The sequence below is a fragment of the Salmo salar genome, chromosome ssa14 (assembly GCF_905237065.1).
Source record: "Salmo salar chromosome ssa14, Ssal_v3.1, whole genome shotgun sequence".
NCBI classification, from domain to species: Eukaryota; Metazoa; Chordata; class Actinopteri; order Salmoniformes; family Salmonidae; genus Salmo; species Salmo salar.
The window spans coordinates 71,910,761-71,982,849 of NC_059455.1; the positions used below are offsets into that span (position 1 = coordinate 71,910,761).

At 43.1% G+C, this 72,089-nt stretch overlaps 3 protein-coding genes across 5 annotated transcripts; 2 read left to right on the forward strand and 1 right to left on the reverse strand.

Annotated features, from left to right (window-relative positions):
* The first annotated feature begins 5,770 nt into the window (after positions 1–5,770).
* Positions 5,771–30,551, forward strand: LOC106570241 (transmembrane protein 222). Of its 2 annotated transcripts, none has more exons than XM_014142343.2 (6): positions 5,771–6,018; positions 7,711–7,795; positions 23,297–23,328; positions 24,936–25,032; positions 25,218–25,348; positions 26,562–30,551. In XM_014142343.2, exons 1-6 carry the CDS (start codon positions 5,900–5,902, stop codon positions 26,647–26,649), a joined length of 552 nt encoding a protein of 183 aa, XP_013997818.1. In that variant the 5' UTR covers positions 5,771–5,899; the 3' UTR covers positions 26,650–30,551. The 2 variants fall into 2 exon arrangements, with proteins under 2 accessions (XP_013997818.1, XP_013997819.1); XM_014142344.2 differs by lacking the exon at positions 26,562–30,551 and adding an exon at positions 25,625–25,952.
* Positions 30,552–32,031: 1,480 nt separating this feature from the next.
* On the forward strand, positions 32,032–39,628 carry LOC100286624 (trophoblast glycoprotein). Of its 2 annotated transcripts, NM_001146563.1 has the most exon segments (3): positions 34,812–35,483; positions 36,150–36,325; positions 37,849–38,166. In NM_001146563.1, coding segments are annotated over 3 exon segments (513 nt in total). In that variant the 5' UTR covers positions 34,812–35,220; the 3' UTR covers positions 37,923–38,166.
* Positions 39,629–47,363: 7,735 nt separating this feature from the next.
* LOC106570242 (uncharacterized serine-rich protein C215.13) lies at positions 47,364–49,433 on the reverse strand. The gene is made up of 4 exons (XM_014142345.2): positions 49,328–49,433; positions 49,156–49,214; positions 47,607–49,068; positions 47,364–47,448 (listed from the first exon to the last, which is right to left on the reverse strand). Exons 1-3 carry the CDS (start codon positions 49,348–49,350, stop codon positions 47,651–47,653), a joined length of 1,500 nt encoding a protein of 499 aa, XP_013997820.1. The 5' UTR covers positions 49,351–49,433; the 3' UTR covers positions 47,364–47,448; positions 47,607–47,650.
* Between the last annotated feature and the right edge of the window lie 22,656 nt (positions 49,434–72,089).

Below are 72,089 nucleotides of genomic sequence, written 5' to 3' on the forward strand. Positions count from 1 at the left end.
ATATACGCAACATGTAAAGTGTTGGTCCCATGTTTCATGAGCTGAACTAAAAGATCCCTGAAATGTTCCATACTCACAAAAATCTTATTTCTCTCAAATGTTGTTTACATTTAACTAGGCAAGTCGGTTAAGAACAAATTATTATTTACAATAATGGCCTACCTCGGCCAAACCCTAACCTGGACGAACCCTAACCCCACCTCAGGCACTGAGATGCAGTGCCTTAGACCTCTGCGCCACTCGTCCCTGTTAGTGAGCATTTCTTCTTTGCCAATATAATCCATCCACCTGACAGGTGTGGCATATCAAGAAGCTGATTAAACAGCATGATCATTACATAGGTGCACCTTGTACTGGGGACATTAAAAGGCCACTCTAAAATGTGTAGGTTTGTCTGTCACACAATACAATGCCACAGATGTCTCAAGTTTTGAGGGAGCTTGCAATTGGCATGCTGACTGTAGGAATGTCCACCAGAGCTGTTGCCAGAGAATTTAATGTTAATTTTTCTGTCATAAGCCACCTCCAACATAATTCTTTAGAATTTGGCAGTACCTCCAACCGGTCTCACAACTGCAGCCCATCAAATCAAATACATTTGTATTTGTCACATGCGCCGAATACAACAGGTGTAGACCTTACAGTGAAATGCTTACTTACAAGCCCTTAACCAACAATGCAGCGTTAAGAAAATACCCCCCAAAAGTAAGAGATATGAATAACAAATAATTAAAGAGCAGCAGGAAATAACAATAGCGGGGTTATATACAGGGGTACCGTTACAGAGTCAATGTGCAGGGGCACTAAGTCCACAATTATCTCCTTTCTTTTGACAACGTTGAGGGAGAGGTTGTTGTCCTTGCACCACACGGTCAGGTCTCTGACCTCCTCCCTATGGGCTATCTCATCGTTGTCGGTGATCAGGCCTACCACTGTTGTGTCATCAGCAAACTTAATGATGGTGTTGGAGTCGTGCCTTGCTGTGCAGTCATGAGTGAACAGAGAATACAGGAGGGGACTGAGCACGCACCCCTGAGGGGCACCCGTGTTGAGGATCAGCGTGGTGGATGTGTTGTTACGTACCCTTACCACCTGGGGGCGGCCCGTCAGGAAGTCTAGGATCCAGTTGCAGAGGAGGTGTTTAGTCCCAGGGTCCTTTGCTTAGTGATGAGCTTTGAGGGCACAATGAGGGCACAATGGTGTTGAACGCTGATCTGTAGTCAATGAATAGCATTCTCACATAGGTGTTCCTTTTGTCCAGGTGGGAAAGGGCAGTGTGGAGTGTAATAGAGATTGCATCATCTGTGGGTCTGTTGGTGTGGTATGCAAATTGGAGTGGGTCTAGGGTTTCTGGGATAATGGTGTTGATGTGAGCCATGACCAGCCTTTCAAAGCATTTCATGGCTACAGACGTGAGTGCTACGGGTTGTGTATGGTGTGTATGGTGACTTGTGGGTGAGTGCTTTGCTGATGTCAACGTTGTGAACAGAATGCACCATGGTGGCAGTGGGGTTAAGCTACGTACATTGAATACAATTGCAATTTATCGATGGCAATTGGAATGCGCAGAGATACCATGACGAGGCCACAATCAACAACCTGATCAACTCTATGCGAAGGAGATGTCACGCTGCATGAGGTAAATGGTGGTCACACTCGATTTCGACTGGTTTTCTGATCCATGCCCCTAGCTTTTTTTTTTAAAGGTATCTGTGACCAACAGATGCATATTAGTATTCCCAGTCATGTGAGATCCATAGATTAGGGCCTAATGATTGTATTGATTGATTTCCTTATATGAACTGTAACTCAGTAAAATCTCAGTAAAATTATATTTTTGTTCAGTATAATTGCAAATAGAAATATGGGTTTAGAGCCTGAGAACTCAGGATTCACAGTCCTGGCTGTCTGATTGTGAAGTGCTTATGTTGTTCCCTTTCCCCTCTGTATAGGCCTATTGGCTTCTTATAAGTGAAGTGACTCTTCACGTTTTCTGTATGTTTGTGATTATATTGTTTGCGATTGAGAGTTTTATATTGCCTGCATCCGTAATGGGTCAGCGGTCAAACGACCTCCACTCATCACTGTCAAACGCTCCCTGAATGTCACGTCCTGACCAGTAAAAGGGGTTGTTTGTTATTGTAGTATGGTCAGGGCATGGCAGGGGGTGTTTGTTTAGTGTGTTTCGGGGTTTTTGGTTTATGTTCTATGTTTTCTATTTCTATGTGTTTTTTCTAGTGTTTCTATGTCTATATTAGTTTTGTCAATGACCTCCAATCAGAGGCAGCTGTTTCTTGTTATCTCTGATTGGAGGCCATATTTAGTTGTGTGTGTTTTCACTTGTGTTTGTGGGTGGTTGTTTCCGGTTTAGTCTGTGCACCTTACTGGACTGTTATCGTCGTTATTTTGTTTAAGTGTGATTACCTTCAATAAATACGAAGATGAGCAATATACCCGCTGCATATTGGTCCGATGATTTCTCCTCTTCAGACGATGAAGCTTATGACACTGAAACACTTCAGCGAGCAGGCCTTTCTAATCGACCTGGCCCGGGTATCCTGGAAGGATATTGACCTCATCCCTTCAGTAGAGGATGCCTGGTTATTTTTTTTAAATGCCTTCCTCACCATCTTAAATAAGCATGCTCCATTCAAGAAATTTAGAACCAGGAACAGATATAGCCCTTGGTTCTCTCCAAACCTGACTGCCCTTAACCAACACAAAAACATCCTGTTGCGTTCTGTATTAGCATCGAACAGCCCCGTGATATGCAACTTTTCAGGGAAGTTAGAAACCAATATACACAGGCAGTTAGAAAAGCCAAGGCTAGCTTTTTCAAGCAGAAATGTACTTCCTGCAACACAAACTCCAAAAAGTTCTGGGACACTGTAAAGTCCTTGGAGAATAAGAGCACCTCCTCCCAGCTACCCACTGCACTGAGGATAGGAAACTCTGTCACCACCGATAAATCCACTATAATTGAGAATTTCAATAAGCATTTTTTCTACGGCTGGCCATGCTTTCCACCTGGCTACCCCTACCCCGGTCAACAGCACTGCACCCCCCACAGCAACTCGCCCAAGCCTTCCCCATTTCTCCTTCTCCCAAATCCAGTCAGCTGATGTTCTGAAAGAGCTGCAAAATCTGGACCTCTACAAATCAGCCAGGCTAGACAATCTGGACCCTTTCTTTCTAAAATTATCTGCCGAAATTGTTGCAACCCCTATTACTAGCCTGTTCAACCTCTCTTTCGTGTCGTCTGAGATTCCCAAAGATTGGAAAGCAGCTGCGGTCATCCCCCTCTTCAAAGGGGGACACACTCTTGACCCAAACTGCTACAGACCTATATCTATCCTACCCTGCCTTTCTAAAGTCTTCGAAAGCCAAGTCAACAAACAGATTACCGACCATTTCGAATCCCACCGCACCTTCTCCGCTATGCAATCTGGATTCAGAGCTGGTCATGAGTGCACCTCAGCCACACTCAAGGTCCTAAACGATATCTTAACCGCCATTGATAAGAAACAATACTGTGCAGCTGTATTCATTGACCTGGCCAAGGCTTTCAACTCTGTCAATCACCACATCCTCATCGGCAGACTCAATAGCCTTGGTTTCTCAAATGATTGCCTCGCCTGGTTCACCAACTACTTCTCCGATAGAGTTCAGTGTGTCAAATCGGAGGGCCTGTTGTCCGGGCCTCTGGCAGTCTCTATGGGGGTGCCACAGGGTTCAATTCTTAGGCCGACTCTTTTCTCTGTATACATCAATGATGTCGCTCTTGCTGCTGGTGAGTCTCTGATCCACCTCTACGCATTCTGTATACTTCTGGCCCTTCTTTGGACACTGTGTTAACTACCCTCCAGACGAGCTTCAATGCCATAAAACTCTCCTTCCGTGGCCTCCAACTGCTCTTAAATACAAGTAAAACTAAATGCATGCTCTTCAACCGATCGCTGCCTGCACCTGCCTGCCTGTCCAGCATCACTACTCTGGAAGGGTTCTGACTTAGAATATGTGGACAACTACAAATACCTAGGTGTCTGGTTAGACTGTAAACTCTCCTTCCAGACTCACATCAAACATCTCCAATCCAAAGTTAAATCTAGAATTGGCTTCCTATTTCGCAACAAAGCATCTTTCACTCATGCTGCCAAACATACCCTCGTAAAACTGACCATCCTACCGATCCTCAACTTCGGCGATGTCATTTACAAAATAACCTCCAATACCCTACTCAATAAATTGGATGCAGTCTATCACAGTGCCATCTGTTTTGTTACCAAAGCCCCATATCCTACCCACCACTGCGACCTGTACGCTCTCGTTGGCTAGCCCTCGCTTCATACTCGTCGCCAAACCCACTGGCTCCATGTCATCTACAAGACCCTGCTAGGTAAAGTTCCCCCTTATCTCAGCTCGCTGGTCAGCATAGCAGCACCCACCTGTAGCACACGCTCCAAAGCCAATTCCTCCTTCGGCCGCCTCTCCTTCCAGTTCTCTGCTGCCAATGACTGGAACAAACTACAAAAATCTCTAAAACTGGAAACACTTATCTCCCTCACTAGCTTTAAGCACCAGCTGTCAGAGCAGCTCACAGATTACTGCACCTGTACATAGCCCATCTATATTTTTGGCCAAACAACTCTTCCCCTACTGTATTTATTTATTCATTTATTTATTTTGCTCCTTTGCACCCAAATATTTATATTTCTACTTTGTACTTTCTTCCACTGCAAATCTACTATTCCAGTGTTTTACTTGCTATATTGTATTTACTTCGCCACCATGGCCTTTTTTGCCTTTACCTCCCTTATCTCACCTCATTTGCTCACTTTGTATATAGACTTATTTTTCTACTATATTATTGACTGTATGTTTGTTTTACTCCATGTGTAACTCTGTGTTGTTGTATGTGTCAAACTGCTTTGCTTTATCTTGGCCAGGTAGCAATTGTAAATGAGAACTTGTTCTCAACTTGCCTGCCTGGTTAAATAAAAGTGAAATAAATAAATAAATAAATTGTTGATTGTTCATAGAGATAATATGACATTTGAAACAGGACAGGTGGTAGAATTTGTCTACAATGTGGTTTTAATCTGTCTTCACATATTGTTCACATAGCATTGAAATTATTTTATCTTGTTTATATTTCATATCTTGCAGAAGCTCAATGATTTAGGTGAATATTGTCGTTAATTCTGATCACTCTGATCGCTGCTTGTAGAGTGCGGAAGAGGCGAAGCGAGAGGGATAACTGGGCCTAAAATCTGTCTTCTCCAGCAGGTGGCGGGTTTTCGTTTTCTTTTGCTCATTGAGCAATTCATTTTTGTATGGACGTCAATGTGTGTCGAGTTTTGTTAGCAAACACATATAATTATTTATTTGCTACGTGTGGCTTATTTGATCGAATGGAAGTTTCGTAATGATTAGGTTTTTATGAGTGTACTGATATAAGTAGGACACATAACATCACAGCAACTTTGAGAAAAAACACTTTATATTGGAGGTGTGCCTGGGCATCACTAGTTCAAGCACAACGATAAAGTCATAAACCCCGTCTTTCTACAATTTCTCTTCTTAGAATGGGATTTTAAAACTAACCCGAACCACACTGCTAGTTTTATGCCTAACTTTAAATTAAAACCCAATATATTTATTTTCAGGATTTTTTACGTTTTAGACAATGCTCAGGTTGTGGTGGTGGTATTGTTACTAGTGCCTGTTGTTCACTCTCGTATCTGCTCTCTCATTGGCTAGAATGGTCCCACCTGATCTTGCCTCTTCCCGACTGCCTTCCATTTGTAAATACATTTATTTTCATTGGTAGTGCGGCCTCTAGAGTATCTGGTCAATATAATGGAGAATCTGTGATGAAGTTCATTTTTCACAGTTGGTGATGGCGGGTGTTGTCGAAATCGACACCATGAAGAATTACCACATAGCCTTTGAGAGAATAGACCCCGATACGAGCCGTTACCCCTACTGTATTGTGTGGACACCTATCCCCGTGCTATCGTGAGTTCCCGGAGTAAACATGCATGTCTACTTTGTTTTGCGCGTGATCATAATGGGGCGAGTTATTGGTGACAGCTCGGTAGCTAACGTTAGCAAATGGCTAGCCAGCTCGCTATCAGTAAGTTTGTTAGCTGTTCTCAAGCCCAGTCGGTTAGAAATGCCGACAGGTTCAGATAAAAAAATATATAATTTAAAACGGTGACTTTCTTTTTTCGTCGGACCCAGTCAGGGACAGTTGACAGCATAGCCCGTGGCTAGTTAGCCTTTGCTGGCATCATAGAAAGGCACACAGGCTAAATCTGTTATATTAACGTTAGCTACTTGGCTACAATATGATTAATCCATCCAGTTGGTTTTGTATCAAAGTGGCTTGATACAATCTATCAGTTTCAGCGAGGCAACTCGCTACATTGTATCAAAGCCACGAGCTGCTACAGTAGTTCAAAGTTACGTAATCTTCACACACAGGTTGTAGGCTGCTATAACATTGGCATTTTGCACATTAAAGTTATCAGGCTACCAAAACAAAATCGGCTAATTGCTATGGTTTGGCTGTTTCAAAACAGAAATGTGTTTTATGAAATCACCAGTTCTTTAGTCTACCTGTTAGTTATGATTGTGGTGTTGCAGGGAGTGTGTTTTGGATCAACCAGAGACTGATACTGAATGTGTACTTAATGGAACCCTATTCCCTTTATAGTGCACTAATTTTGACTCTGGTCAAAGTTAATACACTAAAGAGAACAGTCCTCACCACCTGATTTTTGCCCAACAACCCACCCGCCCCACATAGCATCTCACTGCTTAGTATTTAGGTCGGCATGACTGCACTGCACTCTCCAGGAATCCTGTGAGATTAATATTGGTTCAGGCATTATCTAGGATGCCTCCTCTGTGCTGTGCCCCTCTCTCCTGCACCGTTTCACTGTTGCGAGATGATGTCTCTTGAATGCATAATATAAGGGTATCATTGGTATAAACCAATCATATGAATATGCTTTAAGCGGCTGCCAGATTTATGAGCACTTCTATAGAAGAAAGAATGTTCTGTGTCCGAATGGCATCGTGTCCCTATGTAGTGCACTATAAAGAAATAGGGTTCCATTTGGGACTTAATCGCTGTAACTCGATGCAGTTATGCCTCAATCAGACCGACAGCGTCATTGCATCAATGCTGCATAATCAATTCTGCAGTCAAACTTTTTTCATTATGTAATAAAACAATTGTATATGTGTGCAACAAAAGTTCAACATTCACCTTTTGCTACTATTTCTGTCAAGTCTACGCACACACTTTGATGCATACGTTGGGTAAATCCAACGTATGCACCACACAGAATAGAATGCACTGCCTCTGCAATGCAATACTGCAAGGCAAACGCAGCATTTCTTTGGAAATGAATGTACTTCTGGTATACTAAAACGCAATGCTGCTGTTGGTCTGATCAAGGTGTGAGGGTTTGTGGACAATACACTGCCCTGTTTGTTAATTTGATCAGCTAGGCTTTATTCCACCTTGGAACCGGAGAGAACCTTTGCTTTGAAAGTCATCCATAGTGAATAAATTGTTGTAAATCCCAAAGAACTCAACAATTAGTTTTGTTTTATTTTTATTTATTTTATTGTGACGGTGTAAGGCAGGCTATTATTTTATCTTTTAATGTCTATTCAAATCGTATTTTTCTTTTTCAGATGGCTGCTACCATTCATTGGACACATGGGAATCTGCACCTCTTCTGGTATCATCCGGGACTTTGCTGGGCCCTACTTTGTCTCTGTGAGTACTTCTGTTCTTCCTCTCCTCTCTTCTTCGGTTCTTTCTTTCCTCTCTTATTTTTTTCAGTTCTTTCTCGCACGCGGCTGAAGGAAATTGATACATAATATGGTTGAAATCCTAATAGGCCTAGACACACTACACACACTGACATAGATTTAGGGCCCATTTACCAGAACCAGATTAAGCCTACTCCTGAAGATGAATCTTGGTCGTGGGGAAACCGCCGTCACTGTTCCAGAATGTTGAGCTTCGTCTGTAATACTTGTTATACCCAGACCTCATAAGAGTTGGCAAACAGATTTGGGACAGGCGGCAAGTATTCATTGGAAGAGCTGGCTTCAAACACATTGAAATATCTCTCGGCTGCCTGTAGAGGGAGTGAACTATAGATTTATATACAGTGCATTCGGAAAGTATTCAGACCCCTCGACCTTTTCTGCATTTTGTTACGTAACAGCCTTATTCTAAAATTGATTAAATAAATGTTTTTCCTTATCAATCTACACACAATACCGCATAATGACAAAGCAAAACAGGTTTTTAGAAATGTTTGAAAATGTATTCAAAATAAGAACAGATACCTTTTTTTACATGAGTATTCAGACCCTTTGCTATGCGACTCGAAATTGAGCTCAGGTGCTTCCTGTTTAGGGCTGTCCCCGACAAAAAAAAATCTTGATCAACCGAAAGTCGTCTGTTCTTTCGACCAAACGTTTGACATTTTTAAACGTGTATTTTTCCATATATAGACACACCCTATGTGTTTTTAATAAAAACTCAGCAAAAAAAGAAATGTCCTCTCACTGTCAACTGCATTTATTTAAAAAACAATTAACATGTGTAAATATTTGTATGAACATAACAAGATTCAACAACTGAGACATAAACTAAACAAGTACCACAGACATGTGACTAACAAATATAATAATGTGTCCCTGAACAAAGGGGGGGTCAAAAGTAACAGTTAGTATCTAGTGTGGCCACCAGCTGCATTAAGTACTGCAGTGCATCTCCTCTTCATGGACTGCACCAGATTTGCCAGTTCTTGCTGTGAGATGTTACCCCACTCTTCCACCAAGGCACCTGCAAGTTCCAGGACATTCCTGGGGGGGGAATGGCCCTAGCCCTCACCCTCCGATCCAACAGGTCCCAGACGTGCTCAATGGGATTGAGGTCCGGGCTCTTCGCTGGCCATGGCAAAACACTGACATCCTTGTCTTGCAGGAAATCACGCACAGAACGAGCAGTATGGCTGGTTGAATTGTCATGCTGGAGGGTCATGTCAGGATGAGCCTGCAGGAAGGGTACCACATGAGGCATGCTGCAATGATGCGGGAGGTGGATGTCTTCCCTGTAACACACAACGTTGAGATTGCCTGCAATTGCAACAAGCTCAGTCCGATGATGCTGTGAGACACCGCCCCAGACCATGACGGACCCTCCATCTCATAATCGATCCCGCTCTAGAGTACAGGCCTCAGTGTAACGCTCATTCCTTCGACGATAAACGCAAATCCGACCTTCACCCCTGGTGAGACAAAACCGCGACTCGTCAGTGAAGAGCACTTTCTGCCAGTCCTGTCTGGTCCAGTGACGGTGGGTTTGTGCCCATAGGCAACGTTGTTGCCGGTGATGTCTGGTGAGGACCTGCCTTACAACAGGCATACAAGCCCTCAGTCCAGCCTCTCTCAGCCTATTGCGGACAGTCTGAGCACTGATGGAGGGATTGTGCATTCCTGGTGTAACTCGGGCAGTTGTTATTGCCATCCTGTACCTGTCCCGCAGGTGTGATGTTCGGATGTACCGATCCTGTGCATGTGTTACACGTGGTCTGCCACTGCCAGGATGATCAGCTGTCCGTCCTGTCTCCCTGTAGCGCTGTCTTAGGCATTTCACAGTACGGACATTGCAATTAATTGCCTTGGTCACATCTGCAGTCCTCATGCCTCATTGGAGCATACCTAGGCACGTTCACGCAGATGAGCAGGGACCCTGGGCATCTTTCTTTTGGTGTTTTTCAGAGTCGGTAGAAAGAGCTCTTTTTAGTGTCCTATGTTTTCTTAACTGTGACCTTAATTGCCTACCATCTGTAAGCAGTTAGTGTCTTAACGACCGTTCCACAGGTGCATGTTTATTAATTGTTTATGGTTCATTGAACAAGCATGGGAAACAGTGTTTAAGGTCTTTACATTAAGATCTGTGAAGTTATTTGGATTTTTACGAATTATCTTTGAAAGACAGGGTCCTGAAAAAGGAAGTTTCTTTTTTTGCTGAGTTTATATGCATTGAGCTTGTCTTATGCTTAAGGTTTGATGAAATAAGACAAATGCCTCAAGAGGGCACCAGAGATCTAGATAACCAGAAGGAAAAACCTTAACCTGACCCAACTTTTCTCCTCCTGCTCTTGCTGGCTTTCGCAGATTCTGCCATTACTCTCCTGATGTTGCCGGTAATAGGCTACACGAGGAGTCGGTAACCAATCTCATGTGGAATGCCAGGGATAAGAAGCAGTGCTTGACCTGGGCAGGAGCTCACCGGAGCTGAGTACCGGAACCTCAAATTTTCTACTGCTTGAGCTCCTGTTTTTCTTATAGAATATTAGCTCAAAAGTATTGTGTAGCTCCTGCACCTAAATATAAACTGTACCAGCACCCAAAATGAGTACCGGAACCTATTTGTTCAAGTCAAGCACTGATAGGAAGTAATCAGGTAGGCCTATTTTATGACGTTTCCATTGGATCAGAGCATTACATTTTTCCCTTTCAGGCTGAGTGGTTATCAAAAGGGAGAGAGCTGTAAAGATTTTTCAAATACATTGAGGAATTATTGTCATTCTCAATGGATGTAAAAACCGACTTTGTTAGGTTGCTGTTTGAGGTGAACAAAACATTACTTTGAGAAGCTCCACAGCTCATTAGTGGTGTGGCGTTAAGCTATTCAGAAATACTATCAGATCCCCAAATGGGCACATTTTATATGCCTACATTTGCGTGCAGGCAAGGTAGCCTATAGGCCTACTTCTATGCGTGTTCGTCCTTACTCAACATTGACAGGAGCGCTCCAAACAAAAGACTGACTAAATTGACAACTTGTTTCTGAGAAGTGTAGCATAGGTTGTGCACTCTGCAAACAATGTGTCCACTCTGACAATAAGAACGGAGAAACTGGAATTATAATATTGAATGCATTAAAAATAAATTACCGTAACCAAAGTAACAAACATTGTAGATTATGAATTAACAGTCAATGTACTACTGGTGATATGTAATGGGGAATTGATATACACTAACAATCAAACGCAAACAATTCACACAATTCACACAATGAAGTTAAGGAACAATGAATGTGCACAAATTGGTGGGAGCGAGTGCATTCTGGAGAGAGAGGTGCATTGCGCGTCTGGGCGTGTGGTCAATCGGACATCTGCATTGGCCATGCAGCATTACTGCGATATGGCTTTAGCAGAAGTCAAGGCATTCATACTTCTCGCGCTTTGTGGAGCAGTGCAGAGCTGTTGTCAAGGAAGTGTGTTTGTATTTATACAGGATGTACCGCCCCCAACTACTGTCAACCAATCATGTCAATGCGGAGCTATACAGAGCCCTCCGCATTGTTACAACATTTGGGAGGCTCATGGTGATGCAGTGCTCGATTTAGCCTCTGCATGGCTCTGGAGGCTACGCAATTGCGTCACACACTCCATATGGAGCCTCCTACCACATTTACGGATCAAGCAAGCATACATTGGCTTTTTAGTCTAGGCCTCCGCAATAGATTAGTTCACTGAGATGGGTGCAAATGTGTATACCGGTCCAAAGTTTTAGAACACCTACTTATTATTTTTTACTATTTTCTATATTGTATAATAATAGTGAATACATTAAAACTATGAAGTAACACATATGGAATCATGTAGTAACCAAAAAAGTGTTACACAAATCAAAATATATTTGAGATTCTTCAAATAGCCACCCTTTTCCTTGATGACAGCTTTGCACTCTTGCCATTCTCTCAACCAGCTTAATGAGGTAGTCACCTGGAATGCATTTCAATTAACAGGTGTGCCTTGTTAAAAGTACATTTGTGGAATTTCATTTTTTCTTAACCTGTTATGGCTAGGGGGCAGTATTTTCACGGCCGGATAAAAAACGTACCCGATTTAATCTGATTATTACTCCTGCCCAGAAACTAGAATATGCATATAATTATTAGCTTTGGATAGAAAACACTCCAAAGTTTCTAAAACTGTTTGAATGGTGTCTGTGAGTATAACAGAACTCATTTGGCAGGCCAAAACCTGAGAAGATTCCATGCAGGAAGTGCCCTGTCTGACAATTTCTTGCCCTTCTTGATTATCTCTATCCATTACAGAGGATCTCTGCTGTTACGTGACACTTCCTACGGCTCCCATGGGCTCTCAGAAGGCGGCAAAAAGCTGAATCGTGGCTTTGCAGGCCCTGGTTGAAAAAAAGTAGCGCGTTTGGATAGTGGCTGCTCACAGTACTGTGAGACTCAGGCGCGTGCACGAGGGGACTCCATGTTTTATCTTTGAACGAAAACCACCGCTCCCGGTCGGAATATTATCGCTTTTTTACGAGAAAAATTGCATAAAAATGGATTTTAAACAGTGGTTGACATGCTTCGAAGTACGGTAATGGAATATTTAGAAAAAAAATTGTCACGAAATGAGTCATGCGCGTGACCCTTATTTACACTTCGGATAGTGTCTTGAACGCACGAACAAAACGCCGCTATTTGGATATAACTATGGATTATTTTGAACCAAACCAACATTTGTTATTGAAGTAGCAGTCCTGGGAGTGCATTCTGACGAAGAACACCAAAGGTAATCAAACTTTTGTAATAGTAAATCTGACTTTGGTGAAGGCTAAACTTGCTGGGTGTCTAAATAGCTAGCCCTGTGATGGCCGGGCTATGTACTCAGAATATTACAAAATCTGCTTTCACCAAAAAGCTATTTTAAAATCGGACACCTCGATTGCACAAAGGAGTTCTGTATCTATAATTCTTAAAATAATTTATGTTTTTTGTGAACGTTTATCGTGAGTAATTTAGTAAATTCACCGGCAGTGTTCGGTGGGAATGCTAGTCACATGCTAATGTAAAAAGCTGTTTTTTGATATAAATATGAGCTTGATTGAACAAAACATGCATGTATTGTATAACATAATGTCCTAGGGTTGTCATCTGATGAAGATCATCAAAGGTTAGTGCTGCATTTAGCTGTGGTTTTGTTTTTTGTGACATTATATGCTAGCTTGAAAAATGGGTGTCTGATTATTTCTGGCTGGGTACTCTGCTGACATAATCTAATGTTTTGCTTTCGTTGTAAAGCCTTTTTGAAATCGGACAGTGTGGTTAGATAAAGGAGAGTCTTGTCTTTAAAATGCTGTAAAATATTCATATGTTTGAAAAATGGAAGTTTTTGTATTTTTGAGGAATTTGTAATTCGCGCCACGTCACGCCTATTATTGGATATTGGAGCAGGTGTTCCGCTAGCGGAACGTCTAGATGTAAGAGGTTAATGCGTTTGAGCCAGTCAGTTGTGGTGTGACAAGGAAGGGAGGTATACAGAAGATAGCTCTATTTGGTAAAAGACCAAGTCCATATTATGGCAAGAACAGCTCAAATAAGCAAAGAGAAACGACAGTCCATCATTACTTTTAGACATGAAGGTCAATCCAATATGGGAAATTAAGGACTTTGAAAGTTTATTCAAGTGCGGTTGGAAAAACCATCAAGCGCAATGATGAAACTGGCTCTCATGCGGACCGCCACAGGAATGGAAGACCCAGAGTTACCTCTGCTGCAGAGGATAAGTTCATTAGAGCTACCAGCCTCAGAAACTGCAGCCCAAATAAATGCTTCACAGAGTTCAAGTAACAGACAAATCTCAACATCAACTGTTCAGAGGAGACTGCATTTTCTTTTCACCTTTATTTAACCAGGTAGGGAAGTTGAGAACAAGTTCTCATTTACAACTGCGACCTGGCCAAGATAAAGCAAAGCACTGCGACACAAACAACAACACAGAGTTACACATGGAATGAATCAGACCTTCATGGTCGAATTGCTGCAAAGAAACCACTACTAAAGGACACCAATAAGAAGAGACTAGCATGGGCCAAGAAACACGAGCAATGGACGTTAGACCGGTGGAAATATGTCCTTTGGTCTGGAGTCCAAATTGGAGATTTTTGGTTATAACTGCCATGTCTTTGTGAGATGCGTTGTGGGTGAACGGCTGATCTCAGCATTTGTATTTTCCACTGTAAAGCATGGAGGAGTGGGTGTTATGATGTGGGGAGTGCTTTGCTGATGACACTGTCTGTGATTTTATTTCGATTTCAAGGCACACTTAACCAGCAAGGCTACCACAGCAGTCTGCAGCAATACGCCATCCCATCTGGTTTGTGTTTAGTGGGACTATCATTTGTTTTTAAACAGGATAATGACCCAACACCTCCAGGCTGTGTAAGGGCTATTTGACCAAGAAGGAGAGTGATGGAGTGCTGCATCAGATTACATGGCCTCCACAATCCTCTAACCTCAGCCAAATTGAGATGGTGTTGGAAGAGTCGGACCGCAGTGTGAAGGAAAAGCAGCCAACGAGTGCTCAGCATATGTGGAAACTCCTTCAAGACTGTTGGAAAAGCATTCCAGGTGAAGCTGGTTGAGAGAATGCCAAGAGTGTGCAAAGCTGTCATCAAGGCAAAGGGTGGCTATTTGAAGAATCTCAAATATATAATATATTTTGATTTGTTTAACCTCCCTGGGTGAGGTTAACAGCCAGTGGAATCGCGTGGCATGAAATACAAATACCTCAAAAATGCTATAACTTCAATTACTCAAACATATGACTATTTTACACCATTTTAAAGACAAGACTCTCGGTAATCTAACCACATTGTCCGATTTCAAAAAGGCTTTACAGCAAAAGCAAAACATTAGATTATGTCAGAGGAGTACCCTGCCAAAAATAATCACACAGCCATTTTCAAAGCAAGCATATATGTCACAAAAACCCAAACCACAGCTAAATGCAGCACTAACCTTTGATCTTCATCAGATGACACTCCTAGGACATTATGTTATACAATACATGCATGTTTTGTTCAATCAAGTTCATATTTATATCAAAAACCAGCTTTTTACATTAGTATGTGATGTTCAGAACTAGCATACCCACCGCAAACTTCCGGTGAATTGACTAAATTACTCACGATTAACGTTCACCAAATACATAACAATTATTTTAAGAATTATAGATACAGAACTCCTTTATGCAATCGCGGTGTCAGATTTTAAAATAGCTTTTCGGCAAAAGCACATTTTGCAATATTCTGAGTACATAGCCCGGCCCTCACCAAACTCAGATTTACTATAAGAAAAATTGGATTACCTTTGCTGTTCTTCGTCAGAATGCACTCCCAGGACTTCTACTTCAACAACAACATGTTGTTTTGGTTCCAAATAATCCATAGTTATATCCAAATACCGCCGTTTTGTTCATGCGTTCAAATCAAATTGATTTATATAGCCCTTCGTACATCAGCTGATATCTCAGTGCTGTACAGAAACCCAGCCTAAAACCCCAAACAGCAAGCAATGCATGTGAAAGAAGCACGGTGGCTAGGAAAAACTCCCTAGGAAAAACTCCCTAGAAAGGCCAAAAACCTAGGAAGAAACCTAGAGAGGAACCAGGCTATGAGGGGTGGCCAGTCCTCTTCTGGCTGTGCAGGGTGGATATTATAACAGAACATGGTCAAGATGTTAAAATGTTCATAAATGACCAGCATGGTCAAATAATAATAATCATAGTAGTTGTCGAGGGTGCAACAAGCACGTCCGGTGAACAGGTCAGGGTTCCATAGCCGCAGGCAGAACAGTTGAAACTGGAGCAGCAGCACGGCCAGGTGGACTGGGGACAGCAAGGAGTCATCATGCCAGGTAGTCCTGAGGCATGGTCCTAGGGCTCAGGTCCTCCGAGAGAAAGAGAGAATTAGAGAGAGCATATTTAAATTCACCCAGGACACCGGATAAGACAAGAGAAATACTCCAGATGTAACAGACTGACCCTAGCCCCCCGACACAAACTACTGCAGCATAAATACTGGAGGCTGAGGTAACTAGCCAATCCGTGACGCGCGAGCGCATTTCGTGAATTTTTTTTTTCTCAAAATATTCCATTACCGTACTTAGAAGCATGTCAAATGCTGTTTAAAATCAATTTTTATGCTATTTTTCTCGTAAAATAGCGATAATATTCCAACCGGGCGATGTTGTATTCATTCAAAGGCTGAAAGAAAAAAAATAGAGAATTCTCATGAACGCGCATCTCCAGTGTCACTGTCCCCAGCCTGACCACTCACAAATTATCCTGCTGTTCTTCGCCCAGAGACACACGTCATTCCACTTTCTGGCGCCTTCTGAGAGCCAATGGAAGCCTTAGAAAATGTCACGTTACAGCAGAGATGCTGTATTTTCGATGGAGATGCAACAGAAGGATAACAAATTGTCAGACAGGGCACTTCCTGTATGGAATCTTGTCAGGTTTTGGCCTGCCATATGAGTTCTGTTATACTCACAGACACCATTCAAACAGTTTTAGAAACTTTAGAGTTTTCTATCTAAATCTACTAAGTATGTGCATATTCTCGTTTCTGGGCAAGAGTAGTAACCAGTTTAAATCGGTACGTTTTTTTTATCCGTCCGTGCAAATACTGCCCCCTAGCCCCAACAGGTTAACACTGTTTTGGTTACTACATGATTCCATATGTGTTACTTCATAGTTTGAATGTCTTCACTTTTATTATACAATGTAGAAAATAGTAAAAATAAAGAAAAACCTTTGAATGAGTAGGTGTTCTAAAACTTCTGACCGGTAGAGTGTGTGTGTGTATGTATGTACAGTTGAAGTCAGAAATGTACATGCATACATACACTTTAGCCAAATACATTTAAACTCAATTCCTGACATTTAATCCTTGTAAAAATTCCCTGTCTTAGGTCAGTTGGGATCAACACTTTATTTTAAGAATGTGAAATGTCAGAATAATAGTAGATAGAAAGAAATAAATCATTCATCACATTCCCAGTGGGTCAGAAGTTTACATATACTCAATTAGTGTTTGGTAGCATTGCCTTTAAATTGTTCAACTTGGGTCAAACGTTTTAGGTAGCCTTCCACAAGCTTCCCACAATAAATTGGGTGAATTATGGCCCCTTTCCTCCTGACAGAGCTGGTGTAACTGAGTCTGGTGTGTAGGCCTTCTTGCTCACACGCCTTTTCGGTTCTGCCCAGAAATGTTCTGTAGGATTGAGGTCAGGGCTTTGTGAGGGCCACTCCAATACCTTGACTTTGTTGTCCTTAAGCCATTTTGCCACATCTTTGGAAGTATGCTTGGGGTCATAGTCCATTTGGAAGATCCATTTGCGACCAAGCTTTAACTTCCTGACAGATGCCTTGAGATGTTGCTTCAATATATCCACATAATTGTCCTTCCCCATGATGCCATTTATTTTGTGAAGTGCACCAGCCCCTCCTGCAGCAAAGCACCCCCACAACATGATGTTGCCACCCCCGTGCTTCACGGTTGGGATGGTGTTCTTCAGCTGGAAAGCCTCCCCCTTTTCCTCCGAACATAATGATGGTTATTATGGCCAAACAGCTCTATTTTTGTTTCATCAGACCAGAGGACATTTCTCCAAAAAGTACGATCTTTGTCCACATGTGCAGTTGCAAACCGTAGTCTGGCTTTTTATGGCGGTATTGGAGCAGTGGCTTCTTCCTTGCTGAGTGGCCTTTCAGGTTATGTCGATATAGGACTCGTTTTACTGTGGATATAGATACTTTTGTACCCGTTTCCTCCAGCATCTTCACAAGGTCCGTTGCTGTTGTTCTGGGAATGTTTAGCACTTTTCGCAAAGTACGTTCATCTCTAGGAGACAGAACGCGTCTCCTTCCTTAGCGGTATGACGGCTGTGTGGTCCCATGGTGTTTATACTTGCGTACTATTATTTGTACAGATGAACGTGGTACCTTCAAGTGTTTGGAAATTGCTCGCAAGGATGAACCTGACTTGTGGAGGTCTACAATTTTTTTTCTGAGGTCTTGGCTGATTTTCTTTGGATTTTCCCATGATGTCAATCAAAGAGGCACTGAGTTTGAAGGTAGGCCTTGAAATACATCCACAGGTACACCTCCAATTGACTCAAATTATGTCAATTAGCCTATCAGAAGCTTCTAAAGCCATGCCATCATTTTCTGGAATTTTCCAAGCTGTTTAAAGGCACAGTCAGCTTAGTGTATGTAAACCTATGTATGTAAACCTATGACCCACTGGAATTGTAATACAGTGAAATAATCTGTCTGTAAACAATTGTTGGAAAAATTACTTGTCATGCACAAAGTAGATGTCCTGACCAACTATAGTTTGTTAACAAGAATGTTTGGGAAAAACTAGTTTTAATGACTCCAACCTAAGAGTATGTAAACTTCTGACTTCAAGTGTATGTATGTGTGTATAATATACACTGCTCAAAAAAATAAAGGGAACACTAAAATAACACATCCTAGATCTGAATGAATGAAATAATCTTATTAAATACTTTTTTCTTTACATAGTTGAATGTGCTGGCAACAAAATCACACAAAAATAATCAATGGAAATCCAATTTATCAACCCATGGAGGTCTGGATTTGGAGTCACACTCAAAATTAAAGTGGAAAACCACACTACAGGCTGATCCAACTTTGATGTAATGTCCTTAAAACAAGTCAAAATGAGGCGCAGTAGTGTGTGTGGCCTCCACGTGCCTGTATGACCTCCCTACAACGCCTGGGCATGCTCCTGATGAGGTGGCGGATGGTATCCTGAGGGATCTCCTCCCAGACCTGGACTAAAGCATCCGCCAACTCCTGGACAGTCTGTGGTGCAACGTGGCGTTGGTGGATGGAGCGAGACATGATGTCCCAGATGTGCTCAATTGGATTCAGGTCTGGGGAACGGGCGGGCCAGTCCATAGCATCAATGCCTTCCTCTTGCAGGAACTACTGACACACTCCAGCCACATGAGGTCTAGCATTGTCTTGCATTAGGAGGAACCCAGGGCCATCCGCACCAGCATATGGTCTCACAAGGGGTCTGAGGATCTCATCTCGGTACCTAATGGCAGTCAGGCTACCTCTGGCGAGCACATGGAGGGCTGTGCGGCCCCCCAAAGAAATGCCACCCCACACCATGACTGACCCACCGCCAAACCGGTCATGCTGGAGGATGTTGCAGGCAGCAGAACATTCTCCACGGCGTCTCCAGACTCTGTCACGTCTGTCACATGTGCTCAGTGTGAACCTGCTTTCATCTGTGAAGAGCACAGGGCGCCAGTGGCGAATTTGCCAATCTTGGTGTTCTCTGGCAAATGCCAAACGTCCTGCACGGTGTTGGGCTGTAAGCACAACCCCCACCTGTGGACGTCGGGCCCTCATACCACAACCCCCACCTGTGGACGTCGGGCCCTCATACCACCCTCATGGAGTCTGTTTCTGACCGTTTGAGCAGACACATGCACATTTGTGGCCTGCTGGAGGTCATTTTGCAGGGCTCTGGCAGTGCTCCTCCTCGCACAAAGGCGGAGGTAGCAGTCCTGCTGCTGGGTTGTTGCCCTCCTACGCCCTCCTCCACGTCTCCTGATGTACTGGCCTGTTTCCTGGTAGCGCCTCCATGATCTGGACACTACGCTGACAGACACAGCAAACCTTGCCACAGCTCGCATTGATGTGCCATCCTGGATGACCTGCACTACCTGAGCCACTTGTGTGGGTTGTAGACTCCGTCTCATGCTACCACTGGAGTGAAAGCACCGCCAGCGTTCAAAAGTGACCAAAACATCAGCCAGGAAGCATAGGAACTGAGAAGTGGTCTGTGGTCACCCACCTGCAGAACCAACCCTTTATTGGGGGTGTCTTGCTAATTGCCTATAATTTCCACCTGTTGTCTATTCCATTTGCACAACAGCATGTGAAATTTATTGTCAATCAGTGTTGCTTCCTAAGTGGACAGTTTGATTTCACAGAAGTGTGATTGACTTGGAGTTACATTGTGTTGTTTAAGTGTTCCCTTTATTTTTTTGAGCAGTGTATGTACACTACCGGTCAAAAGTTTGGGGTCACTTAGAAATGTCCTTGTTTTTGAAAGAAAGGCAACTTTTTTTGTCCATTTTAAAATAAGATCACATTGATCCGAAATACAGTGTAGACATTGTTAATGTTGTAAATTACTTTTGTAGCTGGAAGCGGCAGATTTTTTTATGCAATATCTACATATGCCTACAGAGGCCCATTATCAGCAACCATCACTCCTGTGTTCCAATGGCACGTTGTGTTAGCTAATCAGAGTTTATCAGTTTGAAAGGCTTATTGATCATTAGGAAACCCTTTTGCAATTATGTTAGCACAGATGAAAAGTGCTGTGCTGATTTAAAGAAGCAATAAAACTGGCCTTCTTTAGACTAGTTTAGTATCTGGAGCATCAGCATTTTGTGTTATCGATTACAGGCTCAAAATGGCCAGAAACAAAGGACTTTCTTCTGAAACTCATTAGTCTATTCATGTTTTGAGAAATTAAGGCTATTCCATGCGAGAAATTGCCAAGAAACTGTAGATCTCGTACAACGCTGGGTACTACTCCCTTCACAGAACAGCGCAAACTGTCTCTAACCAGAATAGAAAGAGGAGTGGGAGGCCCCGGTGCATGACTGAGCAATTGTGGGAGAAGGGCCTTGGTCAGGGAGGTGACCAAGAACCTGATGGTCACTCTGACAGAGCTCCTTTTTTCACTTTTATTTAACCAGGTAGGCTAGTTGAGAACAAGTTCTCATTTACAACTGCGACCTGGCCAAGAATAAAGCAAAGCAGTTCGACACGTACAACAACACAGAGTTACACATGGAATAAACAAACATACAGTCAATAATACAGTAGAAAAAAATCTATATACAGTGTGTGCAAATGAGGTAAGATTAGGGAATTAAGGCAAGATAAGGGAATTAAGGAAATAAATAGGCCATGGTGGCGAAGTAATTACAATATACCAATTAAACACTGGAGTGATTGATGTGCAGAAGATGAATGTGCAAGTAGAGATACTGGGGTGCAAAGGAGCAAGATAAATAAATAAATACAATATGGGGATGAGGTAGTTGGATGGGCTATGTTACAGATGGGCTATGTAGGTAAAGACCTCCTGAGTTCCTCTGTGGAGATTGGAGAACCTTCCAGAAGGGCAACCATCTCTGCAGCACTCCAGCAATCAGGCCTTTATGGTAGAGTGGCCAGATGGAAGCCAGTCTTCAGTAAAAGGCAAATGACTGGCTGCTTGGAGTTTGCCAAAAGGCACCTAAAGGACTCTCAAACCATGAGAAACAAGATTCTCTGGTCTGATGAATCCAAGATTGAACTCTTTGGCCTGAATGCCAGGTGTAACTTCTGGAGGAAACCTGACACCATCCCTACGGTGAAGCATGGTCATATTGTATTGTATTGGTCACATACACGTGGTTAGCAGATGTTATTGCGAGTATAGTGAAATTCTTGTGTGTAGTGAAATGCTTGTGGTGGCAGCGTCACGCTGTAGGGATGTTTGTCAGTGGCAGGGACTGGAAGACTAGTCAGGATCAAAGGAAAGATGAATGGAGAAAAGTACAGAGATCCTTGATGAAAACCTGCTCCAGAACGCTCAGGACCTCAGACTGGGGCGAAGGATCACTTTCCAACAGGACAATAACTCTAAGCACACAGCCAAGACAACGCAGGAGTGGCTTCGGGACAAGTCTCTGAATGTCCTTGTGGCCCAGCCAGAGCCCGGATTTGAACACGATCAAACATCTCCGGAGACGTGAAAATAGCTGTGCAGCGACACTCCCTATCCAACCTGACAGAGCTTTAGAGCATCTGCGGAAAGTAATGGGAGAAACTCCCCAAATGCAGGTGTGCCAAGCTTGTAGCGTCATACCCAAGAAGACTTGAGGCTGTAATCGCTACAAAAGGTGCTTCAACAAAGTAGTGAGGAAAGGGACTCAACTGGGGACTAGGTTTCAAGAGAAGGTGTGTGTGTTTGCTCACTATTACATTGTCCTTCCTGGGAGAACTTATCAGGGACATAGAAGTCCCCTCAGGGATCAATGGAGTTCAATTTGGTCTGTTAACTCCCTGTCGCTCCCCTACACGCACACTTGTTGGCCCCAAAAAGATAATCCATTATTTGTGATTGCTAAATTGAATAAAAGTGTATATTCCCATAGGATTACCCTGGTGTGTACAGGGAGAAGAACAAGAGACCACCCCTCCCCAACCACTTTCTCCACCATGAATATAATGTTTGTTCCAGCTCAGGGATGGGCAACTTGGGTCGCCGCCCCTCTTTGTAGGTCCGCTGATCAATTTCCATTTTTTTCAGGGTGAACTCAATCGGTGTCTCAACTTACTATTGTTAGAATAGTGGAATACTATAGTTTTTTACTATACTATAATACTATAGCTATGTCAGCCACTGACAGTCACTCAATTCGCCAATGTCAGGTAAACCTTTTTTTTCTTCTAGCCAGCTATCTAAACTTGTAGTAATCAGGCCCGAATTACCGACCGGGTGGCCCCACTGATTCACTTATGTCCCCCAAAAGGCTAGGGCAGTGTCTGACTGCATGTGTGGGTATGGATGTTGGTATGCGGACCTTCGAGCCACTGCGGTCCCTCATGATGAGTTCCAGTGGAGGCTGCTGAGGGGAGGATGGCTGTAATGGAGTGAATGCTATCAAACACATGAAAATCATTTTTGAGTCCATTCACTCCATTCTAGCCTCCACTGATGAGTTTGGATTTTGTGTGGCCCCCAAAACTGTCAAAGTTGCCCATCCCTGTTCTAGCTAGACGCTGACTTTCTCTCTTTGTGGCGTTTGGAAGATCCCAGCTATAAGCTTTGTAACTGTTCACTAGTTTTAATGGCCTCAGTGGGAATTCCATGATCTGATGCACGTCTGCCCCTGTCCATGTTTTCTATTCCACACCCAGCCAGCCTGGTTGGCAGAGTCATAATAAAATAGGTTTATAAATACAAAGATCCTGTATGTAATTCTGTTTTTAACACTCAAGGGTGTTTCATGGTTAAATAAATAAATTAGGACAGTAAGTGAAACTGCCCCAGGGGACAACAAGTGGGGTATGCTGTAGCACACACACACACACACACACACACACACACACCAATGCTAGCACCTCCTGGGTGGTCTTTATCTGCTTCCTGTATCACTTCAACACCTTATATGGTTTGTTGTTGATATCTGCTGATTTTATGAAAATTCATATACCCCAAAAAGTGCACTTTAGGATGATTTAACATTTGTTTTTGCATCATTCACTAGGCTTGATATAATGACCACTTGACCATTTATATTGCATATTATTTTCTTTGTGTTTTATTGCAGGAAGACAACATGGCCTTTGGGAGACCAACAAAGTAAGTGAATGGAATGTTCGGGGGGGTGTTATTCTTACCTTGATGACTGAAATGTTTGTCCTCTTCATGGTCAAATCAGTAGAGGGATATGAAAACCTCAGCATATTTTCTGAACATACAGTGGGGTCCCAAATTATTGACCCTTGATAAAGATGAGCAATAATGACTGTATAAAATATATCAAATTCTGGGCTATATAGTATGCAGCAAAAAAAGTGATTCTATTTTATACTAATGCAATCAGAATAATCCTGAATGAATTGTGAATTATGATCAGTGAGAAAGTTGCAGATGGTAAAATATCATATCACTAAGACATGCTTAACCTTCCCTGTTATTGTAATGGTGAGAGGTTAGCATGTCTTGGGGGTATGATGTTTGTACCTCAAATTTTTTCACCAATCATTGCTCATGATTCTTTCAGGATTATCTGTAATCATGGTAGCATCTATATTTAATGTTGCGGTGTTTAGCAATATTCTTATTTACAATAAAAGTGACTCCAAAATGACACAATACATTATTTACCATTAATTTGTATTTGGCACAACATAATCTGAAACACAACCAAAACAAACTGCAAATGCATCCAACAAGTTTGTAGTCACACGCTTGATGTAGTCATTGCATGCAAGGAATATGGGACCGAACACTAAACCTTCGACTACTTTATTTACATGAATCTTTAGGGGTGTCAATAATATGGACCCCTCCTTTTTTGTGTTTTTGTTACTTGTTAAACAAAATTGATTTCTCAGAGCAATTGTATTAATATAAAATCTAATTTCCCTATTTATTTATTTTTGTGGTTGTTGCATACAATTTACAGAGTGTCCAAAACATAAGGAACACGGTCCTAATAATGAGTTGCACTCCCCCCTTTTGCCCTCAGAACAGACTCAATTCGTCGGGACATGGAGTCTACAAGGTGTCAAAAGCGTTCCACAGGCATGCTGGCCCATGTTGACTCCAATGCATCGCACAATTTTGTAAAGTTTGCTGGATGTCCTTTGGGTGGTGGACTTGTCTTGATACACACAGGAAACTGTTGCGCGTAGAAAAACTCAGCAGCGTTGCATTTCTGGCACCTAATACCATACCCTGTTTAAAGGCACTTAAATATTTTGTCTTGCCCATTCACCCTCTGAATTGCACACATACACAATCCATGTCTCAAGGCTTAAAAATCTTTCTTTAACCTGTCTCCTCCCCTTCATCGACATTGATTGAAGTGGATTTAGCAAAAGACATCAAAAAGGGATCATAGCTTTCACCTGGATTCACCTGGTCACTCGGTCATGGAAAGAGCTGGTGTTCCTAATGTTTTGTACACTGAGTGTAGCTCAGTATTTGAATTAGTTATTTTATACAGTCATTATTGATAATCTTTATCAAGGGTGTCAATAATTTCGGACCCCACCATATCTTGAATAAAAGCATGTGGGTTGTTTAATTACAATTCTGAGAGAGAATATTGGTGCAGAGCAGTTAACTTGGACCCAGATCTATTTGTGCTGTATACCCAACTCAAGACAGCACAAACAGATCTAGGACCAGGCAACAGAGCAGTAGCTTTAGTTTCTGATAGAAGATCTATGTATTTGAAGGTACTGGATGCTGGATGTAGCCAAGGTGTATGCTAGTGGCTCCAACGCCTGGGACACAGCAGTGCATGATGCCTCAGAAGAGTACAAAAACAGAATGGTAAGGAATTGTGGGTGTAAGGTTGCAACTGGAAGGTCGTCGGTTTGAATCCAAATTCTGGTGGGGTTCTAGGTATCGTAGATGCCATCTCCTGCTGTTGTGCCTTTGAGAAAAGTACTTAACCCCTAAACTGTTCCAGGGGTGCCGCACCGTACTAACGTTGATTATACTTCTCTCTCTCCCAGCACAACCTCTGCTGTGACAACTGTCACTCCCATGTGGCCATGGCTCTGAACCTGATGCGCTATGAGAATAAGACCTCGTGGAACATGATCAACCTCTGTCTGCTCTCCCTAGTCCACGGAAAACACGTCAGGTACTGAGATACTGACTGTTTCTGTCTTTGTCCGCTCTCCCTCTGCTACAGCAAACACGTCAGGTACTGAGATAGTGCTGCAGAAATGGTTCAAGTCTAAAGAATCTCCTGCATTTACATTGTTCAGATTTACCACAGTGTGACAAACCTTTTTAGAGACAGAACTGAAGAGTTACTTATGCTCCACAAAGCCATGCGAGGTAGGGCTACATATTGGGGATGTGTAATCTCTGGGTTATGACGGTTATGATGTCATCGAATTTCCTCTGAATACAGGGAATCCTGAGAGACGGACGGACAGAGACAGAGGGCCTCCTGATGATTTTGTGGAGATATTAGGCTTGAGCCTGATGGACGAGTAGTATGGTGTGATTGAAGGAATGTGTTCCCATGCCTCGTCCTGTGAGAGTGGTAGTGGCCAGCGGTCTTCCCACTAGCATACTACCTAGATACAGTTCCTATTTCTGCAACTTTTAATAACCTGTGATTCAGCAAGAGTGATTTGTTTTTACAATTCATTGAATCTATTTACTGCATTGGAGTGTATCCAGGATAATAATTCTCAAAACTCTGCTATAAACAAGTGATGCTTCATTTCTTGTATAATATCTAATATTATACAATAAATATCTGTCAAATTTAACTGCTTTTATCTGCATCTTATTAAAATATATGTATTTTTCTTAGAACTCGATTGACAGTTATGTCTAGACCTGTTTTAATGATGGCTCTTTTTGAAACAGGATTATAGATTTCAGATAATCTCATTAAGTGTGTTGGATTCGTTGGGTACTTCCTACAGTTGCCATGGTAACCTCTGTGGAACCCTGGACTCATAACTCTGGACTGCAGATGGGAATGAAATGCATGATGTTCTGGAATGCTGCAGAGTTCATTTGTGTTATAGAATGTGAACCCATACCATGTATTCATGCAATCTGAGTGGTATGCATGCTACTATGCACTAAGCTCCTGGCCTGGCTGGAGTTTAGCGGTTGCCGTGGCGACCGCCTGAGCCTCAGCGTAATTGCATGCGATCTCAAGCATATGCTGTTAAGACAACGGGGGAAATTATATGAAGAATCAGATTTTGACTCAGTCACTCCTCAGACCTCAGATATGATGACTTGCGTCTTGTGTTGTTGTTGTTCCAGAAAGCCAATGTCTCTCTCTCTCTGTCTCTCTCTGTCTCTCTCTGTCTCCCTATTTCCAGCTGTGCAGGGTTCCTGAAGACCTGGCTTCCCTTCCTCATGTTGCTGGGTATTATCCTGACTGTGGCTCTGACCATTAACCTGCGGTGACCAGCCAACCAGGTGGGAGGACACAGCTTACAGGGTGGGAAGGGGAGGGACTCCTTGCAGGAGGGGGATGAGGGAGGGAGATGGGGGTTGAGTGAGGTGAGAGCATACACGGGGAGGGGGGGACCCCCTGCAGGTTGGAAGTTGAGGTGGGAGGTGTCACTCTACACCTACTCTACTCTGCTTGTGAGGACAGAGGGGAAAAAGACATGTAACTGTGACATCCTAACAACAAACAAACCAATGAGAGGAGTGAAGAGAAGGGCAATAACATCCTCCACTAAACTAAACACAAAGCCTGCTTGTTTCTAGGACCAGGCAACCTGGCATTCAATGGTGGCGGATGGCAATTTAGTTTTTTGTTTATTTTGGGTTTGAGGTTAATTGTTATTGATGTACGGTGGCTTACTTATAAATGTTTTAATCCCCCTCCACACACATCCCAACCCCATGCATTTTAATGCAGTTTTCACATGTTTTGATTTTCAATGAAGTTCTACTATGGGGGGTATAGACCCTCATCATTTCTAGGTAATGGATGATGTTGCAGGTTCTGTAGACTAGAGGAGCGATGGTAGTAGTGAAGGGGGCAGGGGTTGTTCTTTCTTTCAGGGGGTAGTAGTCTTGTCTCCCACAGCGACAGCAGCATCCATCTTTTTCTCTCTCAGCCATGCTGAAACAAACACCCTCCATCCATCTAATGACATGGGACTGACGATGACTCAGTGCTTCCCATACTCCATCTTGATGTTTGGAACAGAAAACATGACATTTCCCTTTTAATGCCTTTCAAGGAATGTGTTATTGCGTTGGCATTTTACACTTGGATAGATACAGTTCCTATTTCTGCAACTTTTAATAACCTGTGATTCACCTAGAGTGATTTGTTGTTACTATTCATTGAATCTATTAACTACATTGGAGTGTATCCAGGATAATAATTCTCAAAACTCTGCTATAAACAAGTGATGCTTCATATCTTATACAATATCTGAGTTTAATTTTACTGCTTGTAACTGCATCTTATTAAAATATTTGTATTTTTCTTAGAACTCGATTGACAATTATGTTTAGACCTGTTTTAATGATGGCTCTTTTTGAAAAGGGATTATAGATTTCAGATAATCTCATTAAGTGTGTTGGATTATTTGGATACTTCCTACAATTGCCATGGTAACCTCTGTGGAACCCTGGATTCAAAACTCTGGACTGCAGATGGGAATGAAATGCATGATGTTCTGGAATGCTGCAGAGTTCATTTGTGTTCTAGAATGTGAGCGTGCCAAATGTAGAGCTTCCCGGTCCCTACAGGAGAGGGATCACTGCTTTCTGATCTGTTCCACACGCAAACTTTAACCCCAATGTGCCCCAGAAGAAAGAAGTACCTCTGAAACCTGGCTCTACCTGGGTTGACAAATTGAAAGTAATTCATATAGTTGGTGCCTGGAAAAACACGGGTCTTCCTGGATAACATGTATGTACATGAATGGCTCAATTTATATCAAACTACATTTTTAGACCGTACCATCTATATTGATTTTGTATGTAGTAGCCTACTTTCAAACACTGGCTAATCCTAGATCAGGGGTTCCCAAACTTGGTCCCGGGGCCTCCCCTGGATGCACATTTTGGTTTTTGCCCTAGCACTAAACGGATGATTCAAATAACCAACAGAATCATCAAGCGTTGATTATTTGAATCAGCTGTGTAGTTCTAGGGCAAAGACCACAACGTGCATCCATGGGGGGCTTCGGCACCGCGTTTGGGAAACCCTGTCCTAGACGATGGTTGGCACACACTTTCTTCTGCGGTGGCAGGTTCAAATCCCCTCATTGTTTGAGTGAAAGGCGCTGAGCCTTGAGCCTTTCTCTTTATCTGTGGAGCTGCCAGAAGCAGCAGGTAGCCTGCAGGCTCCTCCAGGTTTACACACCCATACCCTTGTCACACTACCGAGCTGGACTGAACCGATGTACTGAGCTGGCCTGGTTACGCATCCAGCATAATGTGTAACCGTGCTGACAATAAAAATGACTGTGCCAGAACAGTTCGGTTTGGGTTGGAACGTTAGTGTTAGAAGCATACAAGTCTTTGGCTTAATATCCTGTGGTCTCCTCCTGTGCCAGAGAAAGTTTTACTCCTGTCTCAGATGAGATTAGGACATAGTGAAATGCCAATGCATCTCTATGCAGCCCTTATCACATTCATGCTTCTTTCTCTCTAGTTGGACTTTATTATTTGAAATTCCAGTAAATGTGCTAGATGTCGATCTACTAATGCAATAACCCCATTGTATGTTAAAAAAAAAAAAAATGTTTAGATTTGTATAGGAAGTCTTTAAAGATCCTTCTTTGTTTTCCATTACATTCACAGTCAAAGCAGTTTTACACTACTTCTGTAGCTGTTGGTGATTTTATGCGAGATGCCAATTCTTTCCAGGGTATTTACATTCCTTTGGTGTGCTTATGGTGTCTTTCTCATCTTTCATGTTCATGTGTAAATATTAGACCAAGTGCTATTGTCTTAGGTTTGATTCTAATCTGAAATATCCTGTTTAATTTTCTTTTTAAATTTATATTGTAAATTAACTATCCTCCTTAATTTCCTTCATTTTCTACATCCAATACCATATGATACAATATCAAATCAAAACTCATCACTGTTCTGCAATGAAGCAATTTTGTGCCTGAATGCATGAGTGAGTGTGTGTCAAAAGAAGCGTGTGGGCGTGTACATGCATGACGGCCGGTTGTGCATGTCCTGGCTACGTGTTCTATGTCTTTGTGGACATAAAACTATTTTCTTGAATCCTGTGGCTTTTTGGGGAATTGACGGTAACTGCATATGCTATTAGATGACTGCATATAACTTAATTTATATACTTATTTATTACCCAAATTGTTTTCTAAAATGATGTATATTGAAAAAGGTATAGGACATAATAGACAAGACTGTAATGGACCTTTTTTAAATGATCCATAGTTGACCCAAGTTTCCCAGTCTTGATATTGTGTCTACACTCTTAGAAAAAAGGGTTCCAAAAGGATGCTTCAGCTGTCCCCATAGGAGAACGCTTTTTGGTTCCGCGTAGAACCCTCTGTGGAAAGGGTTCTACATGGAACCCAAAGGCTTTTTACTTGGAACCAGAAGGATTCTACCTGGAACCAAAAAGGGTTCTTCAAAGAGTTCTCCTATGGACATCAGATCAATCCAACTGACAATCTCTTAGGAAAAAAATATAAATGATCAGAACCAATACTTAAAAATAACTGATATTGGCACAAGATGGAGGGAATGTTGGATCATAACGAGGTTACAGTTAACTAAAATGAACGTATGGATAGAATTTATTATACAAGAGACAACATTCACAAATTCTACAGCACAATGGCAAGAGTCATGTCTGAAGTGTAAAACTAATAATTACTCAATAATTCATGCCTTCTGGGAATGTTATAAAGTCAGAAAGTTATAGGCGGAGTTAAAGTTGGCTGTCAGAAGTATTACAGTGTAAATGTACTTTTGATCCGTCTCTGTATATTTTAAGACATTGCATACTGTATGAGGGTTTAGTGAGATACCCAATGGGTTCGAACATACTTTTCTCGCCAATCATCTTTAAAAAAAATTATACTTAGACTGGAAATCGGCCAATACTCCGTAATTTACACAATGGAAAGGTCAAATGCTTTATCTAAATGTTGAAAGTGCGTGGGCTACAGAGAGAAACAAAATGTTGCCGTTTGAGGCCATGTGACATAAAGGGATGTGGGCTCTGGAGATGGGGGTGTGGGCTAGTGGGTCTGGGCAGGTGTGATTTATGTTTGTATGATATAATTTTGTATGTGTATATTGTTCCAAAAAATTAAAATAATAAAGTTCTCCAGTGGGGACAGCCGAAGAACCCTTTTAGGTTCTACAGTAGCTCTTTTTTTCAACGAGTGTAGGCGGTGCCATGTAATAGAAAGGTAGATTAAAACTAACAGCAGAAGGGTTTACATCCTTCCTGACATCATTGATGACTGATATTGTCGTTGAGTGATGAGCATCACCTGAGATGAAGGAGAATAGCTCTGCTCAGTGTGAACGAACCGACTGGGGCTTGAAAACAGTGCTTAAGAACCAAAAGTGGTACCTGTTTTTTGTGTACTGTCATCGATTTTCTATGATACACTATAAAGAGTGTATTCTGAAAGTATTCAGACCCCTTTCTTTTTTCTACATTTTGTTACGTTACAGCCTTATTCTAAAATGGATTAAATAGTTTTTCTCCCCTCATCATTCTACACACAATACCCCATAATGACAAAGCATGCACTGTATACAAAAGTATGTGGACACCCCTTCACATTTGTGGATTTGGCTATTTCAGCCACACCTATTGCTGACAAGTGTATAAAATTGAGCACACAGCCATACAATCTCCATAGACAAACATTGGCAGTAGAATGGCCTTACTGAAGAACTCAGTGACAGACTGCTGCGCCACTCAGGAGGCTAAGGCACTGCATCGCAGTGTTGCAGCGACAACTACAGCCTGGGGTTCGATCCTTAGCGACTCCTTGTGGCGGGCCGGGTGCCTGCAGGCTGACTTCGGTTGTCAGTTGAATGGTGTTTCCTCCAACACATTGGTGCAGCTGGCTTCCGGGTTAAGCGAGCGGGTGTTAACAAGCGTGGCTTGGCGAGTCATGTTTCAGAGGACGCATGACTCAACCATCGCATCTCCCGAGCCTGTTGGATAGTTGCAGCGATGATAAAAATAAAAAAAAGAGCTCAGTGACTTTCAACTTGGCATAGTCATAGGATGTCACCTTGCCAAAGAGTCAGTTTGTCAAAATTATGCCCTGCTAGAGCTGCCCCGGTAAACTGTAAGTTCTGTCATTGTGAAGTGAAAACGTCTAGGAGCAACAACGGCTCCGCCATAAAGTGGTAGGCCACACAAGCTCACAGAACGTGACCGCTGGGTGCTGAAGTGCGTAGCGTGTTAAAATTGTCTGTCCTTGGTTGCAACACTCACTACCGAGTTCCAAACTTCCTCTGGAAGCAACGTCAGCCGGGAGCTTCAAGAATTGTGTTTGCATAGCCGAGCAGCCACACACAAGCGTAAGATCACTATGCACAATGCCAAGCTTCGGCTGGAGTGGTGAAAAGCTCGCCGCCATTGAACTCTGGAGCAGTGGAAACGCATTCTCTGGAGTGATGAATCATGCTTCACCATCTGGCAGTCAGACAGACGAATCTGGGTTTGGCGGATGCCAGGAGAATGCTACCTGCCCGAATGCATAGTGCCAGCTGTAAAGTTTGGTGGAGGAGGAATAATGGTCTGGGGCTCTTTTTCATGGTTCGGGATAGGCCCCTTAGTTCCAGTGAAGGGAAATCTTATCGATACAACATACAATGACATTCTAGACAATTCTGTGCTTCCAACTTTTTGGCAACAGTTTGGGGAAGGCCCTTTTCTATTTCAGCATGACAATGCCCCCTCTGCACAAAGTGAGGTCCATACAGAAATAGTTTGTTGAGATCGGTGTGGAAGAACTTGACTGGCGTGCACAGAGCTCTGACCTCAACCCCATCAAACATCTTTGGGATTAATTGGAACGCCGACTGCGAGCCAGGCCTAATCGCCCAACATCAGTGCCGGACCTCACTAATCCTCCCAAAGGGGGCACAAACTCCATATTAATTCCCATGATTTTGGAATGAGATGTTCGACAAGCAGGTGTCCACATACTTTTGGTAATGTAATGTATTATGTCCTGCAAAGAAAAAAACGTAACATATGATATGAAATGGATGATGTTACAAATCCAATTTAACTATATGTTACCTATTTGTTCTGCTTAAGATCCTAGCGTGCACCTTTATTTTCAAATTATTTATTTTTACCCCATTTTTATCCCCAATTGGTAGCTATAGTCTTGTCTCATCGTTGCAACTCCCGTACGGACTCGGGAGTGGCGAAGGTCGAGAACCGTGCGTACTCCGAAACACAACCCAACCAACTGCTTCTTGACACAATGCCCACTTAACTCGGAAGCCAGCCGCACCAATGTGTCGGAGGAAACACTGTACACCTGGCAACTGTGTCAGCATGAACTGCGCCCGGCCCGCCACAGGAGTCGCTAGTGCACGATGGGACAAGGACATCCCTGCCGGCCAAACCCTCCCCTAACCCAGACGACACTGAGCCAATTGTGCGCTGCCCCATGGGTCTCCCGGTCGCGGCCGGCTGCGACAGAGCCTGGACCCGAACCCAGAATCTCTAGTGGCACAGCTAGCACTGTGATGCAGTGCCTTAGATCACTGCACCACCCAGGAGGCCCAGAGTGAATCTTTAAGTGGAATTGATTTAGTTCGTGATAGGTGGGCAATTTGAGAATGAGAATTTAGAGGCAAGATTGGATCTAAATTGTGGCCTTGATTCCATTCTGAAGCCTTACTCCTTTCCTCTAATGGAAAACAGAGTAGAAAGCATGTTTTTTTGTGTGCAATGGAACCACTTCTATTTAAATTTGTACCAGAGTTCACCGGTTTGTTCTCAAATTCTGTTCTGTTCAAGAATCTGTTGTAGAATCAGTAATACTCTTCAGAGTGTAGTTGAATCGATATTAGATGTTCTTTCCTCCGGTTGTAACTAGGTGCTGGGTTGTGGAATGTGGACACCTGTGGTTTCACACATTCAGTCTGCTAACAAAAGACAGTTGGGATGCTATTATGACTGAGGGCCAATAATCATATAAAGTCATACACCAATACACTTCTTTTGTTCTTTAAATCCCTTGAAATGTCACTATGCTGCCGAAGATTAGGAGTTCAGTTTTCCCATGAAAGAATCTGCAAGTGACTGAGTGAACTATGAATGTGTTTGAATGACATGTAACTATGATACCAATAAAGACGTTTATTTATTGTAGACTATTTGTTTGTGAAGCATTTCTGAAGATACGTTAGGCTACTATTTCTAGATCATATCACATTACTTATGCCTACTCATAAAGCATAGGCTTATTAATTACATGCACTCAACATTATAGTTAAACTAATTTGTGTCAAGGAGAAAAGGCTAATTGAAAAAAATCAACGCTCAGTTTGAAGTGAATTTCGCCACTGATCCAACCACTCGTAGCGTCTTTCAGAGTTGACACTTGGCTATCAAAAGGACAACCTCGGATTCAATTGCCATTTGTCATCATCCTGCAAACATCCTCTCTATGCTCTTTCCCTCTTTTTCTGTAGAGAGCATTGGGGGAGGAAGGGTGGGCAGACATCAGAGGCTCCGTTTCCCCTCCCTCTAAAAAGCATTGTTGATCTTATATCACCTAGAGTGAGAGAGGAAGGCACGTCTACCTCACACAATTGTATCCACATTTTCTGTAGCGCAGCTTTTGATCTGCAAATGCTCGAAGGTGCTTCCGTCTTTATTGATTTAGATACATGAACTTTTCTCTTGTGGAATATGAAAAAGTTATACGCATAGCCTGTGTGCTTCATTGTTATAACATTGTCAATGACTTTGTCGCGTATTCAGATGTATTCAACTTGATGGCTCAAAATATAAAATGAATTAAGAACTTTACATTTTACATCTTGTTGATGTGGATCCCATGAGTGCTTATTCAGTGCCCCAATAGTTATAATCAAGTGTCATTCCGCAAGGATCTGGGAATGTGCCAGTTCTTAATTGTCTGGGCATTTTGCGCTTCTGGTTATTATAACATATTGGTAGAATCTTTAGCCTAGCCTGCCTATCTATCGAATAGCGTGAAGATAATGACTTATTTCATAATTATTCGGTAATCGCCAATTAATAGGGTCGTATGAGATATATCCTAACAAACTAATCATTTGAAGGAATAGGTTGCAAAAATTGATCCATGTTTAAAATCTAAGAAGACACTGTACCAACTTCTACACTTGTTAAGGTTTTTGTCAAATTAAATAGTTGCATTTCTCTTTCCCGCCTGGTGTAGATCTAGCCAGCATGCTGTTAATTAAAGTGGGAGGACAGAAAGGCTCCGGACGGGGTGAGTGGAAAGCTGAAAAGCCCCTCCCCGCAGATTGTAGTCTACGATGCGATGGTGCTTTAATTCCATTGTTTGAGAGGAGCGACGCTCGGTGTGCATCTGCTGGGATCAAACAGCCCCGACAGAGAGATCCCTTTTGTCATGGAAATCAGACCCTGACTCTCAGTCACACGTGGGCTTCAGAACTGCTAAAAAGTTGAACATCCAGCCAGGACTTGTAATACAGAATAGAACGGGTCAAGGAGATGGCGAGGACAATCTGACCAGTGTACGATAGGACTGCACGTTTCACTCTCATCGGCAGGAGGATATATTTATATATAGCTAATGTGCACAGTCAATGCGATGTAGTCTACAGCGTATGCAGCGCATATGCATTTCTTTTGTCGCGCTTAGTAGGCAAGAAGGTTGAGTTTGTTATTCTTTTGAAATGGCAATCAAGTCATTTCCGGTAAGTGTAATTCGCTCTGTATATAATACTTTTTTTGTTTTCAATGTATAGAAACTATATTTATCTCTGTTCTGCTATCGCGTAGCCTGTTTTTCAAAAATGCTGGATTTGGCTCTACGGATGGTTTTCTGTGCGCTGCTCTGTTCTATTTCTGCGCGCGCATCCGGGTGCCCTCTTCGTTGCGAATGCTCTGAAGCTGCTCACACCGTGAAGTGTGTTTCCAAAGACTTGCGGAGTGTCCCGTCTGGGATACCAGGGTACACGAGGAATCTGTTCATAACGGGAAACCAGATCAGCAGAATTGGACCGGAATCGTTCAAAGGGCTGGACAATATAACAACGCTGTCACTGAGTAACAATAGGTAAGAGAAACATTGCCTAGCGAAAAAAACGACTGTTTTCAAGTTTGGCCTACTTTTATTTGCCCAAGTTTATATATGCCTCATGATTTGAAGGGTCAATGTATTATTATAGCAAAAATGTCATAGAATTAGTCTTTCTATATATTTTCGCACACATTTGAATGCATCTTAACATGAAGCCTTTGATTAATGGCATCCTGTTATGTTGGGTAAACTTGAATAAACCATGTGCTTACTATTGTTTTTTTATTTTATTTATTTAACTAGGCAAGTCAAACAAATTCTTATTTACAATGAAGGCCTACCCCGGTTGTGATACAGCCTGGAATCGAACCAGTGTCTGTAGTGACGCCTCTAGCACTGAGATGCAGTGCCTTTTTAATTTAATTTAACCTTTATTTAACGAGGCAAGTCAGTTAAGAACAAATTGTTATTTACAATGACGGCCTACACCGGCCAAACCCGGACGACGCTCTGCCAATTGTGCGCCGCCCTATGGGACTCCCAATCACGGCTGGTTGTGATACAGCCTGGATTCAAACCAGGGTGTCTGTAGTGACGCCTCAAGCACTGAGATGCAGTGACTTAGACCACTGCACCACTGTTATTATAGACCATGAGTGACTATGCATCCTCTGCTTCCTCTGTATCCCTTCCTCCCTGCAGGATAACAAAGGTAGAGTCTCAGACGTTCTCTGGGTTGCGTTCCCTCCGCTCTCTGGACCTGAGCTCCAACCAGCTGGCTGTCATCAACCCAGAGGCCTTCACTGTTCCGGGCCACACTCTCAGGGAGCTCAACCTCAGCCGAGCTCTCTACAACCACTCCTCTTTCATGAACCTGGCTGTGTCTCTTCGCTGGTCCACCCTGGGGGAGATCCGGACCCTGGACCTGTCAGGGAACAGGCTAATCTACCTGCCCTCTCACACCTTCTCCTACCTGGGGGGCCTGCGGAGGCTCATCCTGGCCAACAACTCCCTGGTGGCCCTCCACAATGGCACCTTCTCAGGGCTGGACTCTCTGGAGCAGCTGGATCTGACCCTTAACGCTCTGCGGACCGTCCAGGAGGAGGGCCTGGCTGAGCTGGCCTCTCTGCCCCCCGGGGTGAGACTCCTTCTAGGGGAGAACCCCTGGACCTGTATCTGTGGCATGGAGCCCTTCGCTGCCTGGCTCAACTCCTCCCAGGGGCATGTGGGGGACGCAGAGGGCCTGGTGTGTGCCTTCCCCTCAGACATGAGGAACACCTCTCTGCTGAGGCTGGCGGCTGGACAGGCTGGGGCGGGTGGGGACGGGGTGGAGCTGGGATGCCACAGGGTGGGTGAGGGGGCGGACCTGGCCCTCCAGACTTCCTACGTGTTCCTTGGGATTGTCCTGGGCTTTGTGGGACTCGTCTTCCTCTTGGTCCTCTACCTCAACCGGCAGGGCATCAAGAAGAGGATCAATGACATGCGGGAAGCGTGCACGGAGATGTTGGAGGGATACCACTACCACTACGAGCACGACTCCGACCCCAGGCTCTCACAGGTCTCCACCACAGCAGACATTTGATGATAGGACACTCAAGGGGTTCCATGATCCTTCTTTCATAATCAAAAACACTTTTTCTATTGCATTTATAAGTAGATAAGATCATGTAAAAACTGAACATGTGAATTGTATGTAAATATAAACATACAGTAAGTATATGACAGAGTATTGTTATTGCTTTCCTAGTAGCTATGTCCAGGATTAAAGCATGCACTCTCTGATCTGTAGTCCTTCACAACCAGTCCTCACTTTCAGTCCACACATCGTCTGAGACTGGGGATTACCCATGGCTAACAAATGGGCATTGACTGTGAAAGAACTGTTGTATGGATGGGGGACTGACTGACTGTTCTTCTACATTGATTTCTTCTCTGTCTGTCCTAGAATGAAGTGTCACGTGAAGGAGTTAAACTACATTTGGACAATATCATTTGTATGTTATGATTCTTGGAACTGAGAACAGATATGGATGAATATACTTAATTCATGAAGCTGAAGAGTGTTCTTATACATTTCACCTGCTATGACTTTACTTAAGTATTGTTCTTCGAGAGGAGGTCTTGTAAATGTATATACTATCGCTACCAAGCTCACATACAGCATAACTAATCAGCTCATGAGTTGCAAGTTGTGTGACACCAACCCCTGTGAAGCTTATGCACAATGGCTATGTCAGAAATTGCACCATATTCCCTGTATGGGCCCTGGTCAAAAGTAGTGGACTTATAAAGGGAATAGGGTGCCATTGGGACGCAGACAATCTCATTAAACTCTGAGGGCCAGCTCACCCCAGGACTGAGGAGCATTTCTTTGGTCTTCTATCCCTCTGCCCCAGGGTGCCTGAAAGGAATCCCAGCAGATTAGTCTCCATAGCATTCCAAAGGGAGGAGAACCTCTCCTCTAAGATTTCCTAAAAGCAACTCTCTCTCTCTCTCAATTCAAAGGGCTGTATTGGCATGGGAAACATATGTTTGCATTGCCAAAGCAAGTGAAATACATAATAAACAAAAGTGAAAATAAACAAATCAGAAATGAGCAGTAAACGTTTCAAAGGAAGAGACATTTCAAATGTCATATTATTGCTATGTACAGTATTGTAACGATGTGTAAATAGTTAAAGTAAAAAAGGGAGAATAAAATAATATGGTTTGCATTTACAATGGTGTTTGCGCTACACTGGTTGCCCTTTTCTTGTGGCAACAGGTCACAAGTCTTGCTGCTGTGATGTCACACTGGTATTTCACCTAATAGATATGTGAGTTTATCAAAGATAAGATGAGAAGAAACAGGACTGTTCATTCAGTTCACACTGCACAGCCAAAGTCATCGAGCAACGGAAATCTCAAAACCCTCTTTCGCGAAAATGTGCTTTGTTTTAAGTTCTCTAGTTTTATTGTCAAGATGATGAGAACCAGGATGAGGCTGGGGCTATAGGGCTGAGGCTGAAGCTGGGTGTACATGTGGCTGAGCCAAAAGCAATCCCTCCTCCTTGAAGGCAACTAGCCATTCTCTTTAAAGGAAGGAAAGCCTGGCTGGAGCTGCAGCTTTTTCTGTTTAAGGGACATTTTTCAGTGATAAGATACAGATGAGTGTGGAATGCCAGCAGCAGAGCAGGCAGCAGTAGTTTCATTGAGAGGCCAAAGCCTGCTCTGCTCTTATTAACCAGTGCAGTGGAGGAACTGTTGTCGTCTTCCTACAACAGAAATATACAATTTGTTTAACACTTCAATTATATTTAATTCCTCTACTGTAAACAGTGTTTTTGACTCATTTGTGAAGTGATAGTTGGCTTAAATGGATTGGGCGTACATATGAAGGGGGTCCGGGTCTCTTTGAGATGTGCTCTTTGTCATGATCTGCGATGTTTCTGTCATGATAATTGGTCCCAGGTTAATACTCAGTCTGGTGTGGGAAAACTAGAGGGAGAATTAAACAACAAAGAACACATTTCTTATTGATTTCTAACTCCATTTGATGTTTTCATTTTGATTGCATGTTTTTTAGTTGAATCAGAAAGCCTGCACATTGTGTCGAATCCTTTTAACCAAACTTTAAATTCTCTAGGCATATTGCAGTTAGGTTTTCCTTTTTTATATATATTTCAGATAAAAGCCTATAAGTGTCAGCCCGGTGTTGCCATAGCCCTGGTCAAAAGTAGCACACTATGTAGGGAATAGGGTACCATTTCAAACAGACACAATAACTTCCTAAAACAAGAAGGTGCTCTACTCTGCTGTGGTTGAATTGAACAGAGTTTGACATTACTTTCTGACTCTGCTGGCTCTCATCACAGTGTTGTTCCTCATTATCCTCCTGCACAAAAGCTGACTCACTCCCTCTGTGGCCGTGGTGATGTAGGACGTGTCACAGAGAAAGACCTATCTACGAGCAAAGCTCCACTACTAATTGCAGGGAGTGCTGCGAGAGAGACAGAGAGAGAAAGTAACTTGAGAGGGGGAGGGAGGAAGAGAGAGAGATGGGGTGGGGGTTGTGCCTATCCTTTGTCATATTGAAATGTTATTCAAATCTCTCTGGTAGTAATAATACAGCATTGGTTACACAGTGTCAGCCAATTGTGCTGCATGATAAAAATGAACAAATAAAGTATTATTGAAAGGTACAGTATTTTTTTTAAAGTCTCTTCATTTATGTTCATGGATGGTACTGTGAAATTGGGCAAGTCTTCAGGTCAAACAAGTGAATTGTGTATCAAATATACATTTCCCAAGTTGCAGAATCCAATCTATGTGGCCATTTACACTGAGAAGAGAAAGCAATTGAGGCTACTACTACAACAACAAAACAAAGACAGCCTCTAGCTAATGGCATGTTCTGTGAATTGTGCATTGTCCTCCCATGCTAAGATGCTTTGTGATGTGATAGCAGCTAGCTTCTCCCACAATCATGACTAGGGTGTGTCTGAAATGGCACCCTGTTCCCTTTAGTATACTACTCCAGCCACCCTAGTCATAGACTGTTGTCTCTGCTACCGCACGGAAAGCGGTACTGTAGCGCCAAGTCTAGGTCCAAGAGGCTTCTAAACAGCTTCTACCCCCAAGCCATAAGACTCCTGAACAGCTAATCAAATGGCTACCCAGACTATTTGCATTGCCCCCCCCCCCCCCTTCTACACTGCTCTACTCTCTGATATTATCTATGCATAGTCACTGTAATAACTCTACCTACATGTACATATTACCTCAATTACTTCAACACCGGTGCCAGTACATTGACTCTGTACCGGTACCCCTGTATATAGCCCCACCATTGTTATTTACTGCTGCTCTTTAATTATTTGTTATTCTTATCTTATCTTAAAACTGCATTGTTGGTTAAGGGCTTGTAAGTATTCAGCGCATATGACCAATAGAATTTGATTTGATTTCGATGCCCATTCACTATATAGTGCACTACATTTGACGATGGACAGTAGTGCACTATATAGGGAATAAGGTGCCATTTCAGGTACAGCCTATGTTATCATTCCTAATAACTACCACTGGGAAGGAAATCCATGAGGAGTAGGCCTACTTCCATTTGCCTTTATGCAAGAGCAAAGCATGAGAATGATTGTAGTAGTGCACTATAAAGAGAATAGGGTGCAATTTGAGATGCAAACAGACGAACAGAGATTGGTGACTGTTGGTCATTACTTAACCCTCAGGTTATTATTGGGTGGATCTGTGACTGGGTTCGATTAACGGACTTATGACGTCTGGCTTTGGCCACAACTGTTGTCTTGAAAAATCAATGGTGTCAGTTTTCAATAGGCTGAGCTGCAAGGTTGTCACGGCAGGGAAGGAAGAGCAGAGAGATTGTCAGACAGACAGACAGACAGACAGACGGGGAGACGGGGAGATAAAGAGAGAGAAATAGATTCAATATAAACTGGCCATGTCTCTCCATCTCTTTCTATACATCAGAGGAATACAGCCTAGCTAGTTAAAACCACTAGACAAATTAAACCAATTAGCTGTTGTTTTTTGTTGTTGTTGTTTTGTGTTATATGATTATAAAAAATGTTTACATCCCCCACATAGAAATGATTGCCACAATGATAGCACTGTCTCTTCTAGAATGTGGCAATCAAAATACTTCCATGTCTCTCTTCCATGTCTCCCAAATGGGAAGTTCCTGTTTGACAGAGAAAATCCCTGGTTTATAATTTGCTTTTCATTTCTTCTTTTCCGCTTCAAGCAACAGGCTGGGGTTTTTTAACGATTTGAATGATACAAAAGTTTTTGCAAGACCACTGGGCAGCTTTTGAAGAGGCAACTTTCATTCTTTTATATTTTATTATTTTCACTAATCTCTGCTATGCGGTTTGGCTATTAAATAGAGAGAGAAAGAAGGGAAAAAAATATTTGTATGTTTCTAAGTTACTTTTGAAAACGTTCCTCTCAGGCAATTAGCCATTTATATGAGTCCTTTCTGTTGGGGAACATCTTGGCACCATTAACTCGGTTTAATCGCTATGATAGAGAATATGGCTTCAAAGTGAATCCCACATCTGTGAGAAATTGAACATGTAAAAAAAAAAAGAGACCACAACAGTCAGCGGCATGATGACAAAGGCAAAGTGGCATCCACTTGGCTGCAGGCTATGTAATGGCAAACAGACAGACGGAGCTCTGGAGAAGGAGGAGCAACTTTCTTTGTCTTTCGCTCTCTCTTTCTGTCCGTCTCTCTCTCTCTGTCTCTCTTCCTCCTCTCTCACTTTCTTTCTCCCTCCCTCCCTCCCTCCCTCCCTCCCATTTTCTCATTTTCTACACCTCTCTTCACCCTTGCTTCCACTCTATCGAAGCATCTCTCTTCCTCGCTCTTCCTCTCTCTGTCTCTCTCTCTCTGGTGGTTCCTTTCTGTGACAGATCTGTAGCCCCTCTAGCCTCTGACTCTGTCCAGAACGAACCCATGACATGTTGAAGTGGATCACAATTGGTTTCAAAGCAACACTCATTATCCCAAGTCTTACACTGTCGTAGCAAACGGCGACAGAAGTCAATCCCAACCCCCTTTACATGACCAGCACCTCATTGGAACCACAATCAGTTAGAATCAGCATACAAATAACATGCAATATGTTACTGTAAGATTCCTTTCCTTCACATTTGGTGGCTCTCGTATTTATCACAGTATGCCCACGGCCATAGTTTCATCAATTGATTGAAATTGAAGCGCATGCTCTCCTCTTCCCCTTCACTCATTTAACCATCCCTCCATAGACATCATATTGACCCAGCCGTATCTGTATCTCTATAGCTTGGTGCAGCGACAGTAGGCTCTACACACAAACAGATGTGGGACCAGGCTAGTGTCTCCTGTCCAGCATGTCAAAACAGTCCTGAGACAATAGACAGCTACAGAACCACAGAGAGAATGGCCGATCTATTGTTCTGGTGCTCAATTGATCAATGGTAGCTAATAGTGTTTGCAAGAGGCTGGAAGAGCAGGGAGAGGTGGGAGAGAAGTTGGTACAGCAGAAGCAATACACCCATTAAAGTAGAGCGGCCTCCCATTCATCACTTTCAGAAGGGCCGGCTGTATCGACACACACAAAGGCTGCGTTCACACCGTTAGAACAATTCAGATCTTTTGCAAAATATTTGCATATCTGAAACCTATCTGATAAAAAAAACACATGGAATCTGATCTTTTGACTTCAGATTTATTCCACCTCCATATGTGGATATGAATACTGATACAAACCTGATCCTTCATATGTGACCTCTGTCTGGACGCTCAGATCAGATTCAGATTTTTTTGCTCAGAATGATTAATTTTTACTTCAAAACCTGCCATTGATGGCCTGATTACCAACAATGATGAGACAGCCTACAGGGAGGAGGCGAGTGCCCTTGGAGTGTGGTGCCAGGAAAATAACCTCTCACTCAACGTCAAAAAAACAAAGGAGCGGATCCTGGACTTCAGGAAACAGCACCCCCCTATCCACAGGGAGCACCCCCCTATCCACATCAACGGGGCCGCTGTGGAGAGCTAAAGTTCCTCAGCGTACATATTACTGACAAACTGAAATGGTTCATCCACACATACAGTGTGGTGAAGAAGGCGCAACAGTGCCTCTTCAACCTCAGGAGGCTGAAGAAATTTGTCTTGGCACCTAAAACCCTCACAAACTTTTACAGATGCACAATTGAGAGCATCCTGTCGGGCTGTATCACCGCCTGGTACGGACGGCAACTGCGCCGCCCGCAATCGCAGGGCTCTCCAGAGGGTGGTGCGTTCTGCACAACGCATCACCGGGAGCGAACTACCTGCCCTCCAGGACACCTACAGCAACTGATGTCACAGGAAGGCCAAAAAGATTATCTAGGACAACAACCACCTGAGCCACTGCCTGTTCACCCCGCTATCATCCAGAAGGCGAGGTCAGTACAGATGCATCAAAACGGTGACCGAGAGACTGAAAAACAGCTTTTATCTCAAGGCCGTCAGACTGTTAAATAACCATCAGTTGTAACTTAGAGGCTGCTGCCCTATATACATAGACTTGAAATCACTGGCTGCTTTAATAATGTTTACATATTTTGCATTACTCATCTCATTTAAATATACCGTATTCTATTATATTGTATCTTCTTCTATGCCGCTGCGTCATTGCACATCCAAATATTTATATATTCTCAGTGTTAATAATCAAATCATATTTTGTTCACATGCAAAATGGAGTGTGGACAGTCAGAAAAAAAGATTGGATATAGAAAGAAAATCTGATTTGGGTTCTTAGGGTGGCTGTGTAAACACAGCCTTATACACACATGCACGGGCATGGACGCGCACACAGGCTCTGGTTGTTGCTGAAGTGTTGGGATCTGCTTTATCATAAGACTGGTCTGGGTATGTATGTGTTGGGGTTTTATGGCGTGGTACATTCCAGCATAATGGTCTCTACCTACCTAAAAGTAATACAATGCCTCTTGTATCACAATACTTCCATTCACTACAGATTGGTCGACTAGGGGATTGAGCTCTCAGAGAATTCGAAACATAGGCATTTGGTTAAAACAAAAACAGTCATGTGAAGCAGAGAGAAATACTGAAACCACACTAAAGTGGCTTCCCTCTGAAGTCTTCACATAACCATTCATCTGAGAAGTGTGTGTGGAAGCATGTGTGTGTGACAGTTCCTTTGTCTGTCTATCTGGCCATGTGGCTTGTAAGAAGTTGTGTTCTGTTGTAGCTGTGGTTGTTTAGAGGGGATGAGGTTAGGCAGTTATTAATTAGACATTCAGTTTTTCCCTCACACACACACACACACACACACACACTTGTTTTACTATCCTTGTGGGGATCAAACAATTGATACCCCTTCAACATTTCCCCTTACCCTAACCTTTAATCCTAACCCCAAACTCCTAACCCTAACCCCTAACCCTAATTGTAACCCTGAATCTAAAAATAATGTGGATTAAGGCAGCCCCCCGCACCTCTCTGATTCAGAGGGGTTGGGTTAAATGTGGAAGACACATTTCAGTTGAATGCATTCAGTTGTACGTACAACTGACTAGGTATCCCCAAATCAAATCAAAAAGCCTTTTTTCTTCCTGTTTTTCTATCCTAGACTTCATCTAATTCATGCATCAATGGCCATCATTGTAAATAAGAATTTGTTCTTAACTGACTTGTCTAGTTAAATAAAGGTTAAATAAAAAATAAATAAAATAAATGGTCTGATATCTAGTATTGATTTAAGCTGAGGACAAAGAACCAAAGACCAAAACAATAAATTCATCTGGAAGCAGCAGTCATCTCAACACACCAGGGACCAGTTCCCCTTCCCTCTCATTAAAGGCCCACTGTGATCTCTCTCATTAAAGGCCCACTGTGATCTCTCTCGTTAAAGGCCCACTTGGGGATATCTCTCAGTGAATAAGAAGAAGAATCTTAGAGATGGTTTTCCCGAACACAGATTAAGCCTAGTCCTAGACTAAAAATCATGGTCAATGGAGATTCTCCAGGACAAGGCTTAATCACTGTCCCGGAAACACGCCCTCAGATCTATTAATCTCCTTTTCTCGATTTGAGATGGCATCTCGTTTCCTCACACAGCACCTATGTCTTGTGAAGTGATTATAGATATCAATTTACCAGTATGCGTAGTTTACTGAGTCAATTGAGACCTTTTAAATGCACAAATAAAATGACACAAATGTATATGTAAAATGATTGTTATTGTGATCTAAACAAAATCTAGATGTAGAGTTGTCAGCTATTATTGTAGTTAATATTATAGTGGCATAAATAAATGCTTGTGTAATGCTAGAACTCTGGGACAGACTTGGACAGGGCTCTGCTTCACTTGTCATTTCTGATGATGAATCTGTGATCTGCGTGGTCACAGCGGTAGGCATGGCTCTCTATAGGTAGCTTGACCTCTCGCCTGTAGGGGGAGGAGTCTTATGCTCATTTTATCTCAGGTTATTATTACCTTCATTTCTTCCCACAACGACCAGATGCCGAAGCAAGAGGGGGCCTGGCGCGCCCGACAGGGATCTGAAGCACCTGATTGGCTGGGAGAAGTACGTTCTGAAGGTCAAAGGGTAAATTCTTCCAGAGAGGAGACACCACCTGCCTGCTGTTGTGCTGACGGTCGCAGCTCTGTCTCTGAATTCTACTACTGACGTTAAAACACGTAACAGACAGGGACAGTCAGTGATCACTACTACTACTACTACTACTACTACTATAATCCCTACTACTACTATTATCACCACTACTACTACTACTACTATCACTACTACTTGGCATAGAGCCAGAGAGAGAGAGATGGAAAGAGAAAAATGTACGTTGTACAGTATGCCTATTATGATGATGAAACATCATGGGTGAAGCAGATTGTTCAATGGCCTGACAGAGTGTCATCGTCCCATTAGAGAGAACAGTCACCTCCGTCCTCTGTTGATAATAGATCTCATTTTCAGTATGATTTGAGACCTTTCTCTTCATGCAAATCTACAATCCGTCTGAATGTCCTGTCAGAAAGAGTTTCTGCTGATGCCGGTGGAAGGAAGACATTTCTCTTTCTATTATTTTTTTTTTCTTCCACATTAATGTTCTTTTCTCTCTTTGTTATGAATGTTCCCAGGCATGATGGAAAAAGAGGAAACGAAACAGCTCCTGAAAGATTTCCCTCTGTGCCTCTGCCACTTCCTCTGGCAGGAAATAGCATAGCTTTTATCTGAACCACCACACATGGCTGGTCAATGCATGCAAGGTGTCGCTCTCTCTCCATTTCTTTAACTGTGACAGACAGGGGTAAATCTGTTGTTCCCTTCCTGGCTCGTCATACACCTCACTGTAAATGTCAAAACAGGTGAACAATAATCTAACATCTCAAATGTAAGGAAACATTCTGAATCTTAACTCCACGGCTAACTAGTCAGACCTGTGATCAAACTGTATTTGATATCTTTCAAATACTTTGTTTGCGCTTGATCCTGTCTGGAATGCCAGATATTGGTTTGTACCCTTGGTATTATTCTTTTGGTTCCACTGAGCCAGGAACAGTTAACCAAGCACAGAGGAAGACTTGGAATGACTGAACACCATCTGAACCTAGGTGGTTTAGCAATGCCATGTGTCTGATTAGGAGATGAGGGTGAAAGTGGGACAGATATCCTCATGGATACAAGGCCTGATGAGAAACACACCGGCTCCTCCTGCTCATCCAGGACTGGACATTAATAAGCCTCTCATTAACAGATTGACACCTGCCAGACAGATGTGTTAGAGAAGCATCCTACATAACTGGTGGGAAGGGTAATTACATATGTAATATACTACCGAGTTAATGAGTCAAATTGGTCAAGCAGGCACAAACAGTGACATTCAAGGTAGGTTTGCAAAGTGAAAATCCAGGTGCAACAAACCAAGACACTGGGTTATAAAACACCTCAATGACAACACCGCCGTTCTATTACTGTAGTCTCAGTTAAGGCCATTCATAATACATTTGTCAAGCCAACATATGGTATTAAGGCAAAATGTAGGGCTCATAAGGGACAATTAAGAACAGAAATGTCATGTTCATTGGCACCAACAAAAAGACAACATATCAGGGGTCAAATAAGAGAATGAGTTTCTGGAAAAATACATAATCCACTTTGATGGTTGTAATGTACAAAGTCAAGTTGCGTTAGAACCTGAAGTGCACCCTGGGTCTCCCCAGCTGCCTGGGGTGAATGTAGCAGCATTAAATGTTAAGCCCTACACAGCTTCAGGCTCATTGTAAAGATCCAGTCACGCAAAAATATTATCAAATGCCAGCATACAAAAAGTCCTGCTGGACCAAGCAGACATGTCAGTAAAGATCTCTGAAAGAAGTGTAATGGATACAGTAACAGCAAGACTGAACTTAGATTAAACGTTATTTATTGAAACCATTGAAGTAAAACGCCTGGCATCACATCATGGTCTCAGCACCTAGAAGACAAACTTGTAGATTAGTAACAAGCAAACATGAAGACAGGCTGCCCCAATTCTGACCCCCCCCAAAATCAAGAGCAGAGTGGTGAAAAAGCTCCATAAGCTGCCTGTGTAAACCAAACAGACTAAGCAGCATAAAAATAAACCCCAATCACCTCAACTGGTGGTTACAGCTCTCACTTAGTCATGTTCTGGGCTCTCATCTAGTAGAGCGTGAGACTTGGACGTAGGCAGTGCTGGGGCCTTCCTGCTTGGCAGGCGGAGTGTGGTTTTGCTGTGGCTTGTTAACACTTGAGCTGGTTTTGGAGTGGCTAGTGGAGGCACTACGCCCACTAGGAATACGGTCTTGGAGCCGACGGATATGAGTGCCACCGTAGCGTGCTGGGATGTTGTAGATGGAGACCAGTGCAAAGCTTTGAGGTGTGCTGGTCCTGCTCTGGGTAGGGCCATGGAGGTTAAAGAAAATGCTCTGGTTAGGTCCTCTGGCATAGCTAGGGATTGACTTCACAGCATTGGGAGTATAGCTTTGCCTGGGGGCAGCTTTAGAGCTGCTTGGTTTCTGGACATGGGTTGAAGAACTGCCAGCCTGGGCAGAACTGTAGAGGATGGTGATTGGCCCACTACTGGCAACATAGCTAGGCTGGTAGTACCCCATCTGACCAGAGACTTGCCTGTGGTTGCTTTTGGCAGGTGTAGTGCTGCTTGGTTTCTGGTTGGTGGCAAGGACATTCTGGCTGTAGAGTGAACCACTGCCACCCTGGTTAGAGGTAAACAGGCTCTGGCGTGGTGTTGCACCAAGGATAGAGCCAGGCTTGTAGGTTCCATAGGAGTTTCTACTAGGCGTAAAGACACTGGAGATAGACGCCAGGCTAGATGTAGGGATACTGCTGCTTCTGGACGCTCCATCTATTCTCTGGGCATATTGACTAGAAGTTGAACCACTACTGGCAGAAGCATAGCTGCTCTGGTATGGCTTGACATATTGAGAAAAGATGGGCTTGTACACATTTGTTGCACTCCCACCTTCAGTAGACCCAAAATGCAGAGGACCTGGTCTAAATGAAGTCCCTGAAGAACCACGTGAGGGAGCTTGAAGGTAAGGGGTGGAAGCCATTTCCCTTACGGACTGGTCAATTCCACTTTGTGCCACAGAATTCTGGGGGGTTGACTTGAATAAATGGCTTCCCAGGAATTTCTGAACAGATCCAGAGTTGCTTGAACGAGGCTGTAACGAAAAGGTTTTGGGCTGGATTCCCTTTGCGTCCCAACTTGAAACCATCCTCACTGCACTAGGGTTGGTGACACCTTGGCCTGAGGTTATACTGGCAAGGGTGTGACGCTTGTTGTGGCTGACAGAGGTTCTACTGGCTATAGAGCCAGAGAGGCCTAACATTCTTGGGGCAGGCTGGATCGAGCTTGAAGCATAGCCTCTGGGGGATAGTTCCTGGTTATGGGTGTTGGGTCCAGTCTCTCTGGGAGTAGCGTCACTCTGGACAGAACCTGAAGTACTAAAAGCTGTTTTGATTTGATCCTGAGAATAGCCATCACTTGGTTGTTTCTGTTCATCTTCCACTTGGGAAGAGCCAGAATACATGTAGCCTCTTAACCTCTGGGCATCTAAACAGATAAGGGAAAGTATGAGTCAAGTCAATTTTAAGGCTGGTCTTCAACAACAAAAATTACAATGTATTGTTCATGCCTTACCATGTGGAGCACAAGCAGATCTTAAAGGTTCAGAGAATATGGAACAAAGCAACACAATCCTGTTAAGAAAAGAACAATTCAGTGCCTGTGCAACACAAGGGAAATTTAACAACATCAAAGTCCAGCAGGACCCATGTAGTAGATCTACTACACATTGTTCAAAGACTCTTACCACAAATTAATTCCAAAAGCCATATCTAAGTACCAACAGACAAGCCACCACTATAGTTGCCAAGGTGAAACTATAGGCCCACTGTGACTTACTGTCTTGCTTAGTTGCCCTATTAGCTGGGTGTGTATTTATTGCCTGAACCTGCAATTGCCATCCGATCACTGGCTCATTGATTGATCACATTCAGCTGTATGTCTGTGTTGAGAGAACAGATTTTAAATCAATCAAGGCTAGGAGAGAGGAAGGAAGAAGTTAAGGGGAGAATTGCTTACTCCTCGCGTCCTCTCTCCTCACCTCCTTCTCAAAACTCATTGAAGAAGAAGATCAGAGGGGCGGGACCTCTGGCTTTCTCATCCAATTGGTTTTGAGAAGGAGACAAGGAGAGAGGACGCGAAGAGTATGCAATTGAGATCTTCCCAATCAGAGACTTAAGAAATTCATCCAAACAAGAGGGCTATCGTTATGACATCACAATGACATGCAGCTGAACATGATCAATCAAGCAAACAGTGATGACGACTGCATTTTCATACAGGCAGCCCAATTCTGATTTTTTCCCCCAGCTAGTTGGTCTTTTGATCAATCACATCAGATATTTTCACATCAGCTCTTTTTCAGAGCTGATCTGATGGTCAAAAGACCAATTAGTGAAAAAAATATCAGAATTGGACTGCATGTCTAAACACAGCCAAACATACACCCAACTGATATACCAACTACACAAGGCAGTAAGGATGTGTTTCGACAGGCAGCCCAATTTAGATTTTTTTTCCCACCACTAGTCGGTCTTTCGACCAATCACATAGGATCTTTTTACATCAGATCTTTCTCAGAGCTGATCAGATTAGTCAAAAGACCAATTAGTTAAAAAACATCTGATTTGGGCTGCCTGTCTAAACACAGCCCAAGTCACAGAGCAAGTCGGCCTAATTTTGCTAGCTGGCAGCTATTGCATTTTTTTAGACTGTGGGTGCTGTAGTACTTAAATGCCCACACTAGCAGAAATTCTGGATTTTATTTGAATGTTACAACCCACCAGCATGGCATTGTTTATTAATCAGAAACAGCTGCAAAGTTATTCCATGGAGCAATTTAAAATAGGGTGTGCAAACTTGTGATCTTGGACCTTTTCTTTCTTTTTTTACCAGAAAATTATCTTTATTCTTTTTCACTTTTTTAGCTAGTCTGTAGTCAAAAATAAATAAACATAATAGATAATATATATACATATATATATATACATATATATATATACACACATATATAAGGCACTGCATCTCAGTGCAATAGGATGTATCACAGCTGGCCGTGATTTGGAGTCCCATAGGGCGGTGCACATTTGGCCCAGCGTCCGGGTTTGGCCGGGGAAGGTCGTCATTGTAAATTAGAATTTGTTCTTAACTGACTTGCCAAGTTAAATAAAGATTAAATACATCAAATCATATAACAAATATATATATAAGTGGAATGGTATCAAATACATCAAACATGGTTTCCATGGGTTTGATTGCATTCCATTAGCTCTCTTCAGGCCATGCTATGAGCCATCCTCCCCTCAGTAGCCTCCTGTGATCTGACCACTTTATAAACGTTATAATTGCGTGATATTATAGCATTTTGCAAACCCGCTCCCCCCGTCGCCCCAAGATGAATGGTTTTGACCACTAAACTTTTGATTCACTACACACTCCACTGCATTGATTGGTGTAACGTTTGCTAGAAACCACAAGTGTCTATCAAGATAATGAAAAGTCACCCGCGAAAGAAAATTCAAGGAATTTCTAGTTACATGTCATTTGCGGCATGCATGAGCACTAGCAAAGTTATTGTAGCCTATCATTTCCAAGGTTTTGATAAGTTTTTGGGACACTATGCATTATGTGGGTTGAATGCTGTAATAACGCAGAATAAAACAATGAATAAAAGTCCCAAGACGGTAGTGACTGCTTATCACTTATTAACCATAATTTATTCACATTACTTTATAAAATTGTTCAGTTGTTGTGTATATTACATTTGCTTTATTTTATTACTTTATTATTTAATACTAAATCATCATCTCTGTAGAGCTGCTGCCTATGCTGTCTGACAAAATCACAATTTTAGTAGTTCTTCAAAGTCAACAAGGCCTACTTTACTGACTGCTGAATACCAACTATCAATCACTTAGATCATGTACTTTCAGGTAGATACCTCACAAAGCAACTGCTGTCTATCCCTCTCTCTATCCCTCTCGATCACGCATGCTTCTGTCTCTGCTCTCCATCCTTCTCTTTCCTACACTAACCTCATGTAACAGGCTTTAAAGAAACACAGAACCGACAAGTAGACGCACAATGGATTATGATCATGGTAGTTAATTACCACGTTTTCTGCGCTAAACTGTGTTTAATATTGGCCTGTTGGAAACGCCCTACTACATCGCACAGTTCGGGCTTGATCTGATATGCACCTTGAGCTCACAGAAAAAAAGGACTAAATGGAATTAAAATAATTGAACAGATGTATGTCAATTAAGCGAAATATAAACTAAATTTCGGTTAATCACTCAGCACTAGGATTACGTCTGTTATGATTATCACGTCACATTGTGCGATGTACACCAATTTAAAATCTTGATACCAATTTGACTAGATTGTGATGACAGAATTAAAGCAAATCGTACAATCTGAGATTGGTTGGAGGCTACGTCGACTGCAGCGGTGTATTCGATCTGCGCATTTGCCAGCACCAGCAGCACAAACCTCACTCTATGTATGAGTGAAGTGAGTTCCGAACAACTGTAAATCTTCCCAGACAGTAAGGTATGCATATTAGTTAAAAACTCTTCTCCAATAGAAATCCACGATCACACTTTTAGGTGATGTCATGTTGGCTAGCTAAATTCATGCGTAGAAACATGTCATCGGGTCTAACGGTCGTCTCTCGCCGAACTGTGCATGTGCTGCAGTGGCGGTTCTAGACCATTTCAACTGGGGGGGCCAAGCTGGGGCCAGTTGTACTGTTAGAGGGGCCAGTGTCACGTCCTGACCAGCAGAGGGCGTAATTGTATTCGTTTTGGTCAGGATGTGGCAGAGTTTTTGTTTTTCTATGTTTAGTTAATTGAGGTTGGACTCCCAATTGAAGGCAGGTGTGTTGAGTTGCCTATATAGTAGTGTGTGTTTTTTTTCTTTGGGGTTGTGGGTAATTGTTTCTGTTTAGTGTGTTTCACATGACAGGACTGTGTTGGCTGTCAGTATTCTTGTTTGTTAAATTGTATAGTGTTCCGTTTGATTAAATATGCCGAACACTAACTAACTCCGCTGCGTTTAGGTCCACTTCTTCCGAAGACAGCTGTGACAGAATTACCTACCACAACAGGACCAAGCAGCGGAGGAATTCTGGCGAGGATGGAGCCCCAGGCCAGCTCCCTGTACCCTGTTTAGGCTGAAACAGACTGGACAGGTCCCGTGCTTTGGGGTTGGGGCTGTGGTGAGGCCTGGGATTTTCAGGCCGGTAAGCACAGTACCAGCGCCCCGCATGTGCCAGGGCGATGTAAGCATCAAGCCTGAAGGGGTGATGCCAACCCTGCGCTCAAGACCGCCAGTGCACCTCTACGGTCCGGTGTTTCCCCCTATATGCACTAGCATGGAGGTGCGTGTCTCCAGGCTGGCACGTCCAGTGCCAGCCCCACGCATCAGGCGTCTAGTGCGTCAGCCCAGCCTCGCCAGCCTGGAGCTGCCAGAGCTGCCCGCCAGTCAAGAGTCGCCAGAGCCGCCCGCCAGTCAAGAGTCGCCAGAGCCGCCCGCCAGTCAGGAGTCGCCAGAGCCGCCCGCCAGTCAGGAGTCGCCAGAGCCGCCCGCCAGTCAGGAGTCGCCAGAGCCGCCCGCCAGTCAGGAGTCGCCAGAGCCGCCCGCCAGTCAGGAGTCGCCAGAGACGCCCGCCAGTCAGGAGTCGCCAGAGACGCCCGCCAGTCTGGAGTCGCCAGAGCCGCCCGCCAGTCAGGAGTCGCCAGAGCCGCCCGCCAGTCAGGAGTCGCCAGAGCCGCCCGCCAGTCAGGAGTCGCCAGAGCCGCCCGCCAGTCAGGAGTCGCCAGTGCCGCCCGCCAGTCAGGAGCCGCCAGTGCCGCCCGCCAGTCAGGAGCCGCCAGTGCCGCCCGCCAGTCAGGAGCTGCCAGAGCGGCCCGCTAGTCAGGAGCTGCCAGAGTGGCCCGACTGCCCGGGTCTGCCAGAGTGGCCCGACTGCCCGGGTCTGCCAGAGTGGCCCGACTGCCCCGGTCTGCCAGAGTGGCCCGACTTGCCGGATCTGCCAGAGTGGCCCATCTGGCCGGATCTGCCAGGGTGCCCTGCCTGTCCTCCGGTCCAGCCCGAGTGGCTGCCTGTCCTCCGGCCCAACCCGAGTGGCCCGCCTGTCCTCCGGCCCAGCCCGAGTGGCCCGCCTGTCCTCCGGCCCAGCCCGAGTGGCCCGCCTGTCCTCCGGCCCAGCCCGAGTGGTCCGTCTGCCAGGGTCAGCCCGAGTAGCCCGTCTGCCCGGCGCAGCTATCGGCGCCACCGAAGTGGGCGACGCCGAAGGTGGAGCGAGGTCCACGTCCAGCACCAGAGCCGCCTCCTATATAGGTGGGTTGGGGAGGGGGGGTGTAGCACAGTGCCGTCATTGACGGCAGCCACCCTCCCTTCCCTCCCTTATTGTTTAGGGGGTATTGTTTATTGGTTTTGTTGGGCTATTTGGGATTTTTTTGTGTTTTCTTTTTTAAGGTGCATTCCGGGGTCTGCATCTTTGGGGGGGGGTACTGTCACGTCCTGACCAGCAGAGGGCGTAATTGTATTAGTTTTGGTCAGGACGTGGCAGAGTTTTTGTTTTTCTATGTTTAGTTAATTGAGGTTGGACTGACAATTGAAGGCAGGTGTGTTGAGTTGCCTTTGATTGGGAGTCCTATATAGTAGTGTGTGTTTTTCTTTGGGGTTGTGGGTAATTGTTTCTGTTTAGTGTGTTTCACATGACAGGACTGTGTTGGCTGTCAGTATTCTTGTTTGTTAAATTGTATAGTGTTCCGTTTGATTAAATATGCCGAACACTAACTCCGCTGCGTTTTGGTCCACTTCTTCCGAAGACAGCTGTGACAGCCAGTTACATTAGACGTTATTGTTGTCATATCGTTTTCTTCACTGCATTGCAGGCATTCGCTGGCAAAAGACCATGTTCCTAATCATCATCGTTGCCACTGTCTAATAATGGATGTAAAAAAGAACGATAGCAAAAAATTGTTATGTAAAAATTATTTCATACTTCATACTGCACATTTAGAGGGGCCACAAGGGGGTCCAAAATTGTTGTCACAGCGGCACTGCCGCTTCTATCAACACAAAAATGATGAAGTAAAGGGTGATGGGTGTAACGCCCTGGCCATAGAGAGGGGGTTTTTGTTCTTTATTTTGGTTAGGCCAGGGTGTTACATTGGGTGGGCGTTCTATGTTTGTTTTCTAGGTTTTTTGTATTTCTTTGTTTTGGGCCGTGTGTGGCTCCCAATCAGGCACAGCTGAAGTTCGTTGTTGCTGATTGGGAGTCACACATAAGGAGCATGGTTTTCCTTTGGGTTTTGTGGGTAATTGTTTCTGTTGAGTGTTTTGCACCTGACAGGACTGTTTGGCTGTCAGTTATCTCGTTTTGTTTTGTGTAGTGGTTTTTATTATGTTATGTTTTTTAAGTCTGCAGCTCTATCCTGGATGGAAAGCTGTCTAACCAGGAGAAGGCCAAAGGTGTTCTTTAATTATAGCTTTTCAAACAATAAAGATATAGACTGTGATCTTCCTCAAGGAAGCTGCCTAGGCCCACTTCTCTATCTTTACTAATGATTTACCTCCAGTAATGAACAAAGCAAGAGTAGTAATATATGCTTATGACTCTACAATGTATAGCGCAGCATCAGAATGTAATGAGCTAACAGATGTACTGAGTAGTGACCTAAGAATGGTGTCTGAGTGAGTTGATATGAACAAATTGTTGTTGAACTTTTCTAAAACTAATTGTATTGTATTTGGTTGAAGATATATGCTTGCTGATGATCCCCAATTGAATTTGTCGATGAATAGAATACATGTAGAGCAAGTGAAAAAAACAAAACTACAAGGTGTCATGTTGGACTTTATCATGGTCAGAACACATAGATAATATTGTTATTAAGATGGGTCAGGGAATTGCTGTTCCAAGAAAATGTTCAGAGTATTTAACATCTAGCATTCTGAATCAGGTGATTCAATCCCTGGTCCTATCACACTTAGAGTAATGTCCAGTTATATGGTCATCTGCAGCAACGGAAGATATAAAAAAGCTCCAAATTGCACAAAACAGGGCTGCCAGATTAGCTCTTCATTGCTCTATCCGTATGACTATTATCCAAATGCATCAGAATCTCTCATGGCTTCACGTTGAAAACAAATTACTATCCAGTCTTCTGAATGTTATATTTAAAAAAGAAAACACTCTATTTTTCAGGACAGTTAGTACATACTATCAACACTCATAACCACCAAACCAGACAGGTAAATTCAGGGCATCTAAGACAACGCAAGCCAAGGACAAATCACCTTAAATCTACAGTTTTATAGCTGAATGGAACTCTTTACCAATACACATTTTTCATGGAAAAATTAAATCCACCTTCAAGAAAAAATAAAAGAACATCTAATGCGATAGACCATATGACTGGACAGGAAATAAAAGCATCAACTGAATGTTAAATGTGTTTCCTGTCAGGTATTTTTATGATCTGTATTGTCTACTTGTAAAATGTTTGTAAAGTCTTAATTTGTAATTGTTTGTAATGTCTTATTAATTGGTGTTGGACCCCAGGAAGATTAGCTAACGTTACGGCCTTAGCTAATGGGGATCCTAATAAAAATTCACAAAATAACTACTTAAGACATTGGCTCAAATCTAGGTTGTGCCTTTAGATTTCGAGAAAATTAAAAACGAAGGAATTATTTTTCACTTCTCTCATTGACTTCTCAAATACCAAAACCCTGCCTGGTCTGTTTTGTCTATTTCACAAGCATTTCCGGATGACTCGCGATGTTTTCACATACATATCATATACAAACTTTTTGTCACTCATGACATTCCTGTATTACACATTGTATTATTAAAGCCTAATTTAATCAACAAATACGATAGTCAGTTTAAAAAAGGTTAAAAAAGGGTACAAGCAGTGGCGATTTTAGCATGTAAATCTTCAGTTCATTCAGCCTCATTTACTGCCTTTTAAAAAAACATAGCTGATATGGCTGACTTGCTTAAACAAATGTGGTTTCTACTGACAATTGAGATGTACAAACTATGGCATAAGGTAACGATTTGCGGATAAGAGGCAATCTGTAATTTCGATTAAGACAATGAGCGAGCTAAGACAGACGTAGTCAATATAACTATTTGTTCAGCACTTTTGCAATGTAGAGCGACATAACTCAGAACATGGGCCGTTCTTACAATATTCTCCCTGTACACCAAGTCAGAATCGCAGGATGAAGAAAGTGAAAGCTCTTATAATATTAGATAATGACATTTCTCTAAAACAGGCTATAGGCTACATGTGCACCACCAAGTCAGAACATTAGGCTAAGTTATGAGGGGGGAAGGGACCAAATGATTAGGGTGAGGCACATTGGCTACTAACAGCTTACTATATAATATTCACTTAGTATTACTTTCTTAGCTACAGTATACATATCTCCCTGTGTCATGCTCTGACCTAAGAGAGCTGTTTTTTCTCTGTTTAGTTAGGTCAGGGTGTGATAGGAGGTGGGCATTCTATGTTGTTTTGTTTCTATGTTTTGGCCGGGTATGGTTTCCAATCAGAGGCAGCTGTCTATCGTTGTCTCTGATTGGAAGCCATACTAGGCAGCCTTTTTTCCCTAGGTTTTCGTGGGTAGTTGCTTTCTGTTTAGTTTGTACAACGTGACGGAACTGTTGGCTGTTTTTGTTTATTTTGTCTAGTGTTCATTTTCATAAAAAAATAACGATGAGCACTCAACATGCTGCGCCTTGGTCTCCTCTATATGACGCCCGTTACACCCTGGCAAATTACATAATTTATGCAGCAGCATACAATACATTTTTCCACTTACCTTGTTGTGCTGTGCTCATTTGGTGTGGTGGTCCTTTCTTGTGGGCAAATTTCAGCATTAAAGTCTGGCATTCTCTGGATTTATGGTGGGGAATTAAAACAAGGTCGAATCATGACGTCAGTGATCTTCAGGTTGGAGTTCTAGAAAGAGACCCGTGTTCCTGACTTGGAATTCCAAGTTGGATGACCGTTCAAAAAGTATTTTCCCATTCTGAGCTCGTTTTTTTCAGAGTTGCAAGTTGTCTTGACCTCACTGAAGTCTGAGATTTCCCAGATCAGAGTTTCCAGTTGTTTTGAATGAGGCAGAAGTCATGCTAGATTGACAGCATGGCCAATGTATTCAACATTTTCTTGCCCATGATGTTGCATGTGAATGTTTATACTTTTAAGCTTGGAAAATAGACCCTTAAACTCAGACTTGGACCACACACCCTCTCCACTGAATAGCAGGCTAGTGGTTGATTTGCAACACTTGCGTTTAGTCACTGATTCCTTCCAAACCACTCAAATTTGCAATTTCCAACTTGTTGTGTAATGTTTATGTCCAATGTCTGATGAGCACTAATACGTTGTACCTATAATTTATCTTCATATGACAAGGATTGAAAAGGATTTGCCAGTAGATTGTCGACTTGATGCGTGATGATGACTGCTAGCTAAGATTTTAAAAGTTTGATGTTGACATGATCAGTCCAATCAAAGCTACGGTAGATATAATGTGATTTGACGTAAATTTATATGTGGCCAATGACCTTGAGCTTTCTTATATAGGCACTTCTAATGTAAATCTATGGCAGCACCCAAGGGGCTTGAACTTTCTAGCTCCCCCTGTACATTTTGCAGTGACGTAGTGTCCCCATGAGAGACAGAACACTGAGCCAATCATGGCGCAACTAGAGAATATTACCAACACCTAAGCTCTGTATTTTCCGCTGGCTGCCCCACCACCACAGAAGGCAATGAGCTAGGCTGAAATACCTGCATTTTGGAGCTGCGGCTTTTTTAACTCAATGATTTGTTTGTACATTTGTTAGGAAAATGATATGTAACACATATTAATGGCAAAATAACAAACAAAACAGGCACAAAAAAAGCACAGAAAATGCACATCATTTTTTGGGGCCAAACAGGTGGGGTTCAAAACAGGTGGGGGTCTGGCCCACCTGCCCTGAATGACGGGTCGCCACTGGGTACAAGACTGTGTACATACAGTAGCTGGCTGTGTTGGCAAAATCATGACATATCCCATCGAGCCAAGTGAGGAGATGCTGGCTGTTGCCACAGTTCCAAGACCAGTCAAAAATGTCCAGCTAATCCTACGCCAATGACACCAGTGGATCTTAAAACTGAAATTGGATCCGCCTTAAATAGCAATGATATCCTTCCTCACTGTTGTCTTACAACAGAAATCTCAAACCAGTCATGACTATTCAACAAAACAATAATAGTTTTCAAGTTTCTTTTCAGCAAATTTCTGAGATACATGATTGTATTACTAGCAAATTAGTTTTGAAGTTGAGGGTGCAGTATTTATGAACTTTGGAAATGAAGATGAAAACTAGCATAGCTCAGCTAGTCAGCTAGTATAGCCTGGATTTTTTGGGGGAAAACAAGCTCGGGCAAAGTCTAATTCAGATGCCAGATTGTTGTTTTTATGCCCTGATATCAGGAGCTGGCGGCAAAAAGTTAGATTAATAAACAATTCAGAGACGAGCCTCCCGAGTGGCGCAGCGGTCTAAGGCACCGCATCGCAGTGCTAGAAGTGTCACAAGAGACCCGGGTTTGATCCCAGGCTGTGTCACAGCCGGCTGCGGCCGGGAGACCCATGAGGCGGCGCACAATTGGCGCAGTGTCTTCCGAGTAAAGTGAGGGTTTGGCCGGCCGGGATGTCCTTGTCACATCGCACTCTAGTGACTCCTTGTGTTGGGCCGGGCACATGCAAGCTGACATCGGTCACCAGCTGTATGGTGTTTCCTCCAACACATTGGTGCGGCTGGCTTGTGGGTTGAGCGAGCAGTGTGTCAAGAAGCAGTGCGGCTTGGCGGAGTTGTGTTTTGGAGGATGCTTGGCTCTCGACCTTCGCCTCTCCCGAGTCCGTACGGGAATTGCAGCGATGGGACAAGCCTGTAACTACCATCACGAAAAGGGGTAAAAAGTACAAAACTATATATAATTATGATAATTTCAGAGCCTGAAACGAATAAATCAGATGACTTATATTCAAGGAGAGCGAATCGATATATACAACCCAGAAATCAGCTGTATCTGTCAATAGTAAAACAAAGCTTAAAATGATGTTTGAGTGAACCCTGAATACAGAAAAGAAATGGTGAAGTCGTTTCCGGACATGGTAGACTCCTCCTCCTCAACACTCTATTCACAATAATATTATTGTGTGCATACTCAAGTGCCTGCCATGTTCCTATTGGTCAGTCACTGGGATCGTCTCATAACACCAGCGACACTTCTGACACTGACACTTCTGACACTGACAGAACTTTATCGGAGCCTACGATGACCACACGTATTGGTACTTATACAGCAGACCTAGACCCTGTAACACTGATCGAGCCAAGACGTCCGACAATCATTTACGGCTTAAGAATTTGCCCACGACGTTGAAATTTGGTCTGAGATGACAAAATCGTTGCACAAGACAGCAAAAATTGTAGAGTCTGTGGGGGGCTTTACAAGCCAGAATGTTAAAAAAAATATTACATACAGCAGCTCTGGATCAGTTCAGAATTATTCAAAACAACCTCCCAGAATTCTGTGGCACAAAGTGGAAGCTACAAGTCCAGAGCCAACACCCCCACATCAAACCACTATGGCCAAGGCTATGTTAGGTTTAAAGGTATTGTCCCCAGTATAGCTGTCTCTGTCTCTAGTAACATGAAACCTTCTACTGGTGTATCTCCTCCTAACCACTATGGCTCTACCCAGAGTGGAATAAGGTTTTCCACCTCCAGCCAACCCAACTAAGGATGTGTCTAGACTCAGAGTAGAGGAGCCCCCAGCCACAGTGTTCAAGCTTCTACCCACACTACCTCCCTCACCCGCTATGACCAAGAGGACCAATAGAAGTTTCTGTCCAGTCTGGAAGGGAATCGTCTTACACCCCTGACCGTCAAGTGGTCCCAAACTTCATTCAGAGCAGGTCCTTTGAGTTTTGGTTCTACTCAATGTGGGAGTGCAACAAAAACTACAAGCCCAGCTTCTCCCAAAACGTCAAGCCAAAAACGTTCTCCCAAAGCGTCAAGTGGTTCAACCTCCAGTCAATACGCCCAAACCTCTGGCCATTAAAATAGATGGAGCCTCTACCTCAACTCTCTTTTGCCTGAGCTCTACACAAAGTGGAAACTCCTATGGAACCTACAAGCCTGGCTCTACCCCTGGTGCACCAAGCCAAAACCTGTTAACTCTAACAAGGGTGGAAGTGGTTCAACCTACAGCCGAATGTCTGCTCAGAGGAGGAGCTACCAACCCCGCCTTGCTGACAGTAGTGGGCCAATCTCCGGCCTCTTCAGTTCTGCCCAGGCTGGCAGTTCTTCAACCTACATCCAGAATGCCCCTGCCACCGTCCAAAAGCCAAGCGGCTCTAAACCTACCCCAGTCAGCCCAGGCAAAGCTATCAGCCCAGCTATACACCCAATACAGTGAAATCCGTCCGGGTTTGGCCGGTGTTGGCCGTCATTGTAAATGAGAATTTGTTCTTAACTGACTTGTCTAGTTAAATAAAGGTTAAATAAAAAATTTAAATAAAAAGCAGCTATGGCCCTACTCAGAATGGGACCAGCATTGGCACCGCCACAACCCCTCAGCACTTTGCCCTGGCCACCATCCAAAACATCCCAGAACACTATGGTGGAGCTTGTATCCATTGGCTCCAAGACCCTGTTCTCAATGGGAGTAGTGCCTCCTCCCCTAGTCACTCCAAACCCAGCTCCTCAAGTGTTATCAAGCCACAGCCAAACTACACTGCACCTGCCAAGCAGAAAGGCCCCAGCACTACATACATTAGAGTCCAGAGATCTAGTATGGGAGACCATGGGTTGAGATATCACTTAGCATCTTTGGATGTTAGAAAAACTTTATAAATCGTTCACATTTGGTGGTGGTAACGCACCTTAAAGTTGGTTGCCAACTCCCATATGAAATCAGAAGAAGAAAGATGAAAGAGGACTGATTAATCAAGGAAAACAAACTAAAAACAAACTAGGTTTTGACTTTTTATCTGTGGATTTATTTTCAGTGTAGAGAACACACGATTTTGAATGCTTCTGCAAGCACTTCAGATGCTTCGTGTGACTTGCAACTAATCTACATGTCTTCTAGGTGAGATTCAAAACTCAATAAATTGTTGAATAATTCATATTATTCTACCTGTCTTATTTTATGTATTTTCAGTTGATTTTACTTTCATTGAAATCAAATCAAATTTTATTGGTCACATGCACATATTAGTAGACGTTATTGCAGTTGTAGCGAAATGCTTGGATACTTGGGAAATGAGTCACTTGCATGACTGCAAATAAACCATTCAACCAACAGTACGTTTTTTGTGTTATGAATTATTTAGCCATTTACTGTGCCATCCTTGAACCCTAGAGACCAGTGGCCAGGCATTGAGATTACTGTGTGGAAAGTAGGGCCTACATTTCCATGTCACCTCTATAGATGTGATGTAGTGCCATCTACTGTTGAAATGGTGCACTACCATTTTTGCTTGGGCAGTGTGCCTCAGCTTCAGTAATATGTAGATAGCATGACATGCTGAACAAAAAGGCTGTGTTGCGTGCGCAATCATAGCAAAATAAATGTACACACATACATGTTATTCAATAATTTCATCCAAACTGCTAGCCATTCTCTAAAATAGAACTTGGTTCTATTTTAGACACTTGATGCGCTGCAATCCCACCTCTCCCATCTACTCATTCTCCCATCTACTCTTTGGTTTTTACAAGCATATAACCACAGATACATCAATGAGACAGATATTTTGGCAGATGTATAAACGTGAAGCATCTGGTTGGCGTTTCCACTCACTATCAAATCTGATGGTGAGAGGAAGCCCAATGGTCGGCGGTGGGAGATGTGGCGAGATGGATTTTCACCGACATTCTGCTAGTTTTTTCATCAATGAAACATTTGATCTCAATATAATTTTTTGTTTCCAAAACTATCTCGTGCTTGGCTCTGCCCACCTTGCTTGTTCTGCCCACGATGATTCATTTGCTCCCTTTGGAAATGACAGGCTGTGGTCTATCTTGGGCTAGTATAAAAATCTTTGATATAGCTATGTGTGTGATTAAAAGATGAATGAGGTCCACACTCCAGTCCAGTTGGTGGTGGTAATGTACCTTAACGTTGGTTGCCAACTGCCATATAAAATCACAAGAAGAAAGATGAAAGAGGACAGATTAATCAATGACTCAAAATGGGTAGAAATTCTTCAAATATCCAGCAATGAAAAGGATCATATGTATTTCAGGTAAAATAACAACCCAATGTTTATCTCTGAGGACAAATTAGCTAGCAACAGCAAGTTAGCCAAATGTCCATGAATGTTTCATGTGTGTTAATATATAGTAGTTGGTGTGTTTATATAATATATAGTTGGTTCACAGTTGGTTCTGGTACTTTAACCTGCGTGTCATGAATGCATATGGTGGGGATAGACAAAATCAAGATGCACATGATGGCACACAGAGTTACATGCGCGAAGCCGGTTTGTTCAGCATGTGAGGCTTGTTTGTGTAAGTAGACAGCACAACAACCAGAAACGTAAATTTGCACCTAAAATCTAAATGTGGCCCTAAAATATGAGTAGAGCTCATTCAATCATTATGGGGGGAACATGGTGTGCGTTTGACATCATCTCTCACCAGTGGGTTGAGCTTATGAATATGATGGAAGCACTGTGGAGGGTGCGCGTCTTGCTGCTTCCGGCTCGACTTTGCTTTTTTATGGGTATTTTTGCCCAGAATGTTCGTGCAATAATTTCCTACGACTGACAAACACTTCTGGATCATGAATCGGACAATACACACTTATCTTTCAGCCTCCCAGATCTGGAATAATATACTGAACTAAAATATAAACGCAACATGCAACAATTTCAAAGATTTTGCAGTTACAGTTCATATAAGGAAATCAGTCAACTGAAATAAATTCATTAGGCCCTATTCTATGGATTTCATATGACTGGGAATACAGATATGCATTTGTTTTTCACAGATACCTTAAAAAACAAGGTAGTGGTGTGGATCAGAAAACCAGTCAGTATCTGGTGTGACCATCATTTGCCTCATGCAGCGCGATACATCTCTTTCGCATAGAATTGATCAGGCTGTTGATGGTGGCCTGTGGAATGTTGTCCCACTCCTCTTCAATGGCTGTGCGAAGTTGCTGGGTATTGGCGGGAACTGGAACTGTTGTAGACGTCAATCCAGAGCATCCCAAACATGCCTTAATGGCTTGTCTGGTGAGTATGCAGGCCATGCAGAACATTTTCAGCTTCCAGGAATTGTGTACAGATCCTTGCGACATGGGGCCATGCATTATCATGCTGAAACATGAAGTGATGGCGGTGGATGAATGGCACGACAATGGGCCTCAGGATCTCGTCACGGTATCTCTGTGCATTCAAATTGCCATTGATAAAATGCAATTGTGTTCGTTGTCTGTGGCTTATGCTTGCCCATTCCATAACCCCACCGCCACCATGGGGCACTCTGTTCACAACGTTGACATCAGCAAACTGCTCGCCCACACAACGTCTGCTATCTGCCCGTTACACTTGAGACCGGGATTCATTCATGAAGAGCACACTTCTCCAGCGTGCCAGTGGCCATTGAAGGTGAGCATTTGCCCACTGAAGTCAGTTACGATGCTGAACAGCAGTCAGCTCAAGACCTTGGTGAGGATGACGAGCATGCAGATGATATTCCATGAGATGGTTTCTGTCAGTTTGTGCAGAAATTCTTCGGTTGTGCAAACCCACAGTTTCATCAGCTGGCCGGGTGGAGCCGGATGTGGAGGTCCTGATTGCACGTTGTCTGCGGTTGTGAGGTCGGTTGGACCTACAGTCAAATTCTCTAAAACAACATTGGTAGAGAAATTGGCTTATGGTAGAGAAATGAACATTCAATTATCTGGCAACAGCTCTGGTGGACATGCATTCAACATACCAATTACACACACCTTCAAAACTTGTAGCATTGTGTTGTGTGACAAAACTGCACATTTTAGAGTGGGCTATTATTGTCCCCAGCACAAGGTGCACCTGTGTAATGATCATGCTGTTTAATCAGCTTCTTGGTATGCCACACCTATCAGGTGGATGGATTATCTTGGCAAAGGAGAAATGCTCACTAACAAGGATGTAAACAAATTTGTGCACCAACTTTGAGAGAAATAAACTTTGTGTCCATGGAAAATTTCTGGGATCTTTTATTTCACGTCCTGAAACATGGGACCAACACTTGTTACATGTTGCGCTTATATTTTTGTTCAGTATACATTCGCTCATTTGTCAGCAATGAAGAAGAGGAAGGAAAGCGGGACTCCAAGCTAGGCTGAAAAGAGGGGCTACACGGCCTCCTCCTAGTATCCTAATGGGAAATTAACTTTGTGAACTCAGAGCAAAGTTTCAATCGCAGAGGGACTTCAGGGAACGCTGTGTCTTTGTTTTAATGAGACGGGCATACACTTGACTCTGCTGTTCAAACCAGATGGTTCTACATATTCTGAATTGATCGAACTGCAGCTTTTGGTAATCGGGGGGGAGGGGTATGGTTCCTCAGAAATAATTCCTGGTGTACCGAAGTTGATAATATTGCGAGCGCCTGTTTACCCGACCTGGAGTTTCTGATGCTAAAATGCGGACCCCACTATATGCCGAGGGAATTCATGTGCGTTATTATCAAAGCTGTGTACATCAGTGGATGCTGGTGTAATGGCTGAAATGGAATAATGGAATGGTGTCAAACACATAAAACATATGGAAAACACGTTGGACTCCATTCCATTTATTCCATTCCAGCCATTAAATGAGTCCATCCTCCTATAGCTCCTCCCACCAGCCTTCACGGGTGTACATACCACCACAAGCAAACACCAAGGCGGCACTCAGCGAACTGTACAAGATCATTATACACAAACATCTATGACACTTACTAAGCCATCCCCAGCCCCACTTTGGCCAATCAGATCATGTCTATCTGTACCTACTCCCCGCCTACAAGCAGCAACTCAAGAGGGAGCCACCAACACAGAGAATAGTGAAGCGCTGGACAGAGGAGGCAGACTCAATGCTGCAGGATTGTTTTGAGAAGACTGATTGGGATGTGTTCAAAGATTCATCCACCCAGCACTCATCCATCGACATTGAGGAATATACATCGTCAGTCACAGGATTCATCAGGAAATGTGTTAATGATGTTGTACCCACAATAACAATACGGACATACCCCAACCAAAAACCCTGGATGAATGGAGATATCCGTATAATGCTGAGAGCCTGTACTGCAGCATTCAATGTCATCAAAATGAACCCCGATGACTCTGTGGCACACAATGCGTACAAAGCAAGCAGGTACGAGCTCAGCAAATCAGTTGGGGACGCAAAAAGACATTACAGACTCAAACTTAAATTGATGTTCGACAACTTTAATATCATGTGCACAAGTACAGTGAAATGCCAACTTCTTGCAAGCTCCAAACCCAACAATGCAGTAATCAATAAGAATGTAATACAAAAAATAACAAGGTAGAACAAAAACAAAATAAATAAGAACACGAGAAAGTAAGTAAGCATACTATATACAGTCAGTCAGTTCCAGTCCCATATTTTCAATGTGCAGGGATACTGGATTGATAGAGGTAGATTTGTATAGGGGTAAGGTCAGTATATAATCATCAGGATATATGATCAACAGAGTAGCAGCAGCGTACTGCATATAATTAATTGTGTGTGTGTGTGTGTGTGTGTGTGTAGAGTCAGTATAAATATATGAGAATATTATTTGTGTGTGAGCAAATTATGAAATGTGTTTGTTTGTGTGAGTGTGTAAGGCCCTGTGAACGGACCCGAGGACAACTAGACCCGTTCCGTATAGACCTGGTCGGATCCAAACCCGATCCGAGAGAGGGAAGAAGCAGAAAATTATATTTTTTAAGCTACTTAATTAACCAGAGAGACAGGTGCAGCTCTAGCAGGTGGGGGGAGGGCCCATACTGTGAGCGAGTGACACAGGGAGCAGGGAGGAAGGATGGAGAGATGGCAACCAACCAAGCCGACTTGAGCTATAGTCGACTAATAGCTGCCATAGTTAGGTTATTTATCATCAAATATGATTAAGTAGTACCTGTCTAACTAACTTCTCAAACCAGGAGAAGTTAGTTAAGCTAGCTAACGTTAGCTATCTAGGTTAGTTGAGGCTGTAATGCATGCGTTTTCTCATTCTACAGTAACAAATAACAACAACTAGCCTCCTTTTAATGGCCTAATTTTAATTCTATCTTCCATTGATTAGATATCTCCTAACTTTTGCCACACACGGAGGCTGTAACCTATTGTATTGCCATTTTGATGACTAATGATTGGCCAAGAACAAGCTACATGCACCACGCCACTCTCTCTTGAAAAGCAAGAGCAGCAGTATAAATTATAAAATGTCTCTCTCTACTGCAGCAGTCACATTCAGATCTGTACTGGCCCTTCCAGACAAGTCAGTTAAAATTACACAAACCTGAGACCTGTGACAATCATATCAGATCCGACCCAGACCGGTGACATTATTTAGATTTCTGGATCTGGACCTGCTCGGGTCCTGGATCGGGTTTTGGGTATTCGGGTACAGATGGATCCGTGAAGACGTCTAGTCCCCACCTGCTTTAAGGAGACCACCATCATCCTAGTGTCTAAGAAAAACAAGGTGACATGCCCAAACGACTACTGCCCGTCGCGCTCACCTCGGTCATCATGAAGTGCTTAGAGAGGCTGCTCATGGCCCACATCAAGGCAGGCATACCATACACACTGGACCTACTCCAATTTTCTTCCAGTTCCAACATTTCTATGGAAGATACCATTTCCATCGCTATTCACATGGTCGTAACACATCTGGACAAGAGGAACACCTATGTGAGAATGCTTTTCACTGACTACATTTCAGCAGTCAACACTATACGATTGCTAAAAAACTTTAATGAGCAAGCGTTCCTTCATGACCTGGCCTCTGTAAATTGGTATAGTCAGCTTGATCCCCTCTGTTGAAGACACTTGGACCTTATTTTTTTAATATTTTCAATGGTGTTGTTAAAAAACACGCCCCCATAAAGAAAATGAGAATTAAAAACAGGTTCAGCCCTTGGTTCGACTGTGATCTTGCAGTTATACTCCACCTCAAGAATAGCATTTGGCGAAAGGCTCGGCACAAGCATACTCAGGCTGACTGGCTCTCGTTCAGACAAATGAGAAATAAGTGCACTCAGGCTATCCAAAGGCCAAAGTTAGCTACTTTAAGGAGCAAGTTCTGGAAAAAGACCTAGAGAATAAACCCTCCTCCTCACAGCTGCACATGTTCTTAATGTTGATGATATGGTTGTTACTGACAGGAAGCACATGGCTGAGCTCTTTAATCACCACTTCATTAAGTCAGGATTCTTAATTGACTCAGCCATGCCTCCATGCCCGTCCAACATTTCCTCATCTCCCACCCCTTCTAATGCGACTAGCCCGATGCTTCTCCCTCTTTTTCCCCTTCCCCTTTCTTCTTTAAGGTTGCTGCCCCTATCATCGCCAAGCCTATTTCTAACCTTTTTAACCTGTCTCTCCTCTCTGATGAGGTTCCCATTGCTTGGAAGGCAGCCACAGTGTGTCCTTTATTTAAAGGGGGACTGTTATAGGCCTATTTCTATTTTTCCTTGTTTATCAAAAGTGTTGGAAAACCTTGTCAATAATCAACTGACTGGCTTTCTTGATGTCTATAGTATTCTCTCTGGTATGCAATCTGGTTTCTGCTCAGGTTATGGATGTGTCACTGCAACCTTAAATGTCCTCAATGATGTCACCATTGCCCTTCACTCTAAGCAATGTTGTGCTGCTATTTTTATTGACTTGGCCAAAGCTTTGGATACGGTAGACAATTCCATTCTTGTGGGCCGGCAAAGGAGTATTAGTGTCTCTGAGGGGCCTTTGGCCTGGTTTGCTAACTACCTCTGTCAAAGAGTGCAGTGTATAAAGTCAGAACATCTGCTGTCTCAGCCACTGCCTGTCACCAAGGGAGCACGCTCTTCTCAATTAACATAATCAACATAGTTCAAGCAGTAGGAAGCTCTCTCATCCATTTATATGCAGGTGATAATCTTATACTCAGCTGGCCCCTCCCCGGATGTTGTGTTAAACGCTCTACAACAAAGCTTTCTTAGTGTCCAACAAGCTTTCTCTGCCGTTATCCTTGTTCTGAACACCTCCAAAACAAAGGTCATGTGGTTTGATAAGACGAATGCCCCTCTCCCCACAGGTGTGATTACTACCTCCTGAGGGTTTAGAGCTTGAGGTAGTCACCTCATACAAGTACTTGGGAGTATGGCTAGATGGAACACTGTCCTTCTCTCAGCACATATCAAAGCTGCAGGCTAAAGTTAAATCTAGACTTGGTTTCCTCTATCATAATTGCTCCTCTTTCACCCCAGCTGCCAAACTAACCCTGATTCAGATGACCATCCTACCCATGCTAGATTACAGAGACATCATTTATAGATCGGCAGGTAAGGGTGCTCTCGAGCGGCTAGATGTTCTTTGCCATTCGGCCATCAGATTTGCCACCAATGCTCCTTATAGGACACATCACTGCACTCTATACTCCTCTGTGAACTGGTCATCTATGTATACCCGTCACAAGCCCAACTGGTTGATGCTTATTTATAAAACCCTCTTAGGCCTCACTCGCCCCAATACCCATTCTGGCAGTCACATTCTGTTAAAGGTCCCCAAAGCACACACATCCCTGGGTCGCTCTTCATTTCAGTTCACAGCAGCTAGCGACTGGAACAAGCTGCAACAAACACTCAAACTGGGCAGTTTTATCTCAATCTTTTCATTCAAAGACTTAATCATGGACACTCTTACTGACAGTTGTGGCTGCTTGCATGATGTATTGTTGTCTCTACCTTCTTGCCCTTTGTGCTGTTGTCTGTGCCCAATAATGTTTGTACCATGTTTTGTGCTGCTGCCATGTTGTGTTGCTACCATGTTGTGGTGATACCATGCTGTGTTGTCATGTGTTGCTGCCATGCTATGCTGTTGTCTTAGGTCTCTCTTTATGTAGTGTTGTCTCTCTTGTCATGATGTGTGTTTTGTCCTATATTTTTATTTTATTGTTTTTATTTTTAATCCCCGCCCCCATCCCCGCAGGAGGCCTTTTGCCTTTTGGTAGGCCATCATTGTAAATAAGAATTTGTTCTTAACTGACTAGTCTAGTTAAATAAAGGTTAAATAAAGGTTAAATAAAATAAATGGTCTGATATCTAGTATTGATTTAAGCTGAGGACAAAGAACCAAAGACCAAAACAATAAATTCATCTGGAAGCAGCAGTCATCTCAACACACCAGGGACCAGTTCCCCTTCCCTCTCATTAAAGGCCCACTGTGATCTCTCTCATTAAAGGCCCACTGTGATCTCTCTCGTTAAAGGCCCACTTGGGGATATCTCTCAGTGAATAAGAAGAAGAATCTTAGAGATGGTTTTCCCGAACACAGATTAAGCCTAGTCCTAGACTAAAAATCATGGTCAATGGAGATTCTCCAGGACAAGGCTTAATCACTGTCCCGGAAACACGCCCTCAGATCTATTAATCTCCTTTTCTCGATTTGAGATGGCATCTCGTTTCCTCACACAGCACCTATGTCTTGTGAAGTGATTATAGATATCAATTTACCAGTATGCGTAGTTTACTGAGTCAATTGAGACCTTTTAAATGCACAAATAAAATGACACAAATGTATATGTAAAATGATTGTTATTGTGATCTAAACAAAATCTAGATGTAGAGTTGTCAGCTATTATTGTAGTTAATATTATAGTGGCATAAATAAATGCTTGTGTAATGCTAGAACTCTGGGACAGACTTGGACAGGGCTCTGCTTCACTTGTCATTTCTGATGATGAATCTGTGATCTGCGTGGTCACAGCGGCAGGCATGGCTCTCTATAGGTAGCTTGACCTCTCGCCTGTAGGGGGAGGAGTCTTATGCTCATTTTATCTCAGGTTATTATTACCTTCATTTCTTCCCACAACGACCAGATGCCGAAGCAAGAGGGGGCCTGGCGCGCCCGACAGGGATCTGAAGCACCTGATTGGCTGGGAGAAGTACGTTCTGAAGGTCAAAGGGTAAATTCTTCCAGAGAGGAGACACCACCTGCCTGCTGTTGTGCTGACGGTCGCAGCTCTGTCTCTGAATTCTACTACTGACGTTAAAACACGTAACAGACAGGGACAGTCAGTGATGTAGGCATATACTGTACATCTGTCAACCTCGAACAATTCAATGAAGCCTACCTATGCAAATATCACTACTATCACTACTACTACTACTACTACTACTACTACTACTATCACTACTGCTACTACTACAATCCCTACTACTACTATTATCACCACTACTACTACTACTACTATCACTACTACTTGGCATAGAGCCAGAGAGAGAGAGATGGAAAGAGAAAAATGTACGTTGTACAGTATGCCTATTATGATGATGAAACATCATGGGTGAAGCAGATTGTTCAATGGCCTGACAGAGTGTCATCGTCCCATTAGAGAGAACAGTCACCTCCGTCCTCTGTTGATAATAGATCTCATTTTCAGTATGATTTGAGACCTTTCTCTTCATGCAAATCTACAATCCGTCTGAATGTCCTGTCAGAAAGATAGTTTCTGCTGATGCCGGTGGAAGGAAGACATTTCTCTTTCTATTATTTTTTTTTTCTTCCACATTAATGTTCTTTTCTCTCTTTGTTATGAATGTTCCCAGGCATGATGGAAAAAGAGGAAACGAAACAGCTCCTGAAAGATTTCCCTCTGTGCCTCTGCCACTTCCTCTGGCAGGAAATAGCATAGCTTTTATCTGAACCACCACACATGGCTGGTCAATGCATGCAAGGTGTCGCTCTCTCTCCATTTCTTTAACTGTGACAGACAGGGGTAAATCTGTTGTTCCCTTCCTGGCTCGTCATACACCTCACTGTAAATGTCAAAACAGGTGAACAATAATCTAACATCTCAAATGTAAGGAAACATTCTGAATCTTAACTCCACGGCTAACTAGTCAGACCTGTGATCAAACTGTATTTGATATCTTTCAAATACTTTGTTTGCGCTTGATCCTGTCTGGAATGCCAGATATTGGTTTGTACCCTTGGTATTATTCTTTTGGTTCCACTGAGCCAGGAACAGTTAACCAAGCACAGAGGAAGACTTGGAATGACTGAACACCATCTGAACCTAGGTGGTTTAGCAATGCCATGTGTCTGATTAGGAGATGAGGGTGAAAGTGGGACAGATATCCTCATGGATACAAGGCCTGATGAGAAACACACCGGCTCCTCCTGCTCATCCAGGACTGGACATTAATAAGCCTCTCATTAACAGATTG

What these genes read in the sequence shown, in the direction of transcription:
- LOC106570241 (XM_014142343.2), top strand. Translation starts at nt 5,900, where the DNA reads ATGGCGGGTGTTGTCGAAATCGACACCATGAAGAATTACCACATAGCC. An exon ending in CTGGGCCCTACTTTGTCTCT is followed by an intron (nt 7,796 to 23,296) that starts GTGAGTACTTCT and finishes GTTTTATTGCAG; the next exon opens with GAAGACAACATGGCCTTTGG. An exon ending in AAGAGTACAAAAACAGAATG is followed by an intron (nt 25,033 to 25,217) that starts GTAAGGAATTGT and finishes TCTCTCTCCCAG; the next exon opens with CACAACCTCTGCTGTGACAA.
- LOC100286624 (XM_014142336.2), top strand. Translation starts at nt 35,221, where the DNA reads ATGCTGGATTTGGCTCTACGGATGGTTTTCTGTGCGCTGCTCTGTTCT. An exon ending in CTGTCACTGAGTAACAATAG is followed by an intron (nt 35,484 to 36,149) that starts GTAAGAGAAACA and finishes TCCTCCCTGCAG; the next exon opens with GATAACAAAGGTAGAGTCTC.
- LOC106570242 (XM_014142345.2), bottom strand. Translation starts at nt 49,350, where the DNA reads ATGGCTTTTGGAATTAATTTGTG. An exon ending in GCTTTTGGAATTAATTTGTG is followed by an intron (nt 49,215 to 49,327) that starts GTAAGAGTCTTT and finishes TTTTCTTAACAG; the next exon opens with GATTGTGTTGCTTTGTTCCA. An exon ending in ATCTGCTTGTGCTCCACATG is followed by an intron (nt 49,069 to 49,155) that starts GTAAGGCATGAA and finishes TTATCTGTTTAG; the next exon opens with ATGCCCAGAGGTTAAGAGGC.